The sequence below is a fragment of the Neolamprologus brichardi genome, chromosome 7 (assembly GCF_056152115.1).
Source record: "Neolamprologus brichardi isolate AB-2024 chromosome 7, ASM5615211v1, whole genome shotgun sequence".
Taxonomy (NCBI): domain Eukaryota; kingdom Metazoa; phylum Chordata; class Actinopteri; order Cichliformes; family Cichlidae; genus Neolamprologus; species Neolamprologus brichardi.
This window is the reverse complement of record NC_142110.1, coordinates 3,005,055-3,077,143: the sequence shown is the minus strand read 5'-3', so window position 1 is coordinate 3,077,143 and position 72,089 is coordinate 3,005,055. Positions and strand designations below refer to the sequence as shown.

The window sequence follows — 72,089 nt, the reverse complement described above, 5'->3', positions numbered from 1 at the left end:
TTGACTTTAAGTGTGATCTATTCTTCATTAATTTCAAACTTCTTTGAATACATCAAAACCTTCACCATCCGCACAAAGAGGTTCATTGTGCAAGCGCTGCTGTGTAATTATCCCAGGTACGGTCAGCTTCACAGAGCAGCTCTTTGTATGATGGACACCTGGTGGAAATATAAATAGGGAGGATGGAGGTGGTGGAGAGGCAGAGCTGCTCTGAGGTTTCTGTTTTTCTCTGTATGATTTACTGTTGGGTTTAGGGCTCTGCTTAGACTGAATACATTAGTAGACAGCATGTAAGTAGGTGTGGCTTCACTAGAATCCAACAACCCTTTTGATCCAAGTGCCATTTGGTTTGCCAGACCTATGACCCGACAATGATGTCCAGTGACCTGAGAGGTGCTAAAAATGTTCCCGAGCAATTACATGTTCACCACAATTTCCTGGAATTCCCAGAAGATCATAAATCACTGCTGGGTCAGTCAACTAAAACGCTTGTGTTAATAGAACCTCAAGAGCAAATGACCCTTCAAATCAACATCTGTGGACCATGTTGGACAGACTTTCCGAGCTCTTAGTGCTAGACACCATATGTGAAAGGTGATGGTGATTCACAAATGACTAAACAACGATTTAATGTGCAGGTGAAATGAAAACAAAATTATATTCTGCCACCGTGGGAGCTGCCTCGAGGGTGTTGTTATATTTAGTTCTTGCTGGCCTTTTCCTCAGCGGTTACACAGGCTCGTGCAATGACAGTTGTTGAGACACCACAATTACAGCAGTTTAGCTAATCAGATAATGTGGAAATCAATCTGTTTTCATTTTATTTACAGTGCTGTCCAAAGGTCTGTGTGGGAGCCAGACTTTCTTTTGCTTTTCTAAAGTGACCTTGAGCACTGGTCTGCTTTCCATACATCGTCAGTTTAGTCCTATCACCAGACAGTTTTTAGAGAAATGTTTTGGTTGTTTGTTAAGTCATTTAACACTGAGGCACAACTTAGCAAAGAACCAATTTTGACTTGTGTCTTTAGGCACATTTTGTTCCCAATTCTTTGGTTACCAAATAAAAAAAAAGGCTAAAAATAACAGGATTAAAACTGCATCATTAGCACCAATGAGGCAATAGCGAAAGAGCTATTAGGTTGAAAGCCTCATCAGAAATAGTCTCAGTGGAAGGGCAACTGTCAGGAAACAGGAAGAAAAGGCTGGGATATGTTAGATTACACAAGAAATGAAAATCAGTCCAATGGAGCGATAAATCAAACTTTGGCTTAAATCGGCAAAGTTAAGTACAACAGTGAGTGTCTGTAACAATCTGTAAAACACGGTGGAGGCTTGGTTTGGGCCTGCATTTTACCCAAAGTGTTGTCCTTTTACACCATGACAGTGAACCCTAACAAACGGCCAGTGCACCACTATCAGTCATAGATCGGCCTCTCCGGATCCCGGACCTCAACATTACGGAAGCAGTGTTGGATCATCTTGAGAGAGAACACAACAAAGAAGAGCTTTGGGATGTCCAAACTTTGCACGATACCATCCACAGCCCCACTTCATATCTCTCATAATCATATTAGGGTAGCGGTCCCCAACCCCCGGGCCTCGGGCCGGTACCGGTACCGTGAGTCGTTTGGTACCGGGCCGCGAGAGTTGAGGCTCAGGTGTGAAATGTATAGTTTTCAGGGTTTTTATCGGTTTTCAGCGTTATTTTGTTATCGTTTTTATCGTTAACTCGGTTTTCCTGGGTCTTTTCATGTGTGTTATGAGTAAATCTTCTTTTTTTCGGTACCGGTACTAGTTTTATTTTGTTGTATTTATCCACGACACCTTAAAGGCCGGTCCATGAAAATATTGTCGGGCATAAACCGGTCCGTGGTGCAAAAAAGGTTGGAGACCGCTGTATTAGGGCACTTTTGAGTGTCGACAATAATTTAAAGGAACTCCTAACTCCTCATTCGGTCAGGCTGTGTCAGAGTCACCTTAACCCCATTTGTTCAGATTCTTCATTCACTAAAGTGAGTCACTGTGCCCGTCATCATTGCCGAACATGTAACCATGGTGACCACGAAAGACTGTGTGTGTGTGGCAGCAAAGAAAATGCTGAGAAAGGCAAATGGAAGAAGATGTTTTTAACATTTCTACCCAAACCATAGCCTTTTGTCTACACTCAACCGAGCAGTTCTAGCGCCTTAACCTAACGGAGCATCATTATTGCAAGTTGAATTCTGCAATCCAAACGAATAACAACAGAAAAAGAAGTCAAAAATAAAAAGAGCTGCAAAAGAGTAGCCAGAAACAGGCCCCAGACTCTTCTGAGGGTTGTGTAATTGTGTCTCGTATCTTGAAAAATCCACAGTATTTTCCATTTACACTAATAGGATGCCCCTTGTGTTAAAATCCGTATCTCAGAAAATGTTGTTCATATTAAAATACGAGAAAATAGTCTCTGACCAAGACTGAGAAATAATGCTTAGAACCGATGATGTGTTTCCAAGCATTAGGTGTCAGTGTGCAGAACAAACTGGTCATCTGTGAGGCTGTAGCACCGTCAACAACGTGACTGGTTTGTGTTGAAGAACGGTTTCGGTATTTGTGCCGTTGTACTGGCACGTGACACTGAAGAGAACAATAGTGGAATCATTTTCCCACACCCAAACTTTCACTCTTCCATTCTGTGGTTTTGGAAGTTTGATCTTCTTGTTTGGAGATATAGCATAAGATTATGTCATGTGAGAGTAGCGAAAGCCTTGAAATGACGGCCTGAACCAGCTCACAGGCTTTGTTTCATAAACACCGGTGCTGTGGGGGGATGATGTGTGTCTCTGTTGTTTGCTTTCATGGAAATAAACTATTGCAATCAGTAAAAGATTCAAACCATTTTCTGTTCCCGGTCCAACTGAAATTGTTAGAACTTTGTAGGAAAGATGATTGTATAAATCTGTAAGGTAAACACAAACATTCAACAGTGCCTGCTGCCTCATATGAGTACATAATATCTTCGTGGGGGGATCATTTGTATGATGATTTTGTATAGCAGATGAAAAGGAGCCAACATGCAAACGAGGTTCTTTTTTAGCATTTTGCCATCACGTCAACTTCCTCTGCCAGATCTTTACATGTGCCTGATGTTATCAGTGAACAAACAACCAGTCAAAGGAAGATAATCTAACAAAGCGAGCTTAGCATCAGAGATCCGAGAAGCTTTGCCCGGATTAACCAACGAAGATCGAGTTTCTTATCACATTCTGCACTAAACCAAAGTGGATCCCAGCTGCTGTGCTGAGATTGTCCATACTGTAGAACAGCGCTCCCCAACTGCCGGACCGGTACCAGTCCGTGAGTCGTATGGTACCGGGCCGGGACAGTTGAGGCTCGGGTGTCAAATTTATGGTTTTGAGGGTTTCATTTCATCATTAACTTGATTTCCCGAGGTCTTTTCCCCGTGTGTTATGAATAAAACTTTTTTGGTACTGGTTTTATTTTGTTGTATTTATCCGCCACACCTTAAAGGCCGGTCCATGAATAAAGGTTGGGGACCGCTACTGTAGAACCGTGTACACCTCTACTTTTGAAAGCGTGCTTCTTTCCTGGTCAAATGTTAATCCTTCATAGTTTGTTTAGACACTCAAAATGTGAGCTTAGCTTTTGTTAGCATACTGCAGAGGCATTTCAGCTAGGGCTGGGTATCGTCACTGCAATCAATTCGATCCACGATTCGATTCGATTCAATTCGATTTGAATCTGGGAAATTTTGCCTCAGACAGTCAGAAATATTATAATTCAGATCAGTACATTTACATATTTTTGTATCTATAAAAAGGAAGCTGACACTTTCCAGGCTGTGTGAGCGTCACAGCAGAGGCCTTTGTGTCAAAGTAGCTGAAGATAAAACACAGAAACACATGAAGGCGATTTTCCTGGCCTGGATTTTATAAAAATATTCTGCAGTACATCAAAAACGAAAGAAAACCATTAATGAACATATGAACATTGCCTCTGACCTTACAGCGGTTTTATTAGAGACACGCTGAGCGTTTTGCATTTTGTATAATTTTAAAAAGTTTAAATTTGTTCAGAAGCCTGTTGAACGGCAGAAATTAGGTTTTCTTTTCGGAAGTAAGTAAAAGGAAAAAAAAACATTGGCCGACAGCCTGTAAACAACGGTAGACTTGTGCGTAACAAGCAAGCGAATAATGCAGAAAACAGATTTTGGGGATAGATGGGAAACAGAGAGAGAGAGAGAGCTGTGCATGAAGTGTGATTTTTATCGTGGTGGAAGCAAAACAGCAAAAGTCAGAGTGAATTCATGACGATGTTTATGTGAAGCCTAGTTTGGATCTTCTTTTGCTGCTGGTTCGGTCAATATTGTTTGGAGAGACATCAAACTAACAGCTTTAGAATCAGCGCAAAAAGGGCGTAAACACAATGCGCGGACCCGCCGAAACATCGGAATCAGCGAGCTGTCGGCTTTCAGCCCCGACCGTGTCCGTGCCGTCGGGTGAGAGAAAGGCGACATCTCGCTGATTCTGATCCGCGGGTCGCGCTTTGTGTTTACGTCTCTGTGCAGAATCCGTGTTCCTGCTCTCATTTACTGTCTTAAATGTTTGGTGGTTGTCAAAATGTTGTGACGTTTCACCTGAGATTCTGGAATTTTGGGCAAAATACATTTATATAAAAAAATCGATTCAGGATTTTAATGAATCGATATCACGTTATCCAAGCCAGAATCGATTTTAATCGATGAATCGATTATTAAAACCCACCCCTAATTTCAACAGTTTGCCACATGCAAAGTGGAGGAGAGAAATTATTAACTGCATTAAAAAATGGATGCAAACAAGGACAGACATGGCATTAACCACTCTTTTTTTGCATGACTCTGCCTCTCAGATGGATGGATGGATTTTGCAGGGCTGAATATAAGAGGCAACTATATTTTGTGTCTACTTCAAGTATTTTGAGGTTTTGTGTTACCATTTATTATCAGTATCACACTTTTTGACAAAAGGCATATGTCTTTGCAGCAGTAAGAGCGTAAAACAAATTGGCTTAACCTTCAGAGCTGATGGTATCAAGCATGACTTACAGTTGCACCCAGATTCAAGGCTGTGGCATGCACCTCTGCACATGAATCAAATATATTAGTTTCCAGTTGCTCTCCTGACTTACTAAACACACTTGTCTGCACGATCATCAACAAGAATTTGACGCTTCACCATCTGTGTTTTATCATCGGCGTCCTTTCCCATCACTGCTCGCTGTTTTTTTGGATAAACAATCCCAAAGGTTAACACGGGGGAGGAAAAGCACAAACGCATGAGCAAGGTCTGGTTCAGTAATCAGCTTTAACAGATGTCCACGGCTTCGTACCGAGGAAAAAAATCATTTGGGAAATAAATACAGCTTATCTCTTAAAAGGTTCCCAGTAGGCATGACGCTCCATTTGTAGGAACATGAAAAAATATCCCTGATTTTTTGAGAGGCGACGATCTACACCGTAGAATAGCAAGACGTGTTTGAAAGGCTCCTTTTCACCCACACCTGAGCGCTTACAAACTGGCAAAAATCACAGATTGCCTAGTGTTTCATCACAGCCTTCATCCAACACAAGCACAGACAAACCTATAGTGTGCTTGGTTTTCCAAGACTTGGAGACCACATTCTCATGCAGACATGGTTCATTATGAATAGGTTTGTGTATTTAAAATTAAATCACGAGCCTCTTGTTTCTCTCTTATGTTTGATACTTTGCAGAAGCCTAACTCCACACGGAAAAGTACTATTCTTAAATGCATACTGTGTGCAATGTTCCAATCACAAGTCGATGTGCAGCTGACCCACTGTGACACTTGTTGCATTATTTATTATTCGTGAATAATGAACCAAACATCACAGCAGTCTCGTGTAACCCTTTGACACAGCAGATACAAAAATGTGCACAGTTCATTTTAGGGAGCCGGAGGATTATTCATTTCTGTCTGTGTGACTCTTTTTCAGTGTTGGTGAAGTTACTTGAAAAAAGTAATCAGTAACTAATTACTGATTACCTCCCCCCAAAAAGTAATCCTGTTACTTTACTGATTACTTATTTTTCAAAAGTAATTAATTACTTAGTTACTTAGTTACTTTTTAAAAACACGATTTACAACCTGAATAGGTGATAAAGTGATAGATCTTTCAGCCCAATTCTACTTTTTCTGCATAATCATCATACAAAATGTAATCAAATGGAAAAGTCTCTTTTTAAAACTTGTTTTATTAGTTTTAATCTTTTAACTTTATGCATCAAGCAAAAATTTAATTATCTGCAACATTCTCTGACTGGAAGAAATTTGTTTAATATTTAAACCTATTTTCTGCACATTCCAGCACATAAAATAAAATATTTTTGTGTGTTTACACTCAGTCTTTCAAATAGATGCAAGTAAAACACAGCAGAAAATAAATAAAGTCAAAGACTAGCGGTCCTGTTGCTCTATTTTCACCTGTAAAGCAGGAGTGGGGTAGGCGGAGGGTTACCCTGGTGCAGGTGTGCAGCGGTCAGTGGAAGAATCCGCGAGTTTCTCTGTGAGTTTCCCATTACGTCGTAGCTACTCGGTGCTTGTTTGGAAGTTTAGGGGTTTTTTCTCTGTAAAAAGAAGTTTTCTTCCCACGCACAACGGACACTAATGTTTTTGTCACTTTTTATGGAATCAAACTCAAAGTAAGGTCAGTACTTCCACGCTTTAAACGCTGCACGCTCATACTCTCTCTGCACTCGATATATGATCCATTGTTGATCTGCACACAGCTGTTGTCACGAACGTCGCACTCGCTTACGTCACTGTCATGAGACATTCTCGCAAAAAAATCACGGTTTTAGTAACGCAGTAACGCAGCGTTCCTACGGGAAAGTAACGGTAATCTAATTACCGTTTTTGCAATAGTAATCCCTTACTTTACTCGTTACTTGAAAAAAGTAATCAGATTGCAGCCAATACATGTTGTTGTTTTCAATGAAAGGTTAAAAAAATTCACCATTAACATCTCATAAACGCTTCTTGTGAAAGTAAATAATATTTCATTTAACATTTTAATGATGAACGTGTGTGAAATGCCCTGAGGAGCAAGAGAAAGTTTCTATTTGTGCCAAAACTAAACAATTGTCTATTTTTTTAATTTCTGAACTGCATTTCTTTTGTGACAAAAGTATTTTAACAAAACACGTTTGTGTTCATCTCGCTCTCAATAGACCGTATTAGTGTGTGCACACTTACTAGCTCAGAATATAGGGAAGTGAAATAGACCAAAAAGTCCTTTTGGGAATGCTGTTTTTCCATTTTGCTTCATTGTACTAGTATGCAAACTTAAATATTTGCAGCATTGGGAAGGTTACTTTAAAAAATGTATTCCACTACAGATTACAGATTGCATGCCCCAAAATATTTTGTAATATATTCTGTTAAATTACTCAATGTGAGTAACGTATTCTGAATACTTTGGATTATTTGATTTATTGTGGAATTTATTACTATTACTGAAGGCTACTCGCCACTGAGCTAACATTGTTAGCTGGCGTTAGCTGAGGTTATTTCATAGACTGCAGGCTGTTAGACTTGATGGATAGCATTAACAACCTGCTAGCTGCAAATAATCATGTGCAGCTTTGAAAGCAATAGCAACTAGATTTTTGAATCTTAATATAAAATGAGTAACAGTAGGGTGCACATTAGGTAAGGCTGCACTTTTTGCAGTGATCTCGTATGAAAATCTATTTTTGTATCAGTAACATGTTTCATTTCTGTCTGCTTTCAGAACTGCACATGATTATTTGCAGCTAGCAGGTTGTAATGCAGCCTTCAGTAATAGTAATAAATCACACAGCAACAGTACGTTGAAGACACTGAAGTGACACATAACCCAGGTAGCTACCACAACGAAAACAAGGTAACTGCAGCAGCGTAATGTTAGTTTTATTTTATTTTTTAAAACATACTTCCAAGATGTTTCTTTAGGTTGAAGTCTTTTGATGCTGAGAGCAGCTTGGTTGCTGACAAACAGAGGTCAGATTTCGCCCATCACTTTCTTTTTTAAATGTAAAGTGGTGTCAGAATTTCCAAGTAAGAAATGCACTCCTGCCAATAGGCAAACCTCTGTAAGGCTCACCTGCATACAGGGAAACAGCCTTACTCTAACTATGCTGGTTTAATTATGTCTGTCTAATAAAAAATATAGCTTTGCATTGCTTGCTGCCTTTGTGTGCGATTAGTAGGTTTGTAACCCGTGCTAACTCTCAGCAAGGCACTAAATATTTTGCTAAAGCATCGTAGCGATGTGAACAACCTTTAATTGTGGGGTAATTTTACACATTCTTCTTTGTTTGCCTGAATGAAGCTGATGCTGCCCGCTGTGAATCGTGTTCTGCCCACTCACTAAGTTTCTCTCTGTGTTAAAATAAAGAGCTGGCTTTCACACTTGTCATTCCTTTGCTAATTCAAGATCAGCCTTACACTCCTAATTACTCACTCATTCATCCTCTTCACACAGTCTTTCTTCCATTCTGTTTTGCTGCAAAAGCAGCCAGGAATGCTGGGAGAGTGTCCTCATTATAGTGGAGACAGCAGTTTGGGAATACTTCTTCAAACAAAGAGTTTGGTAGCTGCTTTACTTGGAGAGATACAATCAACCTTGGAGTGTCCCTGTGGGGGAAACACTAAAGCTGAGTTATGCGGCTGAGTGTGGGAAGAAAAGTGTAATAACTTTCACCTGAATGCTTCCACTCTACCAAACACCACGGGTTTGTCATTCACAGGCATCAGACCCCCCCTGTATTCAGAAAAGGAGGCCTGCAGGGATCTAGCACTAATGAGGCAGCAGGCATTTCTTTGGCTCGCTACAAACCGCTGTGTGTGGACCCTTTCGCTTGACTACAAGCTACACCCGGTACCAGCTACTATTTCTCACAGTGAAAAGGATTCACAATTAATGATGCAATTATGCTAATGATGTTGCCAAGCTACTAGTTTGCTTCTCTTCCTACTAAGTATCAACGCTATGAAAGAATAGCACAGCGCAAGCATATATATTAGACTATATATGAGTTTATTGAGAGATGGGGTGTAGTCCAATGCTGATAATAAATTGCTTAGTTCACATGAACATAGACAGTCCGCCAGGTAGGTGTACTGAAATTTATTTCGAACCATTTCTATATTCCATATTTGCTCTGTGACATTGTTCTTTATTGCTATAGCAAATATTCTTGCATGATACTGCATTTTCCTTTTATTAAGCAGGCCCAAACTTTTCCAGCCACCTTTAATTTGCATTCACCTCTAGAGAATGTCTGATTTACTTTTTCTTGTCATTCGTGGAAAAACTGTGCTTTTCATCAGACCATATGTGTCCACCTTGGCCATAAAGGCAAGTGAAACGGCTTCATAAAAGGCATGCGCCATTATGCATAATTTCCTATTCAATGACAAATGACCAATTAATGAAAAGAGGCCAGCAACTGTTTGTGATGTCGCCATTACGGTGGTCATGATGGAAAGCCAAGGGAGTAAACCATGTTTTCACTGGCACCTCTACTATCACGTAATTATAATCAGTTTATTTCTTCTATTTCGACTCAAAACCAACGCTTAATTTTGTTCACAGTTGAGTTAACCTTCCAAATAGCACCATAGAAATGTGCCAGTATCAACAGCAGACAAGTCAGCAAACTGTTTCAAGCATTTAGGAAATACAGTTTCAGGGAAACTGTTATTAAAAGCATTTTTTCCCCCAAAGAGTAATCCCGCTTGTCATTGCACGCTTTGAAAAGCGTAGAAACTGTCTCAAGAAAAACATCTAAACTTAACATCTCTTGGATTTTATTCACACATTTGGTAAAAGTACATTAATTTAGAGCAATGCTGAAAGTGCTTCAGATGTGTTTTCTTCAGATGTGTACCTCTCATCAGGGCACTAAAAGGAGCTCTTTTGGTTTTAAGCATCACTATATGCAGTATAGCTTAATTTAAAAAGTTATGTAAAGACTTGGATGGATCCAGAAGGAGCTGTGTTAACCCTGTTAAGTGTTTTAAGTAGCATCATTTGAGTCAACATTGCAGCTAATTTAGGAAGTGATCAAATTTCCACACTTACTAGTAATTCAGGGCTACATAGCAGCTAATTTAGTCAAACAAATTGTAGTTAGCTGAGTTTCATTGTGACTGGCATATGTACCAAGTTTGAATCCACGAGTCTGGCATTTTGGTTCTTTCTTTCTGGTGTAATCTTATCCTGTTCCAAAGGGTAGGCTAAGCCTAGCACTGACATGGTTAGCAAGGTGCATCAGTAAGTCACCTAGCAAACCAAAAGTTAGCATTTAGTAAACTCCACTCTAACGCAAAATGGCACTCCTTTGCTGTTAGAAAGCTCCCTGTTTACATGTTGTTTACTTGGCTAGAGTGTTATGGTTCATTTATTGATAGTATTTTTGCCAAAGACTTTGATATGCCCAAATCAGCGGTCCCCAACCTTTTTTGCACCACGGACCGGTTTAATGTCAGACAACATTTTTAGGGCCGTCCTTTAAGGACAAAATCAAATAAACTGAAAAACTATGGTATTTTGTAAATATAATAATAAATGCAAATTCACTGTGTAACTGTGTAACTTTATAAGCAGTGTCCTCCTGAAATGCGCCTACAACATTGAGAGTAACATCCTCCTCTGTGCCCCTTAATGCAGCGGTCCCCAACCCCCGGGCCTCGGACCGGTACAGGTCCGTGAGTCGTTTGGTACCGGGCCGCGAGAGTTGAGGCTCAGGTGTGAAATGTATGGTTTTTAGGGTTTATATCGGTTTTCAGCGTTATTTTGTTATTGTTTTTATCGTTAACTTGGTTTTCCTGGGTCTTTTCACGTGTGTTATGAATAAATCTTCTTTTTTTCGGTACCGGTACTAGTTTTATTTTGTTGTATTTATCCGCGACACCTTAAAGGCTAGTCCATGAAAATATTGTCGGGCATAAACCTGTCCGGACCGCTGCCTTAATGCTTTCTGGTTGCTATGGTAACATGTAAATACATGGAAAAAAAGACGCAGGGAAACCGAGTTAACAATAAAAACCCTGAAAACCATAAATTTCACACCCGAGCCTCAAACGACCAAAGGACTTCAGTCCATGGCCCGGGGGTTGGGGACCGCTGTCCTCCATCATTGAACTCACCATGCTATTCTATTCTATTCTATGCTAATGCTAACGCTCCTTGAACATACCACATAGGGACCCGATGGCTGCCAGTCTGCCTTCTCACTGATAGCCAGTATATTTCCCTTTGTCCTCTCACCAGCAACCTGTGTTTTCTTGGTTTATTGCTGTGTGTGAATGCAAGAAGGTGGGTTCTGCTTACATTATGTTGTGTAGGTTGAATAATATTGTGTGTATTTGTTAACTTGTGAGTATGCTAATGCTATCTTATGCTAATGCGCTATGCAAGCTATTAAGCTAAATGATGCTAGTTATAAACCTTGTGTGAGGTGATTGTTGAAGTTGCTGATGGATGTGGGGGCTGATAGTTTCATTCTAACTGAATTGGTTAATTAACTAACTTACTGCAGTCACAGCATTGATGTAAACATCTATGTTTGTTGGGAGCAGTTCAGATTGTACAGTCTGACAGCTGCAGGGAGGAAGGACCTGCGGAAACGCTCCTTCATGCATCGAGGATGCAGCAGTCTGTCACTGAAGGAGCTCTGCAGTTCAGCAACATCTACATGCATGGGATGGGAGACTCTGTCCATCAGAGATGTTATTTTGGCCAGAGTCACTTGGCCAGAGTTTGCCACTTTGTTTGTTTGTTTTTTTTTGTGTGCAACGCTAACTCAGGTGGGGGCTTCTTATCGTGCTTTTAAGGTAATATATCCTCATGTTAAGGAAAACAAGGAAACAGCACATTGAAAAGCTAATCTTATTAATAATGTAAAGCTGTGCAATCCTCAAAAATGTTCTTTTTCTCTCACGTTTGTTTTTATTTATTTATTATCAGTACGGCTTTGCACAGATACAAAAATCCCCCCTGGTTTCACAAGCTTGTGAGTTTCACGGTTTAGAAGTCACAAGCTTTTGCAGAGTGAAAGTGTTGAAGATTTTTTTTTTCTGTACTGTGCAAGTGTTTGTCTTCATTACCATAAGCTGCAGTCAGTTGCCATTGTTTGCCGTCTTGGCTTTGGAATCATCTGAAATGTTCGATGGCCAAAACAGTCAGCTTGGATACGAGCAGCTAGTGCCAAACTGCTGATCACGCCTACTAAACAGCAAAATCAAATCAACACATTTGTTAAATATCTAAACTAAGCAGCTCTTTTCATTACAAAGACAGACTGAACACAAGGAATTTGTGATTTTTTTATGCTAACTCAAGACTTACTGAGAATAATTGTTTAAGCATTTTTGACAGTTCAAAATTAAAATAACTACACAGTGTGCAGCCAAGCCTGTAAACTATAATTCAGAAACATTTCAGTGCTGATTCTCTTGGGCGGTTGTGTTTTGATTAAACTGAGAACAGCAGTAATTGGAAATGTTACACCTGTGAGTTCCTGCATAATCGTATTCCCCATGTGAAGATCTTTCTACTCCTCCTCATGTTATTAGAGACAAACTATTTGTGCGCATGAAGACGTTTGTATAATTGTTTTGCTGTGGTTCATATGGGCGAGTAAAGGTTAATTCTATAAACAATGCACACGGGATTTCTAGTTGTCAGCAGCATTAAAATGTTGAATTAACTGGCTATTCATTCTGTGACTGCGTAGTAGGGAAATTCCAGGTAACGCAAAGAAAATATGGAGAGGGAGCAAGAATATAATACATTTAAATGGAAAAAATGTATATTCTCTGAGATTAGTGAGTCATTTTTTCATGAAACAAAAGCTGTAAAGAAAAACACATTTATTAGGCCTGCAGTACATCATTTAATTAAATCGAATTTATCATCCGGGAAACCCTTGCAATTTTATCCCAGAATCACCACAAGCATCACAATATTGAAGCAACATTAATTAGACTTGGAAAAGTAATATTGATTTTGCCTTTTCTTAATCACACCTGTGTGTCATTCGCTGTTGACGAGGCTCTGTGGTGTTTTCCTTTGCTTGGATCAGGTGAGGCTAAGTTACGCTACAATAGGCCGCTGAGCATTTTTTCTTCACTCACCTCTTTCCACGCTCTGTGTGTTTATACACCACTTTTCATTAATCATCATCATCATTTGTCCTGTCCTGCTACCCTGACCCCCAACCGGTCGGAGCAGATGGCCCCGCCCCTCCCGGAGCCTGGTGCTGCCAAAGGTTTCTTCCTGTTAAAAGGGAGTTTTTCCTTCCCGCTGTCACCAAGTGCTTGGTCATAGGAGATCGCCTGATTGTTGGGGTTTTCTCTCACTATTTAAGGCTACGTCCACACATACCCGGGTATTTTTGAAAACGCAGATTTTTCTATGCGTTTGCACCTTTCGTCCACACGTAAACGGCGTTTTTGGTCACTGAAAACAGAGATTTTTAAAAACTCCGGCCAGGGTGGATATTTTTGAAAACTCAGTTTTTGCATTTACGTGTGGACGAGAAAAACGGAGAAAACGCAGCGTCAAAGGTGTGCGCCTTTTTTGACGTCACAGTTTGTTTACTTTTTCCCACCGAGGCTTCTAGACTTCTGATTGGCCAACATTTCTGCACAGTTAGGAATATAGCGCCACCTGCTGCTTTGGCATGTTCCTAGCAGCGTTTTCCTTCATTTCTGTTTGATTATTTTTTAAAAACGGAAACGGAAAATCTCTGTTTTCAAAAATACCCGTGTACGTGTGGACGTAGCCTCATTTACAATAAAAGTGTCTTGAGGTAGCTGTTGTTGTTTTTTTAGCACTATATAAATAAAAGTGGACTGAATTGAACTGGCAGGCTGATAAAGCCTTTGCAAAGTGAAGCCATGTTGTTCACTGACCAGAAAAATGCAAGCAGAGCATTTTCCCTCATAAAAGAGAATTTGTGATTTATTTATTTTATTATCAGACCCATTTACCCATTGACCAAGCTCAATAATAACGGTCTTAATAACCAGTTGTAGCTTTCAAAGTCACAGAAACAGGATCACGTCTTGTAGTTTCTGCATTTTGTTCCAAGACCTTATCATTTTATTCGTTTCTTGCATGATGCTTTTTTCTCATTTTGTCTTTAACAAGCTCAATGCCAGGTTCTATTCTGCTTCACTAATAATAACTGTCACATTACACAACATTTAAAACCACACTACACAAACTGAATAATAGCTACCCAGAGCCTTACAATCAGTCAGGAGAAGAAATGAATACTAACTAATGGCAGACAATCCCGTCTGTGTTTGTAAGAGCTTGTAAATGTTGGGGGGAGTCTGCTGAGGGGTTCCCATGAGATTTCCCTCCAATGAACAATAGCAAGACCGCCACAGTGTTTGCTCTTGTCAGTCACCTGTCAGACGACAACACAGACCAAACAGTCAGCAGCAGCTTGAATCAATACCAGATTATGATGGTAGGCGAGTCATGCAGCAACTGAGCTGCCTCACTTCTGTCGAGGTGACACAAAAGCAAAAAGGCTTGTGACTAGGGATGCAACGATACCAATTTTTTCAAACCGATACGATACCGATACTTGGATCTGAGTACTTGCCGATACAGAGTACAAAAACCGATACTTCTACAATCACACAAATACAATTAATTGGAAGACAGGTTTTATTATATTCCCTGCCGATAAAAAATAAAATCTTAATAAAAATGACCACAAAAATTTCAAGTGAAAAATAAGCACTTCTGTTAAATTATTGCAGAGTCTCCACATTGTAATTTTACAAAATATCACTGAACTATTGGCACTGTCTGGGCGGTTGAGAATTTCATATCGCAGCTCGAGTATGCTGAGAAGACGGTGCAATCCTATGTTTTCCACGGCCGGCATTGGCTGGTCATCCAGAGCGATAAAATGAGTCAGAGCCTCTGTTATTTTAACTGCCCGTGGATTTTCTCTTGACATTTTTCTTCGCTTTTCCAAAACCTGAGTTAAAGTTGGCTGTTCCACACTGCTGACATTTTGTTTAGCCTAGCTACAGCAGCCTCCAGTTTCTCTTTTTTATCTGGAGCCGCCAGTCTCACTCGTCTAACCCTGTGCCTGTTTAGCGCGGGATGTCCCCCTAGTGGCCAATCTAAAAAACTACAACAGAAATGACATTTCATTAATCAGAGGGTGGCATAAGCTGGTATCGGTTAACTTTTACGAGTATGAGTACACACACATTTTACAGTATCGGCCCCGATACCAGATATCGGTATCGGTGCATCCCTGCTTGTGACCTTTTTTTTTTTTTTTTTTTTTTTTTTTTTTTTAAGATCTATACGGGTAAAAATGCATTCAATCAATTATTGTATATTTCACTTTAATAAATCCATTAAATTTAATGTTAAACTATATAATTTCATTACCAGCTCTGTAAGAATAAAGTGCAGTGTCATCTACATGAAGTTGTACTTGGGGACTACCATGATTAAACCTGATGTTTACTCTTCACCATGCTAGGTCGCATTTCACACAAAGCCTGTGATTAAAAATAAAGAATACAAATTTAAAGTAGAATGGGAGGCAGAGCCTTCAGCCTCCAGGCCCCTCTTCTGTTGAACCACCTCCCAGTTTAGATTGAGGGAACAGACACCCTCTCTATGTTTAAGGAGACGCTTAAACTTTCCTTTTCGATAAAGCTCTGCATGTATTTCTGGCTCTCTCCCACACTGTCTTTGTCCTGTCTTCCTCTCCTGGCCCCTAAACCAGTCACAGCAGATGGCCCCGCCCCTTCCTGAGTCTTGTTCTGCCAAAGGTTTCTTCCTGTTAAAAAGGAGTTTTTCCTTCCCATTGTCGCCAAAGTGCTTGCTCATAGGGGGTCATCTTTCTTTGGCACTATATAAATAAAACTGAATTGAATTCATTTGTTCTGGAAATTGTGTTCAGATCAAATTTTATGCTCATTCATGCAATAGCTCCTGTGCCTTAAACTACAAATAACAGCTACATGGTGACCAGCAAGCAGGCAGATTTGCCACGTCTGGATCTCTGCCAGCAGCACGGCTGAAAACCACAGTAAACAGAAGCTGCTCTCATGTGAGCATTAGTGATTCATCCACAAAAATCCTATTTTCTCTGTGTATCGTGTACATGACAGACCCTGCACGATGACATGGCTGGCTGAGAATTTCACTTAATGGGAAATGAAAGGCTTTATTCTATCATTATAGCCCTTTAACTGTAGCTTGTCCTTCAAATCCAGACCATTACCAAAAGACTTGTATAAAATACGCATTTTACATCTATATTGAGATAAAATCAGGATGAAAGAGCCTTCTGGTGCTATGCTCTCCTCAGCAGCTGAACAATACATCAGGAAACTGAGTGCTCCTGCTTCATGTCTTTCCTTTTCACATTTTCATATTTTTTCCCTAACAGGGTTTCTTTGACCGCCTAATTTACATTTCAGTGGCAGTTCTTGGAGAAAGACTAACAAGGAGCCTTCAAAGGCTTTGCCCAGGGCTTCTATTCAGATGTGGTCCACTGTTTGACAGATGAAGCACTGGTCAATCCCCACTCCATTTCCTTTTTCTATTGTAGGGAAATACTGTCTGGCACGTCTCGCTGACTCGCTGAGCGAGCTCCATGTCTTCAGGTCTATTACAGCTTCACAGAGCGCTGCTGTGCTCAGACTGAAAGCATGATTGCAGCGTTTGATGACGTTTGACTCAGTGTGAGGCAGACGTTTTAGTCTGTTTGCCGTCAGGCAGAAAAGAAGAAATCTCCTTAACTGAATCCAGGGTTCAAATGGGAACAACAATAAGTGTGTTCAGTTTTCACCTGAATAATAAACTGGACTGGAGCCACAACACTGATGCTCTTTACAGGAAGGGTCAGAGCAGACTCTACCTGCTGAGGCGGCTGAGGTCATTTGGAGTCCAGGGAGCGCTTTTAAAGACCTTCTATGACTCTGTGGTGGCATCTGTCATTTTTTACAGTGTTGTATGTTGGAGCAGCAGTTTATCAGCAGCTGAGAGGAAGAGGTTGGATAAACTCATCAGGAAGGCCAGCTCTGTTCTGGGATGCACCCTGGACCCAGTGCAGGTGGTGGGAGACAGAAGGACTCTGGCCAAAATAACATCTCTGATGGACAGAGTCTCCCACCCCATGCATGTAGATGTTGCTGCAGAGCTCCTTCAGTGACAGACTGCTGCATCCTCGATGCATGAAGGAGCGTTTCCGCAGGTCCTTCCTCCCTGCAGCTGTCAGACTGTACAATCTGAACTGCTCCCAACAAACATAGATGTTTACATCAATGCTGTGACTGCAGTAAGTTAGTTAATTAACCAATTCGCACTACAACCTGGTTTGCCTCTTACCTGTAATTATTTTTATTTAATTTAATAACTGTACAGTACTCTCTGTTTATAGTAACCATTGTCCTTAATGTAAATATGTAAGAAAAATTGTGTATGTTTCTGTTCCGTGTACTGTTTGTTTGTATATTTGTCTTTTTGGCTGCTGTTACAACCAAATTTCCCCTTGTGGGACAATTAAAGGATTATTCTATTCTATTCTATTCTATAAAACTCCAAAAGTTGATTCTGTTCATCTGGACGTAGCGTTTTGTGGGAGAAATGTTTCGTCACTCATCCAAGTGACTTCTTCAGTCTCAGCTGACTGCAGGTTTCAATCTTATAAACAGGACATTTGCATAATGACTGAAACCAGCCCACTGAAGGAACAATGGGCTGTGAGGTCAGTTCCTTAATCATAATTATGCAAATTCTCATGACCACTGATCAATAACCACTGATCAATGGCCATGAGTACCATTCACAGAGAGTTGGGGAATGGCTGCAATCACAGCATTGTAAGATGGTGATAGATGTACCCTTAGGCCCCCTCCTCGATTCAGAGATGGTCTTTCCCTTTTCACGTAAATGGCCTCCTTGACTCCGCCCTCAAACCAGCGTTCCTCCCTGTCCAGGATGTTACATCCTCATCCTTGAAAGAGTGTCCACTGGCCTGTAGGTGTGAATAGACTGCAGAGTCCTGGCCTGACGAGGTGGCTCTTCTGTGTTGTGCCATCTGCTTCGCCAGAGGTTGTTTGGTTTTCCCGATTATAAATCCTGCCAATCCTCCTGCACTTAACAGCGTACACTATGTTACTCTGTTTGTGTCGGGGGACCCGATCCTTGGGGTGCACCAATTTTTGGTGCAGCGTGTTTTGGGGTTTAAAAGCCACAGAGACCCGGTGTTTCGAAAAAAATGCGTCTCAGCTGCTCCGATACTCCCGACACGTATGGGATCACTACATCTGTAGATCTGTAGATCTACATGTATCTGTATGTATGTATCTGTAGATCACTACAGGTTTTCGGGGGAAACCTGCAGTCAGCTGAGACTGAAGACGTCACTTGGACGAGTGACGAAACGTTTCTCCCAGAAAACGCTACGTCCAGATGAACAGAATCAACTTTTGGAGATTTATTTTCCTGGATGATTGAGAATGCATCAAAACGTGTTATAAACAGGAACACTAACACTGCAACAGGTGGCTTAATGCACAGAGGTAAAGATCTCTGATGAGTAACAAAGGTACATGAGTGTCCCCTGCCCATCTTTTCAAAATGTGTCCCACTCACACTGTGACATTTCAGTCGTGTCCCCCGTAACAGAATGTCAACCTGGGCGCTGTATACCGGGCCATTAATCTTCCTAATTGAATAAAGATGAAGAGAAACCACTGTGATGAGAAAGGGCAGAAGAGTGTCTGGGGTGTGATTTAATGACCCGAGTGATTTATGGCAGATGATAACACCCCTCTTAGGACTGTGTGGGTGGCGTGTCAGAGGACAGCTCACAAAAATGCCCTTTCCACCGTCCTCCCTTTAGTACTCCGGGAAAGCGCCCCTGTTGCACCGAAGCATCGTAAATTTCAAGCCCACAGAAGAGAAGACTGGCCCAGTGTGAGGAGCAAGTTTGTTTCGTTTGTGGAATGCGTAAGTAGTTGGAAAGGAAAATTGATAAATTAAGGTCAAACATTTGTGGAATACAGCTCATTAGTATAAAATCATAGATTGTTTCATATTCTGTATACGTCTGCCCCGGTTTGATTAAGACCTCACCACAGGATGAATAAATGAGAAACTGCTGGATTCGTGCTTTCTGATTTATTCCTGTGACCAAGTTTAAGTGTGTGTGTTGCAAAGAGGCGGGTCCAGTGTTGCCAACTCCTCAGTAAGGAAAATCGCTATTGGCTGTCCTAAAAGTCGCTAGAAGTCGCTAAATGACGTCATCACCTAATTTGCATAATTGGTCATGCTAATGTAATTGTAATCTATGTTGTTGGAGAGAGAAATAACATCGTGGAAGAGACAAAGTGAGTAAAAAACGTCTTAAATGCATTTAGAGTTTATTTAGAACTAGAAAATTAAATTTATTTTAGCAATTATTGTTTTTTTAATGTCACAATTCCAACCCTGCTCCTTTACCCGGGCTTGGACCGGCAAAAGTGACCCGAAATAGGCACTCTGGTGGAGTTACTCTGTGTGTGTGTTTATAAGTAGTTTTAAACCTTGTGATCCACAAAACAGCATAAGAGTAAAAGAAGAACTGACTGCGTTACAGCACCCGCTGCTTGTTGAGAGTAAAAGCGATATGCGCTTTCACGTCTTTTTTTAGGGGGTCTGAAAACTCGCTAAATATAGTGACAAAGTTGCTAAGTTGGCAACACTGGGCGGGTCACAGTCTGCAGTTTAAAAGCTGTACGTTTTCTGGGTTCTTTAGTTTGTCGAGCAGGAAGGAGTAAATGAGCGCACACCTGTTTTTAAAAACTAAAACCTGCTTCCTCCTTCCCCAAACATTTCAAAGGGAGGCTAATGACATTCACAGACTGTGTGATTACATTGCATGTTAGCGCTCCTGAGCACAGTCATGTCTAAGGCCTTGAAGGGAAATATATTTTACAGCAGGGGCAGCCTGACGCAGATGTTAACAGCATCACCATCTGCCTCGAGGTGGTCTGTAAGCCATGCCCTGTTTGTGCACGGTCACAGCACGAGCTGTTAGTTTATTCATAATGAGGGAAAGGGTTAAATGTGCTCATAGAAAACATTACAGGGTTAGCACGTGAGCACAGCGACTGACACTTCTCTTTGTCTTAGCGCTGAAATCTATCACAGTGACTGCAGGTTGGTTATTAATGAGCTTCTCAACATGTCTTAGCCTGCGGGTGCTATCACACAGTGATGTGAGTGTAATATTAGATTCTCAAACACAGCAGAGATGTTGCCACAAGTGTCTTTCTGCAGTATTTTTATACGAGCTGCTGGCTGACTGTGTGGGCTTGTTTTAATATCTGTGAATTTACCTTTAATTCGTTTAGCGATGCCATTATTCCAACTTCAAGACATTTGGCCTTAGCGAGCTAAATATGCAGGTATATACTTCATCATTAAAGTTTTCTAACAAGTACAAAATGCAACATAATAACTCAACGATCAGCCAATGACGATGCAGCAGATCTTTGTTGCCAAGTGAAGTGGGAAGAGTCCTAAAAATGAAATGGGCAGCAGCTTAGAAACAGCACAGCGGTACCCTTGGATGACTGGCACTAAAAGCACAGTCGGCTTGTTTTTAAAGTTGCAAAGAAAAGCAGAGGGCAGTGTTTTTAGATTACAGTGAAAATGCCTGTAATGGAGAAGATGACAGGATGAAAAGAAATGAGCCAAACTACCTGTGTCACAAAGCTCCTCGCCTCCGTTTCATGGAGTCTGAGTATCATCACATTTGTGAAGCTTTCACTGGAAGCCGCTTGAAGTCTCATCAAACACCTTGAGGCCTGATTGAAGTCAAAGCTGTAAAGCTCTCCAGAAGAGTAATTACACCTTAGTGGCAGCTCAAAGTTCCCCTTCAGCAAATTCACATATATTTGTGTCCCGTATAGCCGCATTTACAGAAGATGAACGGTAGGCGCTCGCTGCAGGCGAGGAAAAAGAAGCGAGGAATTCCCCGATACTCCAGAAAGTCTACTGGATCATCTCGAGCAGGATGTTTTATAAAGATCGCATTATCTTTAAAGATACTCCATCTTTGCATATACCTCATAAATATTGAATTAACCCCATTTCTAAGTGTGGTCTGTGTCATTTACAGTAATAAGTAACTGTGTTAAAATGCTGAGATGGAAAAATGATGATAAGCAGGATAAATGCTGAGTGGGTTTGTGGTATCGACTAAATATCGCTGAACATTTCCTTTTGAGAAAAAACAGCAGATTTGGTGACACTTGCACAGTTTTTCTAAGTAAGAACTATTATGTAACATTGATACAGTCTGTGTACATAACCTAGGTTACGCGTGTGATCAAATGATATTTTAAAGTGCTAAAACACTTACCTGCAGCACGATTTTACTTACAATCTTTTAAATCCGATCAAGCAAACCAGTAAAGGATTTAAATCAGTTACGTGAAATTAGAAGTGAAGTAAAGTGGCCCACAGAAATTATTCTTAATACAGTTGCTGTAAAAATCCATTGCAACCACCACAACTTTCATCGTATCTGATTTTACCCTTAAATCGTTCAAAGATGACTTATCCAGCCTCCATGAGGTTGCCAACATTTGTTGTGCATCTACAGCAGAACCACCCAATGAAAACTAAAGAATAAGCCTCCTTGTGGTATTAAATTGATTAAAAACCTTGATCAGTAATGTTCCTTAAATAATATTGCATTATTTCCCTCATCAAATCCCAATTATCTTGCGGTCTGTCAGAATTTCCAGTTTTGGGAGGGGTTCAACCTGCAGTCTATATTAAAACTCTTTAAGCATTTTTTCTTCTGTCCCTTTATGATGTTTGTGGGTAAGGAAAGTTTCTCATTCTGTATTCTAACGTTACATCCAAGGGTCATGTGGTTTACAATGATGTGAGTGGTGTTACAGTTTCCAGCAGCAGAGGGTCAACGAGGATAATAAATGCTCTGAGAAGATTGTACTGCTGTGGTTCTGAGATGAGCTCTGTGACAGATTGGCGACCTGTCCGAGGTTCATACCACGGACCAAATAAATGGCTAGAAGGACTTTGAATATAATATAAAGTAATACGTTATTTAAAGCCAATAAAAACTGCAATCTTAGATTTTTGTAAATCTTGTGTAGATCCAAGTAATACTCCAGTTTTCTGCAGCTGTGTCACAGGGCCGAGTGGCCTGTACTGAACAGGGCTCAGGTGCAGAGACAGCAGATGATGTAACAATTATTTATTAGGCTTAAGTGCAAGAAACGTAGCAAAGAAAAAAAAACAATAAGACGTGGAGTTTGACGTGGCGTGGCCTGGGAAACGTGGCTAGGGCGAGGGAACGGGGCCTGAGATGCAGAGTGGAGCTGAGCAGGGAACAGTCACGCTGAAGAGAGAAGATAGTGGAGTTAGGGAGGTAGTGGAGGCAGCTCTGAAGTGGCAAGTTGTAAGAGTAGCAATTCTTACTTGCAGTAGGGGACATGGAGTGTTGAGAGGGGGGGTGATGCGAATCCAGGGGAGGCTGAGTGGCGTGGAAAGGCTGACCTGAGATCCGGGGCTTCAGATGGAGTGTGATGGCAGGAGGGCAAGCAGGTGAGGCACAGAGAGATTTTCAAAATGATTGCTTGGTATCCTGAGTCCGGAGGTGGAGCGTGAGCCAAGGTGAATACAGCAACTGCAGCACAAGTTAACAAGATAAATCACAGCAGGAACCTGAAGCATAAGGGCCTGTTACCAACATGTGTTGATGACGAACTAGCAGTGATTGAACAGCAACGTGTGGCTTAAATCCCTCTGACTTGATTGCCTGCAATAGGCTCCAGGCTTGCACGAGCTGGAGGAGTTGGCCCTGCCCAGGGGCGGATCCCAGGTAAGTTCAGGAGCCTTATGGAAATTCCAGCCACCCACCACAGACCATGACAAGCTGTTTTCCCAAGAAAAGGATATAAAAGAAAGAAAGAAAGGTTGCCCGACCCTATACAAAAAAAGAAATAAAAAGACATTTCTTACATAATTATAAACACTGCCCTACTTCCATGACCCTGTAGAAGTCAAATACAAATAAAGTGCCTTCATTTATCCTCAAAGCTTCCCTCTGTTATAGCAACACATAAGGAGAAACTCTGTTGCTTCTTATGCTTAAACATTAGTACGAGTCTCTAAAGATATATCTCGACACGTAGAGGTTATGGAGATATGGAGTCAAGTAATCAGGCCCCATCTTATCTTAATGACCTTGTAGTACCATATCACCCTATTAGAGCACTTCGCTCTCGCTCTGCAGGCCTACTTGTTGTTCCTAGAGTATTTAAAAGTAGAATGGGAGGCAGAGCCTTCAGTTTTCAGGCCCCTCTTCTGTGGAACCAGCTTCCAGTTTGGATTCAGGAGACAGACACTATCTCTACTTTTAAGATTAGGCTTCAAACTTTCCTTTTTGCTAAAGCATATAGTTAGGGCTGGACCAGGTGACCCTGAATCCTCCCTTAGTTATGCTGCAATAGATGTAGGCTGCCGGGGGATTCCCATGATGCATTGAGTTTTTCCTTTCCAGTCACCTTTCTCACTCACTATGTATTAACAGACCTCTCTGCATTGAATCATATCTGTTATTAACCTCTGTCTCTCTTCCACAGCATGTCTTTATCCTGTCTTCCTTCTCTCACCCCAACCAATCACAGCAGATGGCCCCGCCCCTCCCTGAGCCTGGTTCTGCCGGAGGTTTCTTCCTGTTAAAAGGGAGTTTTTCCTTCCCACTGTCGCCAAAGTGCTGCTCATAGGGGGTCATATGATTGTTGGGTTTTTCTCTGTATCTATGAAGCGCCTTGAGGCGACTTTTGTTGTGATTTGGCGCTATATAAATAAAATTGAAATGAATCGAATTGAATTGAATTGTTGGATTGGTAGTAAAACTGAGACATTCCCTTATTGAGGTTAAAATCAAGCATTTTTACTCAACTCTATCTTGTACACATGCTCCAGTGGGGTCTTAGCTTTTGGTTTTAGTCTCACTGCAGATCAAGAATTTAATACGATAATCTCCTCTGAAGTCTTCCCGACGCTGCACTCGTCCCTGGATGTCACTGTCATTCAGTAAGACGCTTTGAAATATTAGGAACATTCAGATAATTCACGAATCACAGTAACTGAAGACTCCAGCCTGACAGGCTACGTCAAAAGGCCTCATTCCAGCTTCCTCTTGCACCAGCCCATCAGTGCTTCCTGCTCTACCCTGTCTTCACTTTCCTCTTTTTCTGTTCTAATATGTTCATGAATTATGTGTTAGTCCATATATGGCAGAGATGGATTTGTTGTGTTGCTGCTTCCCTTGCAAAAGAGTGCAGAACACTGTAAATTATAGATCTCGTCATCCTTTCTCGAAACATGCCACTGATCTCTGTGTAGATTTTTGGTTTGTTTGTTTTTTTATTGCGCAAAAAATGTTAATATATTCCAAAAATATTGAGAAACTTGGGTGTTACACGTTACTCACTTACTTATTTATTTCAGAGTCTGTGTTGAAATGGGCTTTTGTTGCTTCAGCTATCTGAAAGTTTATGTCGGCACATATTACATAAGCTCCACATCACTTCTGGAAATACTGCATTATTTCAAACCAAAACATGGTTTTCTCCTCTTTTTGCTTTATGAGTGTGTGTCAAGACTCTCATATTCATCAATCAACCACTAATATTCTATAAGAGCAAAGGCATGCAAGGTTGCCAATTCTTCCTTGATAAAGATGAAGACAGATTTCTTTAATATCTTTGCCATAACACAGCCGTGACGCCTTACCCTCGTCTTCCACTTCGCACCGATATTTTTCAGTCAAAGCTGATTATAGTTTTCGGGTAAGTGGGCCACAGAGGGGGAAATGGAGCAAGTGTCAGTTCGCTGGACAATGAGACAATCCATCAATTCTTTTGACTGCTAGAGGGGAAAATAAGGGAGAGGATAACACAATAGAGTGCACTTAGAAAAAATGAGAAATTAAGGACGTAAACGTTTGATGCATTGACATGTAACCACCTTGCCGTACATAAACAAAGACCAAATGCAATCTCGTTCATTTGCAACTACCATACACTAATGCTTGGTGATCCTTGTAGCTTGACTGTGTGGGCACAATCTCCAAGCTCATCAGATGACCTCAACAAGGGCACAAAGCCCTGCGCCAAGGGAAGGACAGAACAACCTCCGGCTAAAGGCGAGCACAATCACATCAGCCATCTCTGCTTTTTCTAACCGACTTTGCAGACTGAATAAACCTAAAACTAGTGCAAGAGGAAAAGGAACTCTTGGCATAGTCAGTGTTTTAACTTGATGTCACCCTTCTGAACACAAACTCCCAAGAAACTCTCCACATACTGCATGCCAGCAAAAACACATTTTGGAGTATGAATAATAGTTCAGCAGCAGAACATAATGTAGTCAGATGCCATGCGATGTCTTGTCTTGTTTGTCAGACCATTTCAGCTGAGGTTTAGCCACCAGTTAGACAGGAGAGAGAGAGGTATAGTTATGCATCTTAAATTCTGTCAACAATGTATTTAGCCAGTTGTACTTTATCATAAATTATCATCCATTTAAGTCTTAACCCTTTAAGACCTACCATAGAACCAAGTCCGCCAGAGCTTATATTATATGTTTACATGCTGTGGAGCCATTTTTGGGAGCATTTCAAGTTGCTATACATCAATACAACCATTATAGCCTAAATTTTAATAATATGTCTGCATTAAGTGCATAGTCATTACATAAATTGCAAAAACGTGCAATAAACTACAAAAAAATTGAAAATCGTTTTTGTTTTTTTAACATATATTTCTAGTTAGAGAAATTTAAGAGGCTTATTCCTCAAAACTGTAAATACAAAAAAGTTGCACAAAATAGTTTCCCACCACAGGAAATTTATTTTGAGTGTCTTCATAGTTTTATTTTTGAAATACACCAATTTTTATATACTGCAGGAAAAACGAAAATAAATATTATAATGCAAATTTGCAAAAAAGCAGCATATGCATCAAAATAAACTATTTCCAGCAGTGCAATATGAGTCCTAAGCATCCCAGAAACAACACAGAAAGTCATAAAGTCAAAGATAACTTTTAAAAACTCCAGTATAGGCTCATGAGGCCCTGATGGTAAAAAACTACATTTCTGTGAAAATGATGTCACTTCCGGTTTCAGGCAGGTCATGGCGGACATGCGATAGTTCGCACTGACGTCTATTCCAACGTAGGAAGTGTTATGAACAGCTGATCGGATCGGCAAAGCGTGTTTCTGGAATATTATGTTTTTGTTGCTGCAAGTGCTTTTTATGCAGTTTTTGCAAAGCTATATGTGGAAGGAAACTGTGACCGAGGACAAGCTGATGGCATAAGATGTAAGTACAACTCCTCCGGTTTCATATGCAAAAGAAATTATTGCACTAGCTCACGTGGTTGCAGCGCTACCGGGATTTAAAAATAGTTACACAAAACAGAGCGTGCCGCTCCAACCGGTTTTAAAGGGTTAAAAGGGTTTATAGTGCTGGAGCGGTTCGCAGCCGAGTGTGAAGCAGCGGAAATGAGGATCAGCACCTCCAAATCTGAGGCCATGGTTCTCAGCCGGAAAAGGGTGGAGTGCCCACTCCGGGTCGGGGATGAGTTCCTGCCCCAAGTGGAGGAGTTCAAGTATCTCGGGGTCTTGTTCGCGAGTGATGGGAGAAGGGAGCCGGAGATCGACAGACGGATTGGGGCTGCAGCTGCAGTAATGCGGATGCTGCACCGGTCCGTCGTGGTGAAGAGGGAGCTGAGTGTAAAAGCGAAGCTCTCAATTTACCGGTCGATCTACGTCCCTACCCTCACCTATGGCCACGAGCTGTGGGTAGTGACCGAAAGAACGAGATCGCGGATACAAGCGGCAGAAATGAGCTTCCTCCGAAGGGTGGCTGGCCTCTCCCTTAGAGATAGGGTGAGAAGTTCGGCCATCCGGGAGGAGCTCAGAGTAGAGCCGCTGCTGCTCCACATCGAAAGGAGCCAGCTGAGGTGGTTCGGGCATCTGAGAAGGATGCCCCCTGGGCGCCTCCTGGGTGAGGTGTTCCGGGCATGTCCCACTGGGAGGAGGCCCCGGGGCAGACCCAGGACACGCTGGAGAGATTATATCTCTCGGCTGGCCTGGGAACGCCTTGGTGTTCCCCCGGATAAGCTGGAGGAGGTGGCTGGGGAGAGGGAGGTCTGGGCCTCTCTGCTTAGGCTGCTGCCCCCGCGACCCAGCCTCGGATAAAGCAGATGAAGATGGAGATGGAGGGTTTATAGTGTCATCAGCAGCAGGTACCCTTAACATTTGTAACATTTTCTTACCTTTACTTTGTTGGAGAGCAATCATAGACTCTGGTGGACTGAAAGATAAATGACAATGCTTAATCTAAGATCTAATCTCCTTGGATGCTTCTTGGACACAGACGCAGTGAGTTTCAGGGAGCTAAAACATCAGTATAATTCAATCTGTTGAGGTTCATTTCAAAGAACGGATCAAAATGCACGAGACAGGAAGCAAGTGTGCCAAACACAACACGAGCTTTATTTGCTGAAGGCAGAATTAAAAGAAACACACAGAAACCACACAGACAAACAAATGGAGAAGCTTTGCCACAAAAATTCTCAAACAAGACAAATCGAGTGTAGGTTTCAAAAACACCGAGGCGCAAAACGAAAACTGCACAACAGGTTATCTGACACGGAGCGAACGAAACCGAAAAGTGTAAATGCTGTGCTGTAACCAAGCAACTAACTGTGCACTAGTTTCTCCATGGCATCCACACATCAACAATAACAGCCACAGATTACTAAATTAAGTGAGTGCACTGCTGTTTTTGACTAACTACAAACCAAAAACCATAAAACAAATTGTCAGATCCAGTGAATGTTAGAATCTCTTGTGTTATGTGAATGATTTTTGAAATGATCTGCACGTCATGAGTCTGAGGGCTATTTCTAAATCAACCCCAAATCCCCACAGCACTCACATTTACAGTTAAAACTCAAATCCATCCGTATGTCTCACACAGCATAATTCCACTAGCTCTAGACGATGGAGAGAATATGGCTGGAAAAATGTGATTAGGTTCTTTATTACTCCTTATATCAAAAGCAAGCAGCTGAAAACACTCCCAACAATGCTGGAGATTATGTGGAGACTGGGACGCCAATCATTCTCATGTGTTTTGGAAGCGTAAAAATATCAAACCTTACTGGGAAAGCATTGCGGTAACAATGACGAAAGTGCTGGGGTATGACGTGCTGTGTGAGGCACGAGTAATGTATTTTGGAATATGGGAAAATGTAAGAAAGGAGGACCATTACTTGTTTAAAATTATGTTGTTGTCAAGCAAAAAGGTAATAACAAAAAACTGGCTGAAAAGTGACCCTTTAAAATTGGAAGAATGGACTGATGTAATCGAGGACATATATATAATGGAGAAAATGACCGACACTTTGAGACTGAAATCTGACAAACACCGAAAACAGTGGACAAAATGGATAGCTTATAAGACTCATTCAGCCCCATAGGGCAGGGACCTCTCCTCGTTGTTGTTGGGGTTTTTTTTGTTGTTTTTTTGTTTTTTTTCCCCCCTTTTCCCCTCTTCCACAGATTGGGTGTCCTTTATTTTTTATTTTTTATTTTTTTTATTTTTTTTTGTGTTCTTTTTTTAGTGTTTTTGTTTGCATGTACTATAAAATTGGAAAAAGTACAAAATAAAAAGTTTAAAAAAAAAAACAAAACTCAAATCCAAAAGATGTTTTATGGAAAAAATCTTGGACTAAATACAAAAAAAATCATAGTAGCACTTGAATAATTTTCAATGCAAAACTGATTTCTTAGACGTTCAGCAATGGCAGTGTGGTTAAAAACATCCTTACGGGGTGAGAACAGACTGGAAGCTATTAAATCTTATATCTGCAGCACACTTGACATATAAGAGAAACAGGACAAAAGAGAGAGGTTGGCCTTTTAAAAACCAGCCTCTTCCTACCCACAAGAATGCGAGTGAACAGTATGTTTTCAATTACATGAAACCAGCTCAACCATTGGTTGCTTCATTTAGCCGCCTGTTACCGAGTACACATAATGCTCTTTTTTCCTCTTTGAATCACAGTTGAGAAATAAAACACACCTTTTGTTCCCTCGTTGCTGATCAGACAGCAAAACTTCTCACGAGCTTCTAATTTTCAGATCAAACCGGCTGTGGATTACCGGACTTCCACGCAAAAATAGACTTTCCCTCCTTCAGGCAAAACGCACATTTTTGTGGGATCCAAGAAAAGAAAATGCCACAGTAACAATTACGAAATCTTCACATTACATATGGTATTATTTTACCCTGGAAAAGCAGTGAGTAATGTCAGTAAGTCAACTCCTTGGTGTAAAGAAGGAGATTCAGCAGTGTTTGACATCGTGTATCGGCACCGCAGACGTAAATACTTTCGCGCGACTTTTATGAGCAACATATTTCATAAAGAGGGCAACAACAAACGATGATCTGCATTTGTAATTATGGCAAAACTTGGATTCTTAAAGTTCTGTATTGTGGTTTACCAATTCTCCTAAATAATTTATAAGCCCAACAAATCTTTCCCAGATTTTCCGAGCGCCAGAGAGAGATTTGTTTGATTATTTCCCAAATGACGGGACCAGCGAGCACAATGTGTGTTATTATGCTCATCCACTGGGTGCTGATTTTCATGTCGTGCCCCTTTGCACTCGGGGTTTCAGACTTTGTAATTTCCCCCAGGTCTCTTGAATATGGTTGTCAGCTTAACTCTGGCTCATAGCTGGGAAAGTGTCCACGTTCTCCCAGGCAGACATCTCATACCCACTTGCCTTTGGCTCGGAGACAGCAGGCTCCCAGTTCCCAGACCAGCTTCCTGATCTCCACGGAGGGCCCGGCTTGGTGTGTAGCCCGGGAATAGAGGTTGAGAGGTTGGAGTGGGGACAGAAAGGAGGGAGCGGAGGCGAGGGGGAAGAAGAAAGGGGTGCATTTTGAAGGGATATTTCCTTTCATAGCTTCCGCTCTTCTCATTTTCTCCTCATTATCAAGATGGCTGGTGCCAGACCTCCAGCCTGATCCAGCTGAGGTGAGAGATGATATACAAAGTGCAGACAAAAAACTGAAAGTGGCATGTGATCATTTTAAGATGAGGGGAAATGCCAACTGTGGGACTAAAAGCTCTGCTTTGGATTAGGCTTTTCATAGTTTTCCACCAGGAGGGGTTTCAGAAAGAACACTAGCCCCTTTATTTCAAAAAATACAAACACTTATTTATTCATCTGCCCACCCACTTCTCTAAACCTCCTTCAGAATAATCCTCATCAGCAGCTTATTCCTCTTAACATCCCAGCATGTGCTGCCCTCTCTGACTTCAGCTGCCGTGCTATTCATAGAGTCCCACAAAGGCATCTGCACTACCGCTCACACAACCTTGAAGGTTTTGTCATTTTTCAGTTACGCTGCACGTTGTAGCTACGCATGCATCCACCAGCAGACTATTGCCCTCGTTCACGGGGCCTCAACCTACACTGTGAGCTTGTGATGAGTTGTGCAGCTACACCGAGCATTTTTACTGGGGGGGAAAAAACATGGGCAGGGAATACAATTATGTTATAGACAAAAGCGGCTCTGCAGGGCCACCGAGAGACGGAGGGGTTTGTCTGCCACGAGGATCCACAGCACAGTGGGACAGCGAGCGTTACTTGTGAACGTTCCACAGACATTCCAGACGTGTGCATGCATTGTTATAGAAACCACTGAGTTCTTTCCTATTCTTGAAGTTTCATCTTCATCTGATTTGATTTCTCCTCGTTGCATCAAAGTTGTTTGAATTACTGCACATCGTGTGTGTTTCATGCTACTGTAAACACAATCGCACTGATATCTTCAAATACACTCTTTTTTGGATTAATCAGTATTTTCTCCCCCATATATTTATATATTTATATAAACAATAAATATATTTATATTTATTTATATTTATCATGTTTAGAACTGCAAGTCTACCCATATGGAAAAGAAATAGTAAAAACTTACATGATTTACTCATGAAAGTGGCCACTTTCTCATTACTTTCATATATTTTTTTAGTAAGTATTCAAAACATACAAGTTTCATTATATAATTTTTCAAGGGATCTTATATCTGTTTTCACTCTTGTATGCTTTTCATACAAGTTTCACACAAGACAGATACAAACTTTATAAGATTTATATAAATCTTTTCCACATGGGTATAATCCTGACTAGGGATGGCACCGGTTCTGACATAAACGGTAGTAACCAGACCGAAAAGCAGCGCACATTTCGGTGCTTTTTTTTCCCTGAGCTGTGATACACTTTAGATTCTAGCCAATCATTTTACATTTCCGAGGATAGTAGGCGGGCCCAGGTACGTACGTTCTTTTAGAGCAGACCTACAGATTAAAAATGTCCAAGGCGAAGCGGTCAAAAGTCTGGCTGTACTTCACAGCAAAAGATGCAAACTCAGCAGCTGCAACAAGTGCTTTAAGCTGATACTGTGATACTGTCAAAGGAGGTAACACCTCGAATCTGATGAAACACCTGGCGACGCATAGCGTTTTTTTTAAAAGCCGAGAAATGCGCCGTATTTGATAGCTTGCTGCGAGACCTCACACCGAGCACATCTACTGCGGGTGTGGTGCCTGTTATTGGACCCGGAGTTAGCAACATCCCCCAAAAACCCGAAGAGGAGAGTCCTGGCCCCTAGCCCTGCCAGTGTAGCAGAAATGATGAGGATGATGATGCAGCAGCAGCCGTTCTTCTCTGCGTGAGTAGCTTAATGTTGTTCGTGTGTAATTTACGTTGAGTAGGCTAACCACGTTATTACATTAATGCATGTAAGGTGAACTAGCAAACATCATCATAGCTACATGCGGCTGTCTTCTTGTTTGATGGCAGATACTCCCTTCACCCTGGCCAAAAAGGCTAAAATGACCAAAGAAAAAGTGGAAAACAGTTAAACATGAGAGGTTTTTGGACAAAGTTTGTGTTTTTTCCATTGTTTAAGCACCGTTTAAGCACCGGCACCGTTTCAAAAGTACCGGTTTGGCACCGGTATCGGATAAAACCTAAACGATACCCATCCCTAATCCTGACTGACAGATTATATGGTCATTGTCTTCCACTGTGTAGTCTGTCCTTTATAATTAAATCGAATTATTTAATTCTTTTGGCCTTAATCACAGTCCGTGAAACATTCACCATCTTAATGACTGCAGTCCAGGCCGTTCTGTCACGGTGCCAGGGTTTCGTGCTGATTGTTGGGTTATGGATCCCTGTGGTGGTTACCACACGTCTAGTCGTGCTGAGCAACAATTCTCATTTTATTTGAATTCTTCACTGCTGTTTTTGCCGTTCTTCTTCATTTTTTTTTTTTTTATAATTCAAGTATTTATTAGATTTTGCATTTTATAACAGCAAAAACAAAGATGCAGCAACCAAAAGCAAGAAGCAAACAAACAAAAACAAACAAACAAAACAAAACAAAAACAGTGAGGTTTTAACAGATGTTGTATTAAGCTCAAATGTCCCAGTCAGGCAGACATGTAGGTGCAAAAATTGTCCCACTGTTCCAGCGCAGCTTCTGTCACATGATACATTTTTCCCAGCATCTTTTCGCACGCAACATTCCCAATCATTCTGTCTTTCCACATTTTAAGCGTTGGAGTATGGGAGGCCTTCCAGTGTTCCAAAATGACACGGGCACATGTTACCAATGCAGTACTTAACACTCTAAACTGGTGTTTATTTAATTGCAGCACCTCTCCTTTGTCTCCTAGTAGACATAATTTAGGTGATCTGGGTAGTTACAAAGTGTCCACCCCTGCAAATAATTCAGTGCAGTGTTCCAAACTGGAAAACCAGCGGGCATTCCCAGAGGGAATGTATCAGAGTTCTTCTTCATTCTTCATCTTTCATCTTCACTGTGTTTTAATCTATGTGTCATTTATATGCTTGTACTTTGTGTGTGTACTTGTCCCTGACCTCTTCAGTGCTAGCTTACATAAGTGTTTTCTTTTGGTCATTTCCTGTTTTAATTTGAAAGCTGCTGTTCTGTGTTACCTCGTTTTAGTTTTGCTGCTTTCTTTCCGTTGCCTCTCTGTTTGTCTGCTTCTTGTTTCCACCTGCGATGCTTTCGTCCTCTGTTCTGCCCTCGCCATTGTTCAGTTTTGCAATTAGTCTTCTGTGTACACACTGCCCACTCCCTTCCTTCATCTGATCTTTTCATTATCAGTCTGAATTTTTGTTTGTGTCCCCTCACCCCACAAACCCGCTCTCCCACCCAGTGTGCAGGTTCTTTTTTTATACTTTTGCTGACAGTCAAACAAAACCTCTGCACATGTTTTATTTTGTGGATTTTATTTTGATGGCAAATGCAATTTCCTTACATCTCATTCTAACACTCTAACACTGAAGCACCGTATCATGCAATGTTGCATGTAGCCGTGAAATATTCTCTGAAGCCTGAAAAACTATAGAGTAAGGCTGGACTGCAAACTCTTTCTTTATCATACAATAAGAAATCTGAAGCCACCAATAAGAATTAGCCGACTACAGCATAAGAAATACAGCAAAAGCAGGGTTGATCATTACCTCACATGAAGCTACAACTCTGGTTTCTGACTCTGATCACACTGTGTGCACTGACTTTTAAAACTTTTAAAATTTCCCCTGCAAATCAGTTTTTTCAGGATAACATGTATAAGCTTCACTGTTTTAAATTCACTCCACTGTATGAAAATGGATTATGTGTTAAATCAAAAGTGACTCTCAAGAAAACAACACAGAGAACCTGCTGACAGGCCACGTATAGACAAATAAAGACACTATTGATCCGGCGCAGTTTATGGCTTTAAAAACAGGTTTCCATCTGGCCAGCATTAATGAGGTTCGACAAACTTTGCAACCCAAAGTTACCGCGCTCTCCCAAACAGCTAACAGTCTCTTTGATGCTCGAGATGATTTCATTATTTCAAAAAACCTTTGAGATGTTTACAGGACTTGGTGATAGTTTGTTGGGTAAACGGCCTTAAAGCTGCAAACATTCTTCTGAAGCGTGCTCGGCTCGGTATGCTGCTTTAATGTGTGTGCAGGTCGTCGTAATTACTGACATTGCTGCCGTTTCCCTTTGCTATAAGTCATCGTCATGCCTGATTTTATTGCTAATTATAAATGCAAGCAGCATAACGGTAACAACTTTGAGAGTGCGCTATTCTGCAAGAGACACAGTGACAGGATGGACAACGCAGAGGGGAAAGAGGGAGAAACTGGAGAGCGAGGCTCATTATGCAGCTCTGACCTCTGAGGTCAGGGACAGGAAGGAAGCTGGCAGACACAGCGCTGAAATGTTTTTAAACTACAGACTACAGACAATGGATTTATTGTTTTCTGCAGAAACGCGATGTATAAATAATCTTTGAACAATAAAAATCAGTGTTTATATTCACGTTATTTGGAAACCAACTAATAACTGAACAGATTTTGTCGTGATACTTACAGTGAAAGATGTTACTCCTGCATTACTTACAATGCAGAAAGCATCTACTGGAATGTAAAATAAAAAATTACATTGCATGTTTTCTGTATTTACTTGTGATTCTCTGCAAAAAGCCTGAAAAGCTGCAGCAGACTTTACATACATAGCCAGTGATTTACATCAGAGTCACTGCAAACGCTTTGGCAGAATCCCAATGTGTTGTGAATTGAAAGTGGGTTTTTTTTCTGTGAATAAATGAATGTAAACTGGTTGTACCTCCCATGAGACCAAGTCATTAAATGTGATGAAGCTCTGCTGGAAGGACAAAGGGGGGTGAATAAGGAAGGGACAGAACGGGGAGGACTGGAGGAGCGAAAGGGGGGGTGAGCAGAGGAAGGATGCAGTGAGATGAGAGAAAACACTTTAGCTTAATTAAGACTAATGTGCTCTGGGTAAGACTCATCATGTTTGGGGAGAAATGGTGTGGAGAGTTCAGCACAGCGGGGGAACGTTACAGTAGAGTTTCACGACAGATGAAGCATGGCTGGATGTAATAAAGAGTTTGTTGCCTGCAGCGTTGATCGTGTTTTGCCACATCCAGCGGGAAGGGAAGGTCGAGCAACTTTACCGGAGGACAATTAAGACTTAAAAGCACAGATTTGTTTCAATAAATGAGCTCGCAATACATTTGTATGTCAAATATACATCTGAAGCCTTTTTCCAACACGTAAGCATTTTTAAACGAGCCGATTTAGAGGCTGAGACTGCATTGTTTTTAAACATGTGGAAATTTTTATAATGATATAATGACCTTAAATTGTAATGGATACGCACCACATTTGTCTCTAAGTAAAGCCAACAAAAACCAAAGTCACCATCGCTCTAAAAAATCATTTACAAAGACGAACTGCTCCGGGAATACGCAGCAAACGACTGCAGACAAAGTGAGCACTTTTGTCTTATTTGTCTTTGTGGAACGATGTTTAAAGAGCCAGTGATTCCTCCCTTCCTATATGCAGTTTGTGTAACTTTTAATTTACTGCAAATTATGCGTTGCGATAGCACATATATTAAAGTGATATATGTAGGACATACATAAAATAACAAGGAGTGCACCAAGCTAAATATATAGTGGACTGTCTTGTTTGTTTGACATGGACTAAGCACTAATCTCAGAGGAGTCAGTTCTAACATTTTCTGCCTTTAACAGCAATATTTGACAATACTTTACATGTTGAACTAGAGAGGAAGAGCGGAACGGATCCATTTGATTTAACTCTATTTCTTACTCTATTACTCTATTACTCTATTACTATTTCTTCATTTTGCACTGCTGCTCAAATGTGCACCTTCTTTGGTTTGTTTTCTTTCTTTCATTGGCGCTCTGTATGGCTCAATACTGCATGGCACTCTGTGGTTGTGATGGGGTTTGTCCTTTGGTCGGTCTGCAGCAGTGATACAGTTGGTCACAAGAACTTTTCGATGGAGTGCTGTAATGATACTTATGGATATTAAGTTACTCAGCAGCTTTGGGGTCAATTCTGACATCGTAGAGACGTTAAGATGAAAAACATATTTTAAGATTAACTGGATGAATTCACATGATGTGCAAAAGAAGAAGACCTTGGCAGTTAGTCCGAGTCATGAGGGAATGAATGGTAAATGATTCTTACATAGCGCCTTTCTACTCTCCCAGAGAACTTTATACAACATGCCTCATTCATACTTAAGTGCTTTCTAACTAACATTCACACACATTCATACTCTGATGGACGCGTCGGAGAACAACTTGGCGTTAGTGTCTTGCGCAACGATATTTAGCATGCAGACTGGAGTCCAGTGTTGGTCAAGTTACTTGAAAAAAGTAATCAGTAACTAGTTACTGTAAAAGTAAAAGTAATTAATTACTTAGTTACTTAGTTACTTTTAAAAACACGATTTACAACCTGAATAGGTGATAAAGTGATAGATCTTTCAGCCCAATTCTACTTTTTCTGCATAATCATCATACAAAATGTAATCAAATGGAAAAGTCTCTTTTTAAAACTTGTTTTATTCGTTTTAATATTTTAACTTTATGCATCAAACAAAAATTTAATTATGCAACATTCTCTGACTGGAAGAAATTAGTTTAACATTTAAACCTATTTTCTGCACATTCCAGCACATAAAATAAAATATTTTGTGTGTTTACACTCAGTCTTTCAAATAGATGCAAGTAAAACACAGCAGAAAATAAATAAAGTCAAAGACTAGCGGTCCTGTTGCTCTATTTTCACCTGTAAAGCAGGAGTGGGGCAGGCGGAGGGTTACCCTGGTGCAGGTGTGCTGCGGTCAGTGGAAGAATCCGCGAGTTTCTCTGTGAGTTTCCCATTACGTCATAGCTACTCAGTGCTTGTTTGGAAGTTTAGGGTTTTTTTCGCTGTAAAAAGAAGTTTTCTTCCCACGCACAACGGACACTAATGTTTTTGTCACTTTTTATGGAATCAAACTCAAAGTAAGGTCAGTACTTCCACGCTTTAAACGCTGCACGCTCATACTCTCTCTGCACTCGATATATGATCCATTGTTGATCTGCACACAGCTGTTGTCACGAACGTCGCACTCGCTTACGTCACTGTCATGAGACATTCTCGCAAAAAAATCACGGTTTTAGTAACGCAGTAACGCAGCGTTCCTACGAGAAAGTAACAGTAATCTAATTACCGTTTTTGCAAAAGTAATCCCTTACTTTACTCGTTACTTGAAAAAAGTAATCGGATTACAGTAATGTGTTACGTGTTACTGCCCATCTCTGCTGGAGCCAGGGATCGAACCACCAACAGTCTGATTAGTAAATGACCTGCTGTATCTCCTGAGCTACAAGCGCCCTTAAAAGAAGAAACATGCTTATGATCTGAATGAATGTGATGTGAAACCGGTGATAAACGTGGTGAGAGGAAGCATGGACACTAATTCTGAGGCAATGTCAAGAGGAAACAGGTGGAGGAGGGTTGCATCGATGTGAACCTGTCCAACACTTTGTAATCAGGCCAATTATGCAAATCTCACCTCAAAAATGCAGGTGTTGATATTTAAAGTAAGATTTCAAGTTGTTATGTTTCCCTAACCAGCGCTGTCTCCGGTGTGTTTAGGTTTAAAGCACACAGACAAAAGAAAAACCACCGCTGCCTTAGAAATGTGGCAAAATTTAATTCCTTTATTTACCCATTCTCTTCCCCACTTATTCCATTTCATGGGGTCTGGAATCAATCCCAGCATGCACTCTGAGAAAAGTCACGTTGTGGCAACGTTTGATTTAAGCAGTGTGAGGTCTGGAGTTTTATTGCTGTCTGTGTCAAACAGACAGTGAAACCAGCGTAACTGCTTCCTCAAGACCTCTTCAGAGACCAATTTTATAGTAATTTAGCGACAGATGATTGGCACTTCAAACAGGATACACACTCTGATGCTGTCCTTAAATCTTTTTAAATACTTATTAACTCTGCTCTTTCATTAAATGTACTGCTAAAGTGTTTAGAGACACCCTCAAAGAAAGATGTTTGTGTTTGTGCCTCGTAGAAATCCTCTGTTTAATCAGACACGCTAGGAAACATCTTACGGGAAAGTGTGAAGTAATGATGTAACACAGGGTGATCCCCAGCAGCGTGGTGGATTTATGCGATTATGACACTCAGTGACACTCATCACAGATTCTCATCAGCTGCTGGAGTCCACGCTGGCTGTGAAGACCAACCAGCTGCTCTCACATATCACCTTTCCCTACCGCTCCAAAGGAGGAGCTCTCTGGGCCTGCTAATATCCGTGCAGACGCAGCAAGCGAGGAAAGGTCACAATTCCCCACTGGATGTTAATCGAGCTCATCAAACATACCATCAAAGCCACAAAAACACACATGAACCTCTTCACGTTTTTGTTTGGAAAAGCAGTATTCCTTCAAAAGTATAAAAATCGGGTGATTAAAGTAATAACATACAATGTAATTAGACTGTCACAGTAATCTGTTTTTGTTCTGGAACAGTCAGACGCTGCTAAATTGGTTTCATTTATTATTTTAATCCACATCATCTGCAGTGTATTCTAATAACATAACACTCGTGATTACTGCAGCCTAGACGATCTGGGCCTTATTTTACAGCATTCCTTCTTTCAAACATAATCCCAACCATTTTCCCTACTTTAAATTCCATCCACTTAAAATTGCAACAATCAACTGGTCTGACTGTACGATTAATGAGACACTGCAGCAGATGAGGAAATCACACAAAGAAATATCGCTTTGCAGTTCTTCTTTTAGCAGACAGTAACACTTTAGTCACGTATATGCAGAGATGGGCAGTAACACGTTACTTGTAACTTGAAAAAAGTAATCAGATTATGCATTACTGTAATCTGATTACTTTTTAAAGTATTGAGTAAAGTAAGAAATGTAAAATATTTTATTTTATGTGCTGGAATGTGCAGAAAATAGGTTTAAATGTTAAACTAATTTCTTCCAGTCAGAGAATGTTGCAGATAATTTAATGTTTGCTTGATGCATGAAGTTAAAAGATTAAAACTAATAAAACAAGTTTTAAAAAGAGACTTTTCCATTTGATTACATTTTGTATGATGGATTATGCAGAAAAAGTAGAATTGGGCTGAAAGATCTATCACTTTATCACCTATTCAGGTTGTAAATCGTGTTTTTAAAAAGTAACTAAGTAATTAATTACTTTTGAAAATAAGTAATCAGTAAAGTAACGGGATTACTTTTTGGGGAAAGTAATCAGGTATTAGTTACTGATTACTTTTTTCAAGTAACTTGACCAACATGCGTATATGTTGCACATGTTGTCGGTGATCTGCGGCCCACGTGTATCAAAATACTTTTAGTATTTCCTACAACTAAACAGCAATGCACCAGCTTTAATTTCAAAAACCCACAACAAATTAAAAATCCTTGACGGAAAGGGATTGTCTGAAATTCCTGGCCACACCCCCTCTCATGACATCACGCTCCAAAAGCCCTATTAGGCTAATCGTTGTGTCACTTCCGGTATTTCAGACAATCCCTTTCCGTCAAGGATTTTTAATTTGTTGTGGGTTTTTGTAATTTGTTGCGGGTTTTTTTAATTTGTTACGGGGTTTTGTAATTTGAATAGAATAGAATAGAATTCAACTTTATTGTCATTGCACATGCACAGGTACAGGGCAACGAAATGCAGTTTGCATCCATCCAGAAGTGCTTTTAGTTATATAGATATATTACAATATATATTAGCAATAATATAGATATGTAAGTATATTACAGGAATGGGTCTATTATGGTATGTTATAATGTACACGGTATGAAGTATGTTGTGGGTTTTTAATTTGTTGCGATTTGCACTTCCCAGCCTCCGTAAATAACAGTAAAAATCCACTCTTTACAGTCAGTGTATTGCTCACATCCTTGTTTTTACCCTTGACAAACCATTAGTCACACTGCTGTCCATTCAGTAGGAGACCCACTGTCCGTGGTGTCCGTCTGTTATTGTTTACAGCACGCCGTTTCTGCCTCGCTAAATCAGACACAGTAAAGGTTCAATGTGCAACCGGGGGCTCCCCGAGGATATGAAATTTAACAGGTTACTTGAGATGGTAATTTTTGGCGAGTAAACCGAAGAACTAAATACATACTCAGAGTGAACGAACCCTCCTTTCACTGCGTGACACAGTTAGAGGTCAGACCACAGAAAGAGTGAGCCGGCATTCCCGTAGACAGAAAAGTTATTTTGACCGAGTTTCATGTGAATGAGAAATTATCCCTAAAATCTGATTCCAGTAAAGCAATGCCACAAGACCAGCACGGTCATCCCAGTAGAGCATTTTCATCATTGTTGTCATTCACCTTGAAAAACCTGAATGAATTTAAAGATAAAACACTGAATATACAGTTAGAACAAGTTTGTGCAGTGACTGTACGCCTGTATGCTCCCTCTCTCTTTCAGCTAAATACTGTAAAACTAAGTAGGTCGAGCATTTCTGTATTAGCGGCATCAACACAAGCGCTCTAACATCGTCTATGATGACTCCTGTATTCCTTTGGGCTGTGAAAGCATCTTAATCTGCAGCTCTTCAGCATAAAAGTCAGAAGTTATTTTTAAAAAATATATTATCTGTGCCTTTCGCTGAAACCACCCTGGATGCTCGCGCACACAGCAGGAACCCGAGTGCAGCGGTAACCTCATCACTCTCGTCGCGTTAGAGATGGATCCCTACATTTAGCACTGCCTGGGTCTGTGATTTCATTACAGATGCTTGATTCAATACTAACAACTGAAATGACTTCAGGTCAATTACTCAATGACAGCGCTGCGGGCAACACCATCAATCACTTACAACTAACCTTCATTTCACGTCCTGTTCACTGTCACAATACACTGCGAGTTCTCCTCGCAGGTTTTGATCTTAAGTTGATATAAACCACTCACTCCAGCGTAAAGCTTCGTTGCCAAGGGCACAGCTTTGAAAACTATAATTTCACATTTATTCCCAGTTCTTCAACCGTTGGATCGTTTGTGTTTTTTGTGTTTCAGCAGGTCTGTGTAAAGTCAGGCTTTAATAAGCCAAGGTCAGCCTGTATCTGACACACAGGAAGATGTTCAGATGGACACACACAGTGAAAGAAGACATAACCTAACATGACTCGGAGATTACAACCATGCTAGAGATGCTTTAATGCCTGTCACAAATTTCAATTTCATCTGGGAACCACGAAGGGCTTTTTAAAATCTTTCTGAAAAGCCAAAATTATTAACATGCTAATGGCAGTAGTGGAAATGTTGGCTTAAACCTCTGGTGAGATGGGATCTGAATTCTTAAACATCTTTGCAACATAATATTTGTGCAAAGCAGTGGCTCTATGTTGCATCCCAGCAGCCATGGCTCTGGCATGGCTAAAAAGGATGAAAAAGGCCGGAAAGCAAAATCCTGACGGGAAACATCTTAACCTGGTTCGGGAACAGCACCCTGCAGGACAGACGAGCTCTACACAGGGTTGTGCGATCAGCTGAGCGCACCATCCGCTCCGAGCTCCCTGACCTGCACTTAATCTACAGCAGGCGGTGCTGGACCAAGGCCAGGACGGTCGTGAAGGACCTCAGCCATCCCAACAACGGACTGTTCTCTCTGCTGAGGTCAGGAAAGCGATTCCGCTCCCTGAAGACCAACACAGAGAGACTGAGGAGGAGCTTCTTCCCGATACGGTCTCTCAATCACACCACCACACAGTACTGACCCACACATATGGTTCTTACACACACTGAACATTCTGGACATTGTTTTCACTTCATCACTTAAATCACTTTAAGCATATTTGCACTGCACAAGACACTTACAAATGTGGATTGCACAACACTGGACATTATATTCTTCATTTCCAGTTAATACTTGTACAGCTGCTGTTATTGTTCTATATTTCTTCATATATTCTTATATATTTTCTATACTGTGTAGGGATGCAACGATACCAATTTTTTCAAACCGATACGATACCGATACTTGGATCTGAGTACTTGCCGATACAGAGTACAGAAAACGATACTTCTACCACACACACACACACAAATACAATGAATTGGAAGACAGGTTTTATTATATTCCCTGCTGATAAAAAATAAAATCTTAATAAAAATGACCACAAAAAAATTTCAAGTGAAAAATAAGCACTTCTGTTAAATTATTGCAGAGTCTCCACATTGTAATTTTACAAAATATCACTGAACTATTGGCACTGTCTTGAGCTTTCAGAATAATAAATAAACACTTCTGTTTGGAATAAAAGAAATACAAATTAGGTTTGCGAATAAATTAAACTTTTAAATTATTGCAGAGTGTCCATATTGTAAACAAACAAACAAAATAATCATTATAAAATAAATAATAAATAAAATAATAATTGGCCCCTAGTGGCCAATCTAAAAAACGACAACAGAAATGACAAGCCACCCTCTGATTAATGAAATAAGTTGTTATCGTTCATGGTATCGGTTAACTTTTACGAGTATGAGTACACACACATTTTACAGTATCGGCACCGATACCAGTATCGGTATCGGTGCATCCCTAATACTGTGTATTGTGTATTTTGTTGTACAGTTATTTTATTTTCAACTTTAATTTATATATTTTATTTTATTCTTTCCCAGTTAAATTTACCCTTCATTCTAATTTGTGTTGTACAGTTATTTCATTTTTAACTTTAATTTTTATATTTTATTTTATTCCTTCCTAGTTAAATTTACCCTTTTTAATTTTCATATTTATTTCCTATCTTATTCATAGCCTTTTCTTTTTTTTTCTTTAGGTCACGGGCAGTTGTCTAAGCATTTCACTGCATATCGTACTGTGTATGACTGTATGTGACAAATAAAATTTGAATTTGAATTCAGGTTAAGTGGAAAAAAGTGCAGAAGACAGACTGAAGAAAACAATTAAAGCTGAAGGGGCTAACACAGTCCCCATCAGCCTGTGAAAGACCTTATACAGCAAGACAGTAGCCTTAATGGTAGAATCGAGGTCCATTAGAGGATTGACCACAATGTCAAAGAAACTGGTAAACATATAGTCTGATGAGCTCCTACTGACGTTTAAGTGAGCTTGAGGGAGGGAATCGAGAAAATGTGTGTGCATTTACTGTGAGAAGTTTTTCCTTCAGTTTTCTTGTTCAATATCTTCTTTTATGGGCAGTAAAAGATTAAAAGAACGATTAAAGAAATCCTTTCCATTATGTGCAGCGGGGTGAAACGCAGACTTAGTTCCCAGCTCCCAGCAGGACCTGCAGTCATAAGTGAGGTAATGGCCTTGAACTGCAGGCGTCTGTGCAACCTGAAAATGAGCCCTACGGTCACTTGCTCAGATTACTGAGCCATTACTACAGCTTAACTACAAGAAAGCAGTGGAACTGAACTTACTTCAAAGGGATGCAGTTGTTAACTGTCATCCCTAAACAATGTGAAAATATAAAAAGATATTTTTGCATATATGTCAGTGCTCTACGTCACTGCACTTTCCCTCTGATCCAAAAGGGCAAAAAAAGCTGATATTCAATGTCAAGGTCGAGACAAATGAGGGGGAAGCTGCATGAAGAGGGAAGAGGAGGATAAGAGGATGGCGAGGAAGAGGGAAAAAACGAAAGACCTGGGATTTACATAAGTGAAGACTGTGGATAAGGATTTACAGACACACACGGGATATTCTAATACAAGTACACACCCACAAACTCTAACAAAGACTCAAAGAACTGAATGGGGGTGCGAGGCCTCGCCACTGCAGACGGCTCATCTGTCGTCCTTGAGATAAGAGAGGGATTCAGGCACGATGGGTTCAGACTGTTTCTGTCTGCAGGCTGAGCATGCGAGACGAGTTGTTGCATAAAAGCTTCGAATGAAACAACAGGCGTTATGCAGAATTACATATTCAGAGATTTTCTTGCAGTTTAGATCTGACAATATTCGATGGATGTCATGCAGTCAATGTAAAATGTATGTTATTATATGTACGCATTAAAATATCTATGAAAAATAGCACATGTTTCTTCCATGACTGAGACCACAACACGTCAGTGCGTTCAGGAAGCGTTAATGTGCCACATAAACCGACTGCAAGTTCAAAAACTGGAGATTTAAAAAGATCAGAACATTTCTAATTTATTAGCAGCTGGTTGAAATTTTTATTAGATTATCGAAACGCCAAAATATAACCTGATGGTTTTATAGCAGCTTGATGATTTTATGGTTTTACTGCGCTTGTGCAAAAGTGCGTCCATGTGGCGGCAACACGTCAGGAAAGCGTTACTATAGCGTAACTATAGAAACATTTTTCAAACTTTTTTAGCATCATTGTGAAAATATATGCAACTCTAATTTTGTTGCTAAAAATGAAATTATATGCAAATAGTACATGATTTATTACATGTTCATATGCATACAATGAGCTTTGTTCCATGGGACACCTTCAGCTTGTAGGAACCACGGGGACCACGACCAAAAATCACGTTGGATCTGAAGTTTAGCTCTTTAATCGAGGCTGTGTTGATGCGCATGTTTCAAGGAAAGAAAAAGGCGCTTGCCTTCAGAGTCCATGAACAGGTAAAATACACAATACTGTATAAAGAGAGGGAGAGCTGGTGTGGAGAATCCATCATGTGATGGAGAAGTGAAATTGTCATTGCTCAGTAACCAAGAAAAATAACAGATAAAATAAGCAGTTATTATCAGAAACCCAAAACAATGACACAGCTTTAGTAAAGAAGACAGTACACACATTTCTACTATCTGTACTTTATTTTATATTCAAGAGACGTCTCCTGTTTGTTCCCATTGCATTTAAGCTTTGAGAACGAATACCAGGAGAGCACATTCACCACATGTATTCTCTTTATTCTGAGACAATCCAGCTGTTGTTCATGATGGGAGTGGATATTCGTTGCAACCCAAACCCAAATACAACAACATAGGTCATTTGTCAAAGTATGGTAATTGTGTTCCCACTGGAATCCAAAGTCCGCTCTGTTCCCACAATGCTATTTTTGTAGTTTGGATGCAGACTGTCCCAAAAAGTCACATTTCAACTGCATTTGAGGGGATTTTGAACTTCTCCATACAGCTAATTACAGTCGTGCCTATGGTCTGTGTCTATAACAAACAGATGGAAGTTGAATTAAATGGCTGGTGATGTATTACCGTTGCAGCAAAAGGCCAGGAGAGTGTCCCAAAAGGCAGAAATGATGAGGAGTCAGTATCCCTTTAAAAACAGGAGGGTGGCTAAACGGATCATAAAATGAGTTTGGCTTGAGGACAGCAGCATACAATACAGCACAGTGATGACAGATGGTCTGTGAAAAAGCTGGGATGTCTGCTGCCAGGCTGTGAAGTGGCAACTGCCCGTGATATGCTGAATATAGTAACCGAAAAGAGAAAATGCTGATGGGTCGATGTGAAAATGTGAAATTACCAACACTGTGTTTTTAGAGACATTTTTAAAAATGTACATTTTTTAAGACTTGAGAGGAAATTTACCAAATACCTTGTTGCAAGTGTAACAGAGTTAGAAAATAGCTTAATGAATTTCCTCAAAATTGATGTGCTTTGTGAATAGTTGGAGCCACCTGGTGGACAAACACAGCAACTGCAACTGTTAAGGTTCCAAATTGCTGCACAGCGCATGCCTCAGCAAAGGAAAAAAACTCCCAAGCTGGTGAACTGAAAGTTGCAGTTGCTTTACACACTGTTAATGAAGACTGTGTGCTGTTTTCTTTGTACCAGTTGCCAGAATAAAGAGGGAGCCCAGAGTAAGGGCAAGTCTACATGGGCATATCACACCACTTGCACAATAGACTCACAGAACAGCAACAGCTACACAAGCGACAACAAATAAAATGAAAGTTGCAAAAATTATTTGCAAATGCAAATGTTCTCACATAACTGAAAATAAAAACAGAGGAAACACAGGTCAACGTTTTATCTGGACGTCGTTCTGTGGCAGGACGCTAGCTGGAAATTGATGCTGGTGTATGGTGCCATCTAGTGGACAAACATAGCTATTACAGCTATGATTACAGTGTAATCTTTAGTGACATTTAGACGAATATAAGTAAATATTTTGTGTCATACGAGCTGACAGATGGAAACACATATTTATTTATTTTTGTATGGCTGAATTTTGTGCAGGAAACTTTCCAGTTCATGGTTCATTCAGCATGCTGTTAGTGCTGTAAGTATACAAGATCCCAAAGGTAGTCTTCTCAGTTCAAATCTGATTACTGCCATCGAATCGTGAAGTAGTACTGGAATGGCGGTCGCAACATGGTACACAAAACTTGATTGTGCCCCAAAGAGTTTGAATGGAAAACACCACCAGCACCGTCTGCTGATATCAGAGCCAAACTCCACCACCTGCAGCCTCAGTCAAAGTAATACAGTCATGCATTAAACACTCCTGTATCAAATATTATGTTGACTCTTTGATCACTTCGGGCTCAGATTGTGAATTCGAAGAGTCGCTACAGCTGTAATGACCAGTTTTCTGACCTTCTATTGGCCATTTTCATGGCTTCTCTTGTCAATGAGGCGTTCCTTATGGATGATCTGATATCCTCGTGTTGGTGTTGTTCCCAGATCATCATGAAAATGTTGTTCCAGGTTCAACATTGCAAGTGACCAATCACATTATTGTGACGTTATTCTTTTGCGCACCAACCCATTCGTGCATTTATGAAATTCCAATGTTGCAAGGACAATATCAATTCAGCTTAGCGTTTATTAAAGGGTTAGGGTTAGGGTCAGGGTCCGTTGATCGGCGGACAGAGGCGGTTTCTCGCAGCTTAAGTACAGTTTTTTGTTTTACGCCGGTTTTTCCCGAAGTCGCAAAAGTATGACATCACAACATTCTGATTGGTCACTTGCAATGTTGATCCTGGAACAACCTTTAGTATGATGATCTGGGAACAACACCAACACGAGGATATCAGATCGTGCGTTCCTTATAGAGAGCTGCTGATCTATTAGTTCTCAAATATAATATATTATGTTGAGACTTCTATCATCTGACCATCTTGTGATATGCCGCTGCGCTCTGTGTACCGCTTGGTGGTGTTAGAAAAAACAGCTGTTTTCTATTATCATTTTCAAATCATTATAAATACAATTCAAAAATATCTACTGACACAAACTCTTCTTTTCATAGCAGGAAGACGACAAATCCTTGTTAAAATCAAAGATGGCTCTTTTAAATATATGAGGAATCTACCACTATTGACCCATATGGAAAAGATATTTATAAATCTTATAAAGTTTGTATCTGTCTTGTGTGAAACTTGTATGAAAAGCATACAAGAGTAAAAACAGATATAAGATCCCTTGAAAAATTATATAATGAAACTTGTATGTTTTGGATACTTACTAAAACAATATATGAAAGTAATGAGAAAGTGGCCATTTTCATGAGTAAATTAAAAAAAAGTTTTTACTATTTCTTTTCCATATGGGGAGGCTCACACATCTCATGGACACCTTTGTGTAATAGTACACAGAGATCTCATTGCCTTGTTATCCATGGAAAAAGACTCACGTAGCTATTTTTACTTTGTTAATAGCAGGAATCCCTCTGGACTAAGAAAAATACTCCAATTCAAGCCAAAGTCCTGCACGTTTTCTTCCATTTATCCAGTTTAGGAATCCAGGGCCCTGGAGCCTATCACAGCTGCCACAGGGCAGGCGGCAAAGTTCACCATGGACAGAGAGAAGGACAACCGTTCACATGCACGAGCAATTTATAATCACCTGTTAACCTAAAAAGCTGTGGGAGCCAAATCCCTGTTTTAAATCCCCGAGTCACCAGTAACAGGTACAGCACTGCATAACTGTGATATTAAAATTTCAAGAATTACATCTTGCAGCAATGCTTTTTTACTGTTTTCCAGATAAGTATTTATCTGTGTTGCTCAAAATGGTAACATGAAAGGTCAGGATTACTTCACGTGCGATGCTGCTGGGAGAGATGTGAAGTCACTTGGTGCACAGTTCATAATATACTGCAGTCGCAGCCACTGGACGGTCTCTCTCCCTGTCGTGTGATGGATGTCGTCAGTCCTCAGGCATGTCTGGCAATCCTGTTTCTTTTCTTTGCCATTGCAAAGAATTATCTGTTTTATTCCTAATAATCTAAAAGGCCAAATTTGTCTTAACACTAAACATCTACCTCTGAGTCACTCACTGAGTACAGCAAGAAAAAAAATTATTTGGCGTGCTGTACAGCTCAGAATAACATTTTTTATTTAATGTGAAAGAATCAAATGTTTGTTCAAGTTCTAGAGCTGTTCTTGGAGGTCTTACAGAGGTCGTCTGCATTCCTCTGCAGCAACACGACCGCCACATCTCTGCCACTGAAACACACTCGACTGCACTAACATGACGCATACCAGAACTTTGTGCCGTGCCCAGGCGTTGGCATCAATTTGATGAACATGGAACAAATTAGGACTAAAATAGCGCTACAACAAATAAGTGATATTTTACACGGTTGTATTTTTGGTTAGTGTTCCTCAGGCTTGTGCAGAAGGTGAACGGTGCCAGGCAGTGAACAAAGTGCCTCTTTGTGGTTTCTGCAGATGTTTTCGGTGCTGACTTCAGGGTGAACACATTATACTAGGGATGCAACGATACCAATTTTTTCAAACCGATACGATACCGATACTTGGATCTGAGTACTTGCTGATACAGAGTACAAAAAACGATACTTCTACCACACACACACACACACACACACACACACACACACACACACAAATGCAATGAATTGGAAGACAGGTTTTATTATATTCCCTGCTGATAAAAAATAAAATCTTAATAAAAATGACCACAAAAAAATTTCAAGTGAAAAATAAGCACTTCTGTTAAATTATTGCAGAGTCTCCACATTGTAATTTTACAAAATATCACTGAACTATTGGCACTGTCTCCAGCTTTCAGAATAATAAATAAACACTTCTGTTTGGAATAAAATAAATACAAATTAGGTTTGCGAATAAAATAAACTTTTAAATTATTGCAGAGTGTCCATATTGTAAACAAACAAACAAAATAATTATTATAAAATAAATAATAAATAAAATAATAATTGGCCCCCTAGTGGCCAATCTAAAAAATACAACAGAAATGACAAGCCACCCTCTGATTAATGAAATAAGTTAGTATCGGTTTATGGTATCGGTTAACTTTTACGAGTATGAGTACACACACATTTTACAGTATCGGACCCGATACCCGATACCAGTATCGGTATCGGTGCATCCCTACATTATACAGTTAGAAATAATCACGTAGCCGAGTTTCGTGTTCACGGAGTGTGAACTTTTCGCATTTCTCATACTGAAGAGCGGAGACCAAGCTGGTTGTTCAGTGCTCATCCTGGCACCGTCACATATGCTCCAGCTGAAGTGCACCAACTGTTGGTGGTAAATACATAGCTCATGACTTTATAAAATACATGTATGTAAGCACATTCTTTCTAGAGACAGTTGGGTGAACAAATAACTCTTCATTTAACAGCAAGTGGCAACAACTTTGTTACATGTTACAAGTTGTTTCTAAGGCTCAAGAGCCTGTGAACACTGTGCATATTGGAAATCAGCATATGGTTTTCTGGTTGCAGCTAAATCATGACATGAATTGCAAAGGTGCACTAAATACAGATGAGAATTTTAGATTTGATACGAAGCTTTTCTGTGACATTTCAGTGAGAACATATTTGAACAAAGAAAATCGCTGCTGCATCCATGAAGAGGACACGAGACAAACACATCAAAGTTGTCCACATGTACAAGAAATAGGGGAGACCAGAAAAATGGTGCAAAAATAAGAGGGTGCCTTTGAAGCTAATGATAACCAGATGGAAGCATTGTAATCCTGCTTGTGAGAGCAAAAGAGAGAGAGGAGGTGGAGAGAAAACCCAGTTCTGAAGACAGACCGAATCCAAAACACGAGTGATGAATAAAGTGTGCCGTCTGATGCTGTATGTGGCTCCAAATGCTCAGTAAATGTAGAGACCTCTGTGCAGTTTTGCAACCATGCTGCCCTGGAAGATGCTTCTAGTTGCTCTTTTCTGTTGCTGCATCGAGGCAGGTGCCACACAACATCGGGCTGATGGTAAGACTCAAAATGCATTTATGTAAGTTTGCTACAGAAAAGCAAACAGTTCAGTTTCTGCAAATACTTTTTGAGGATTGGGAATCTTTGCTGAACACAGAGTGATCCTCGTTCCTCACCTGTTCTGTAATCCAGCACCTAATATGTGAGTTAAATAGTTTTAAATGTCTATTTTTAGTCGAAGCATGTTTTAATCTTGGCGGCTGCTCTGAGATCACAGATTGGCTGCACCTGTTTCTAATGGAGGAAACAGTGGCTGGAGCTGTAAACTGATCTGAGAGAAGGAGGAAACACTTCCAGCAAAGATGATCAGATGATTCTTTCTGCCTGTGGAGTTTGAGTGTTTTTGTAAATCTTGATTTCATTGCAATTAAAAAAAAAACACGCCACTCTAGGAAAGCGATTAAAAAGCAGAGATGAGTGTGGGTCGCTGACATGAAGGCGAGGATGAAAGCAAGTCGGGATGAGAAGCCGCAATCATCAGGATTCGATTTATTGGGCTCTTTTTAAAGATCAGCTGATAAACATGGGCAACATGTGCACTTTAGTATTATGATGTTACACCGCTTTGGGCATTTATCCCAGTGTTTCAAACAACTTCCTCCCGCTGCGATGTGAAGCTGCCAAAGAAATGAAGTTGGTCATCGAGATTTAAGGCTGCAGTTAAAGTCCAGGATCTTTTTTGGAGTCTTACATAGATGAATAACTTACCGCAGCACCAGTAAAAACCATCCAACCTCACGTGCTTGAAAAAAATGCTGATTTTAATATTGTCACAACAATTAGAATCAATTATAAATAGCAAATAGTAAAAAAAAGGCTGCAGATCGAATAAAATAAATGTGCCTTACTCAAAAGTATGTAAGCATATCTAGGAACATGTATGCACATGAAAACATTTCATGTAAAACTGCAGTAAGAGAGAAGGAAGAGAAAACAGTGTTTGCTGTGATATCTTCTATCACATAAAAGTGAAAACAGGTTTGGATATGCTGGAGTTTAATTACTATTTTATGCGACTAATTATGAATTATGTCCTGACATAATCGTAATTACCTAAACATGTAATTCAGAGTAATCTGTCTCATGAAAATGTTTAATTGCTGTGAATTGGAGAAGTTACTAAAAAGGAAACGCTACCCTGTTCAATAATGCAAGCTCTCGCCGGCCTTATTGAACCGAGATTAATGGGGATCGTTAGCTTAACATAATGACCGACTTGCTCGGTTGATTTAAAGTCTATTAAAATATCATCTTGTTTCATCTGCTGAAATAAACACACGCTGGGAACGTGCTGGCACTGGGTAAGTGGCTCTGGCGCGTCAATAGCAATGAATTTCTTAATGTGCTTCCTTTATTATTTTTTGAACTGAATCACTTTACCATTCTGACGATATTACTGCATGCCGGAGCAGTTTGCTGTCTGTCTTTTTGCACGATTCCCTCCAGTTTTCATGCTTTTGGGAATAAAATTCTGTCACCTGGAATTGCAGAATTGCAGAAACTCCACTTTTAGGCATTAATAAAACCATTCCATGAAAACAGTAACTTTGTTTCTTTTAAACATGTTAGTTCCATCATTGTCAGCTCACTGCGTCCATCACTTTGACCCATGTAATCCAGATTGATAGAAATATTGTGTAGTCATTCATGCTCTGCAGTGTTTTAATCCATGTTATTTTCTGATTTTCATGAGATTTTCACATCACCCTACGCAGGCTCTCGAACTCTGGTGGTTTTACACACTGACATGTGGCACCAACACCTGGACAGAGTTTTGTCAAATACCTAATGTTTCCATTAGACTCGCTGAGTTAAATCCTAATTAGGGAGCCTTTTCTGAGGGAAAGCAGTTAAAAGTAAAGCAAAGGAACAATTCTGCTTTTGTAAAATTCATATTCAAGTTAAAAAGGAAAGTTTCTGAATTGCATTTGACCCATCAACTTGTTTTTAACACCCTGGCTTAAATCATAAGCATAAGGAATGCTGAAACTGAGGCTGAATCCCATATACAGCTCTGTACAATCATCTGGAACTTGTTGTACAATCCATGTGCCACTCCACCTTTGATTTCTATGTTTCCTTTGAAGTTTGAGGTCATGTCTCATTGTCTGCTGATAGGATTCATAAGAAAGGTTAGAGATCACAGACTTTAAAACACCTATTATAGATTCCCTGCTGCTGTGGGCTGGATGAACCTGGATTTCATCGTACCATGCAGGGATTATTGCTTACTTGTCACAGGGATTTCCAGCTGAAAAGATTTAAACTGTCTTTTGGATGCATGGAAATAATCCAGATGTGAACTGCTCATGCTTTCATAACACCCTTGATTCTCATTTTCTGTGTCTCTTGGTGCACCAGCCTTATTTCCAGCTGCAAGTAGTATAAAAAGAGGAGCGACGGCTGCAGCGAACCCCACTTTCATCAGCTCCATCAGTGATGCTCATCTGCTGTTTGAGGTAAAAGAACAAACCTTTGAGTTTTTATGAGTAAAAAGCAAACAATGATAATGTAACTATTAACAGTTACTTCTTTTCTTGTCACTAAATACAGATACTGATGACTGGCGTACATTTTGACTCCAGTGGAGCGTTTTCGGTCACAGATGCTGAACTAGCTTCCCTTCAAAAGACAAGAAACCTGGATTTAATCTGCGAAGAGATCGTTCCGAAAAAGCTAACAGACATATTGAGGCTCATATCCGGTCTTTCAAATCATACTGGCTACCTGCATCAGCACGATTTTGAGCGCACCGTCTTGACTTTGGCGTACACTGCCCATCAGATGGTCAGCTCCGCTACTGAATACCAAAGAGACGTGTGGGCAGAGTCCTTTGTAAGCCTATACAAATCCATCAAGAAGGATCTGACACTGAGGAACTGAGTAAGCAGTGTTGCTGTGACACAATGACTCACTGTTTAATATGCACACAGATGAAAAGCGCTGAAGTGTTGGAGCTTGCAGCCGGATGGCCGACAGATCCTGATGGAAACGTCAGCATGAATTCGTAAAGTGCACAGAAAGAAAATAAACACAATCATTGTAAAATATTAACTGTTACAGCAAATGTTCATTCAAACATGAGGTACTGTATATGAAACAAATTCACATCTTGAATGTAGCATTAAACATCGTGGATTTAATCATATTCCTGTCATTTCAGTGTTTGTTCACTAGCACCCAGATTTGACGGCATTTCGAGACTAGTATGAAAGAATAAAACATCAAGTTTTGAACCAATGAGAACTGCAGGTCTGGATTCAGATGATTGCTCAGGTTTTTTTTTAAAGATATACAATTATCATATCACCAGTTTACAAAAAAGTCTGTACTACCTTCCCAGTCAAAGATGAGCCACAACATTAAAACCACTTCTCACACTGTGGTAAAACAGTCTCCTCCTTAAAGGAAAGTGTTACTCGTCTACAACAATGTTTAGTTGGTTGAAACAAGTGAAAGTCGCTTCCCCATGAATGCCAGGAACGACGGCTTCCCAGCAGAACATTGCACTGTAATGAAATGATCACCAGTGTTGGGGAGTAACGGAATACATGTACCGCCGTTACGTATTTAAAATACAAAATATGAGTAACTGTATTCCGTTACAGTTACCGTTTAAAAAGGTGGTATTTAGAATACAGTTACTTTGTTGAAATAAATGGATTACACTGCGGTACTTCCCTGTTTCATATTGTGGCGGGTCAGGACTGTTTGGGTTTTGTTTGACAGCTACGTTCTGTTGTTCCAGGCGGCAGCGTTACGGTTGCCATGGTTACAGGGTGACGCTCTCTCTGCGTGTTTCCTGGGTGAGAGAGCGCCTGTTGTTGTTGTGCTAAGCTAACAGGCAGAATGCTACAGGTATAGCTCTAAAGAATGTAGCATCATAGGCAGTGTAGTCCGTGCTGCAGGGAGAATGGACTGCCATACCCGTTATGTGTCTGTGAGCGAGGGAGGGAGAAAAAGGAAAAGTACGAGCTGTCATCGAGCAAAAACGGGAGCTGGAAGCATGTAAATATAATAATAACCACTGCAGCCAAGAAGAGAGCCTGACGAGCCCAGTTGTAAGTAAGCTATTAAGACTCGACTGTACACCGTGTTCGTGTTTTCCTCCAAAAACAATAAGTTCTGTTGGAGCAGCCTTTCAACGCCTCTCTCTGTCTCTGCTAGCAAAGTTGACCCAGACAACAAAGTAAAGCTAGTTTTCAGCTATGAGCCGACACAGAACCCACCGTATTAGCCAGAGGTCCCTTTACTACGGTTCGGAGCCGCGGACCTTCAGTAACAGTAATAAATCACAGCAATAGTACATTCATGTAGTTGTAAACAGCATGATAATATATTAAGTAATCCAAAGTATTCAGAATACGTTACTCTCATTGAGTAACGTAACGGAATACGTTACAGAATACATTTTGGGGCATGTATTCTGTAATCTGTAATGGAATACATTTTAAAAGTAACCTTCCCAACACTGATGATCACTTACCCACTAAGTGGTTGTAACTTTGTGGCTGATCATGTACCTCCCAGTGCAGGATATAATTTGCAAACGTCACCTTAAAAGGTCATTTAAATACTTTGCACCGTGTTGTTATATTAGAGTGCCCTTTACAAGGTCCAAACTGAGCTGCCTGTGATGGAACTGGTTTTGGAAAAATCCCCAAAATGGCACGCTGGAGTGAGTGCACCACTCACAGGCCAGCTCCAGTAATAACTTGTGCAGGCTCTTGTTGTCCCAGTGGCTGTTTAGGTTCCACGGAATTAGCAACTGGGGAGTCGGGCATGGTAGGAGGACAAAAGGGGATGTACCGGAACCAGGAGGAAGAACACAGATGAGAGTTGATGCCAAAGGGAAGGCTGTAGACTTTTCCGCTCTCCAGTGTGTTGCTGGAGTCATCCTCATGAGCCTTGTTCCAGGCAAGGATGCCTCGTTCATGCTTCGATCCTGTTGGACATGGACTCTGGATTATCTCTATTTCCTGATTTGGTTTGTTTATCATAAATGTTGACAACACTGTGTCCCGGGATTCTGATTCTCTAATAGAATATTTCTAAAACATTGTTCTTTTAAATTTAGCTGAAGTGAAAGACACTAATGAAAGGTTAAAAAATGTTACTTATTTTGCTGTTTTCCTTTTTAAAGTCCTGTGAAAGAGAAAGTAGACCCTCACTACAATGACAATGACGATGATAATGATCCCAAGCACGCCACCAAATTTAAACCAGAATAGATAAAAAAAATAATCAAGGTGTTGTAAAGACCAGAGATGGGCAGTAACGCGTTACTGTAATCCGATTACTTTTTTAAGTAACGAGTAAAGTAAGGGATTACTATTACAAAAACGATAATTAGATTACTGTTACTTTCCCGTAGGAACGCTGCGTTACTGCGTTACTAAAACTGTGATTTTTTTTGCGAGAATGTCTCATGACAGTGACGTAAGCGAGTGCGACGTTCGTGACAACAGCTGTGTGCAGATCAACAATGGATCATATATCGAGTGCAGAGAAAGTATGAGCGTGCAGCGTTTAAAGCGTGGAAGTACTGACCTTACTTTGAGTTTGATTCCATAAAAAGTGACAAAAACATTAGTGTCCGTTGTGCGTGGGAAGAAAACTTCTTTTTACAGCAAAAAAACCCCTAAACTTCCAAACAAGCACCGAGTAGCTACGACGTAATGGGAAACTCACAGAGAAACTCGCGGATTCTTCCACTGACCGCTGCGGCACACCTGCACCAGGGTAAACCTCCGCCTACCCCACTCCTGCTTTACAGGTGAAAATAGAGCAACAGGACCGCTAGTCTTTGACTTTATTTATTTTCTGCTGTGTTTTACTTGAATCTATTTGAAAGACTGAGTGTAAACACAAAAAATATTTTATTTTATGTGCTGGAATGTGCAGAAAATAGGTTTAAATATTAAACTAATTTCTTCCAGTCAGAGAATGTTGCAGATAATTAAATTTTTGCTTGATGCATAAAGTTAAAAGATTAAAACTAATAAAACAAGTTTTAAAAAGAGACTTTTCCATTTGATTACATTTTGTATGATGATTATGCAGAAAAAGTAGAATTGAAAGATCTATCGCTTTATCACCTATTCAGGTTGTAAATCATGTTTTTAAAAAGTAACTAAGTAACTAAGTAATTAATTACTTTTGAAAATAAGTAATCAGTAAAGTAACTGGATTACTTTTTGGGGGAAGTAATCAGTAATTAGTTACTGATTACTTTTTTCAAGTAACTTGACCAACACTGGTAAAGACCCATCAAACTTTAGAGCTTGACCAGATTGAAATTCAGTGCTCCCTTACAGTGAGACCATAAGAGGGCTGTGCATAAACAAACACCTGCAAACCTCAATAATCTCAAGCAATGCCGTAGAGGAGAGTGGGTCAAAATTCCTCCACAATGATGAGGGTGAGAAAGGAAATGATTATTTCACTTATGTGCTCACTACAGAGTCATAGAGTCTTGTGTAAACTTTCTTTTTCACATTACTTTTCATTCTAACCCTTTCTTAATTAATTGAATAATCACTAAACTAAATGAATATGTCCACAATACTAAATACCCTAAAATCATTTTCATCAGTTTCATTAAATTGCCATGTTTATCATAACCCCAGATCTGTGCTTCAGTGTTTTAAACATGGTGAATTAAATACATGCAGAACAGTAACAAAGATCAATACCTGGAACGGTGTTGTCCAGTATGAAACCAAAGAAGCCACCGACAAACATGCTGGTTGTCAGAAGTACCTGCAGGACCTGATCCAGTTCTACCACACCTGGACACAATGTAAACAGTTAGACCTGTGTTTGAATGATCAGTGTTTTTTGGAAAAAAAAGATTAGTAAAGATTTTCTGTCCACCTGTAGAAATAGCTTTGGAATTCTTCAATATCCAATTTGGAATAACCAGACCAGTGAACATGGAGAAGCCGAAAATGAAGATGTTTCGAGACGAGTTCATGTCTGCGTACTGAAAACGTGACCCAGAAACAGAGTCTAGTTAAAACCGACTCAAATCAAAAGAAGAAAATGTGCCGACACGTTTGAGTTTCAGTACAAACCTGCAGATTTGAAACTCCGGCTGCAGAGATGACACCAAACATAACCATGAACATTCCTCCTATGACAGGTGACGGGATAGTGGTGAATATAGCGCCCACTTTACCAAATATACCCATGACAACCATCAACACTCCGCTGGCCACAATTACCATCCGACTGCCCACCTGCAAAAAATAGAAATTCTCTCAGTTTTTCTGAGATCTGAGTGCACTGAAATTTGTGCTTAAAATGCAAAATTTAGGGGAGGAAAAGAACTAACAATGCAAAAAACTGCACAAAACGCCAAAAAAATCCAAGTAGCAAAAACTTCATAAAACAGCAGGTCATCTCACCTTTGTGATACCAAGGGCTCCGACATTTTCGCTGTATGAGGTGGTACCATTCCCAGTACCCCAGGCACCTGCCAACAGGCAGCCTATCCCCTCAATACCGATACCTCTGTTGATGGCATGTTTTGGGGGTGGTGGAGCTCCAGATAACCTAGCACAGGCGTGGTAGTCCCCAACAGACTCTATCATAGAGGAAATGACACCAGCCAAGATGCCAATCACCCCTGCAAGGCTGACAGTAGGTCTCCCCCATTGTCCTAATTTTGGAAACGCAAGTTGAAAATGTCACAAATGCATAATCTGCAAATTATTATTCTGAAAATAAGATGACTTTGATGACTCTGTGAGTTTCGTCCAACACATCACTGAGCCACACTGTGGTACTGGATGATATTCCTCTGCATTACAAAGAAATGTGGGTGGAAACAATTGTCGTGTCCAAATTCATGGGCTGCATCCTCCTGAGGACCCGGCCTTCGCGGTCTACGTGGGCCGGGTCCTCAGAAGGTCGGGTAGGCCGGAAGTAAACGGCTGTGAAATTGGACGGTCTAGCCTTCTGATTAGCGTCGTCTCAGCCGTCTGCTCCTTGCTATCTAAAATATAACAGGACACTGGCGTAAATTCTCGACCGTCTCATACTTCTGTTTAATCAGTTTTCTATTTGACGTTTAGTCAGCTGTGTAAAAACCAAGGAGGAACCCACCCGGGGGATTAATAAAGTTTTATTTTATCTAATCTAATGACTTTAATCTCAGCCAAGCCGATTTACTCACTGAAAAAACAAAACACTGAAAAAAGCCCAACAATAACATTTTAGGTTGTCTAAGTGACTTATATATTACGTTTAACCCGAGTAGCGAAAGTCCGCGGTGATCTGAAAATGATGTGCCGGGAGTTGTGCCGTTCTCGGCCGCATCAGTGACCCTCGAGCTCCCGGCTAGCTATCGAGCTGGTGGGTGGCAGACGTCTCCGAAAACGTCGAAGCACTTTTGCAAATATGCGATATCTTGATAAACCGAGCAGATATTTGATGTTTACACAGCTACTTTCTCACCTGAAATATGTTAAAAGTTTATTTTGTGACCCAGAAAGATTAGTATGAGTAATTTTAAAACTTAGTAGCGGCCGCCATTGTTGGAAACTGGAGTTTGGCTGGGCCGCGCTATGAATTCTGGGATATGGTAGGACACACCCGACCCATCCTTCAAATTCGGGGAAAAGGAGGACGCATTTGTCGGCTGCATTCGGAGGAGTCTACGAATTCGGACAGCCTTCGGCGCGTCGCTGTGACGTAATCGGTCTACAAATGCGGCCTCAGGAGGAAGCAGCCCATGAATTTGGACACGACAAATGATGCCATTCAGTCTGAGTTTAGTTAAAAATCAGAAACAAAGAAAATGACCAAAGTTGTTTTAACGGAGCTTTTCTATCTTACCTGGGTACGGGAAAACCAGCCAGGGAGCCTGACTCATGACATCTCCCTTTAGATCGGTGCGTGCAAGGTAACCATACTTGTCTGGTTCAGCAGGAAGTACATTGTAGACAGTCAAAATGTAACAAATGGTCCAAGATAACGTGATTCCAAGCAAAACCTTGTGATGCATTAAAAAAAAACACCTTGTTATCTGTTTTGTTTGGCTTTAATATTAAAAAATTAATAGAAAAAAGAAAAGACTCAATGACTTCAACATACAGGAAGAATCTGAAAGACGTAGACTGGAGAGGTGTGCAGTCTTTTATCCTTGTTATATGCTGGAAAGGGCACCGGTATGTGTCGGAGGTACTGCGAGAACAGGATGATGAGTGCTGTGGTCCTGACACAGACATAAAGGGAAAAACTTTGTGTAAATATTGCTGAGATGTAATGAAGTAAAAGGAAAGTAGATCAGCTGTACTGGATGTTGGGCAAGAAAGTTTTAATAGGCTTTTCTCTGCAGCCTTAAGATTAAAGCTTTACTGGGTTGAAGGCGTATTATTTTCTAAAGTCTTGCCCAGGCAGGACTGGGAGCACGCTTAACACAACCTAACACACATTTTATTGAGAAACCTGCTTTAAGGTGAAATATTTTCTAGACAAATCTCTCTGGCAGTCTTTAAATATTCGTTTTGTCATTTTTATGTTATGTAGAGAAATGGGGCCTTTTTTAGGGACTTTATTTAGAAATTTTACCCACATTGCAGAGATGCCCCAGTGGTTCCCAGCACTGCTCCCCGCTGAGTCAAAGAGGGACAGTCCAATGAGAGAAATAGTAGGAGCGATGGTGAGAGGCCCAATGAAGCGCATGAAGAGGCCGATGAGGCCTGAAAAACCAACCAGCACCTGGAAGACTGATCCCACAATAATGGATCCCTGAAGCTTAAGAAAACACAAAATTGTTGACAGTTAACCTTTTTGTACTAAAAAACATTTCTGTTGTTATTTGCTGGCAAACATTTCCATTGTCGGTCAGTGTTAGACTTTTGGGATAAAATTCTATCTGCCTTACCCTTAAGTGTTTCTGTTTAACAGGACATGTACACGTCTATAAGCCATGGCTTATAGCCTTGTACGTGACATGTACAGACCTCAGTACTGTTAAAATTGAGTTACTGACCCATTGCTGTGTCAATAAAAGCGCAAAAACGAAGAGTGCGTCTGCTATCTTAATTTAAAATGAAGTCCCTTATTTTTAGTAGCTTTTTGAAGAGATGGTGTCTTTGCTAATTATTGTTCTCAGAGGTGAAATATATTTCTAATAGTTAGCTCAATCAAGAAAGAAACAATTCAGTTTTAAGAAAATTTGTCCTATAGTGAGTTTTTTCTTTTTTGTTAAGTGGAAAATTCATTATTATCAGGATGTCCAAAAAACTCACTGAAAAGCCTTCAGCTAATCCAAAATGCTGCAGCAAGAGTCCTGACAGGGACTAGAAAGAGAGAGCAGATTTCTCCTGTTTTGGCTTCCTGTTAAATCCAGAATTGAATTCAAAATCCTGCTCCTCACATACAAGGTCTTAAATAATCAGACCCCATCTTATCTTAATGACCTTGTAGTACCATATCAGCCTATTAGAGCACTTCGCTCTCGCTCTGCAGGCCTACTTGTTGTTCCTAGAGTATTTAAAAGTAGAATGGGAGGCAGAGCCTTCAGTTTTCAGTCCCCTCTTCTGTGGAACCAGCTTCCAGTTTGGATTCAGGAGACAGACACTATCTCTACTTTCAAGATTAGGCTTCAAACTTTCCTTTTTGCTAAAGCATATAGTTAGGGCTGGACCAGGTGACCCTGAATCCTCCCTTAGTTATGCTGCAATAGACGTAGGCTGCCGGGGATTCCCATGATGCATTGAGTTTTTCCTTTCCAGTCACCTTTCTCACTCACTATGTGTTAACAGACCTCTCTGTGTTGAATCATATATGTTATTAATCTCTGTCTCTCTTCCACAGCATGTCTTTATCCTGTCTTCCTTCTCTCACCCCAACCAATCACAGCAGATGGCCCCGCCCCTCCCTGAGCCTGGTTCTGCTGGAGGTTTCTTCCTGTTAAAAGGGAGTTTTTCCTTCCCACTGTCGCCAAAGTGCTGCTCATAAGGGGTCATATGATTGTTGGGTTTTTCTCTGTATCTATGAAGCGCCTTGAGGTGACTTTTGTTGTGATTTGGCGCTATATAAATAAAATTGAATTGAATTGAATTGAATTGAAAATCTACATTAGGTGTAGAATCTTAAAGTAAGCAAATAATTCTTGAAAATAGCTTGTTCAAGAAAGCATAATACTCAATTTAGGTACAGATTTTCTAAATATCAAAGTGTCTTTCCTTCTAATAAGTCACATTTTCTTCAATTAAGCATACAGTTTAGACAGTTTTGTCTAGTTAAAAGGCATACAGCAGTTAGATTAATTTGCTAGTTTTAAGAATTCTAGTCAAGCAACTTTTGCTTACCCCATTGGCAGATTTTTTCCTCAAAACAAGAAAATTTTGTCAGATTTGAGAATATTTGGCTCGTTTCAAGTATAGCTGTTTTTGCAGTGCAGGAGCTGCAACCTCCACCAGGGTTCCAGTCTGTGGCTCAGCATCATGCATGAACTTGAAGGCTTCCAGCATAGGCACTGGGACCCTACAGACGCTAATCTGAAACCTTTGTGCCTCCCTGGAAGCACTTTTTTTTAACAAGCTCAACTAGTTTGCAGTTGGAGAGAACAAGTCAGACGAGTTTTTAGAAAAATGTAACCAAAAATAGGATCAAAGTGCTGAAGGTTCAGACTGTCACAGTTTACTTACTGCTCTCATTCGACTTTGCCACACTTCTATGAAGTGTGTGGACGAGGTGTTGACTAGGCTGGCGTTTTGCGTCCATGCAGGACACGTCCACTCCGGCATGGAGAGCAGCGCCATGGAAGGAGCCAGTAATGTGAATGTGCCACCTTGGAGAATCGGCAGCCTGGAAATAATTAACACAATACGAGAGAGCAAACCATCAGTTACTGTAGCTTTGGGTGATCGAAATGCTTAGACTGACTGAGACAGTGTCCTCTGTGCATGCGTGTGTTTTTTAAGACCTCTCTGAGGCATCTGCACTCTATTTATTTGAATCATGTGAAGAGAGTGTGACTTATTATGCAAACTGTTCGACTGAAAGTTAAGTCAGTTAAAATAATCTGCTACGTAATGACCCTCATTATGCTATTCTCATAAGCAGTGCATCATTCACACACGTCGCAGAAGAAGAGACGTTTTCTCGTGAAAAACAAAACATGCAAACATTTCTTTTGATGAAACATCGGAAAGTTTGCATTCTGGTGGACGCATCAGATTAGCTCCGCTTTCCTTTGTTTTGCACGGGACACTAAAAGCACCACTAAGTGCGAGGCTTGTTTTCCCTCACAGCTGACTTGCAGACATTTTGGGAAAGACAAGAAAGCATGAGTGGTGCTAATCCAGAACAATGTGGACTTAGCAGGAAGTAGATTCCAAACATAATAAGATAGAAATTCCTCCGTTAATCCATCTGTGACACCAGTATTCAGGCAGGCCGAGTCTGCAACCACATAGCAGAAGTTCAGAGCAACAACAGACAAGTTTGTAGGCCTCCAGAACAGAGACATCATGTTTGCTCTCCTGTGCATGTGTCACTGTTTACAAGGAAGTTTCCATACTGGTATTTTAAGCAGAAATTAATTAGCAAAACAACTAAATACTATTTATTTGACAATAAAAGCTGAGTTCAGTATAAAAGCTCAAATGGACTTATTTCACCTCCATGAAGCTTTCAAATACTACTCAGTGTTCATGCACATTCATTGTGGCAGGCATAATAGTTCAAAAGAGGTTAAGAAGAAAGGCTGAATGGCTTCTCTGTTCTGTCTGTTTAATAAGAAGAAGCTTAGTTAATTCCATCCTGCTGTACCACTGCGTTGGACAAATACTCTCAGAACATCAAAAAGCCCTGAATGAACAATAATTAATGTAAATCATCTTGCATTAAATAAAAGAAATATAAAGCACTCCAGAATCCCACAATATAATTCACGACTGCAGAAATTCCTAGTGCATATCCCCAGGAGACATCCCACAGATGCAGACAGCCACGCAGTCTTACAGCCTGGTTTTCAATAAGTAATGTTCCTTCTTGTTTCCTTACCTAATGCCAAAGACTACTTGCAACAGAGTGCAGACCCCAGAAACCAAGAAGATTGTACTGATGAGATGGCTCTGTGTGAGGCCATCGTGCTGCAGACACAGTCCCTGGGACAGAATCAAAGGGATGGCAATGATGCCTCCAAATGCAGTCAAACAGTGCTGAGAGGGCAAAGTTGGGGAAAAACAGAGATTAAATTAATCGTTGTAGAATTTACACATTTAAAAAAAAATGGTACATGGTTGATGTTTGTACACCACCTGAGAGTGCAATTAAAGTCAAATTTCACTATCTGCTTACACAACTAAAACCAAGTAACTAACACTCAAGGAAATGTCAAGCTGGTCATGTTTACATTGTTACTTTAGAAACAATGCAGCAAAGCTGGCTCTTAATCATTGTTAAACACGACCAAAGGGAAAACAAATCAAAGAAAAAACCTTTGTTGACATACCTGGATTCCTAAAACGATGCACAGGTACCAGGGAGGAACATCTGTTACACAGTAGGCTAGTTTGTTACTGCACTCGTCCGTAGAGGAGGCTGGTTCTTTGTCGTTGTCGGGCAGATCGCAGAAACGTCCTTCCAGCTTTAGTTCATTAGAAGAATAAGCAGACATGTCGAACTAGAACTTTCTGCAGGGATCTATCAACACTTAATTCACTGTATGCATCATTCACAACTGACTGCCCTTTAAAAAAAAATGTTTTTACACATGTTATCTATAAAAATGCATGTAAATAACTATAATTAAAGAACTTTGATTGATTGAATCTTTATTTTGAACATGTTGAAAAAGTACAACAACGTAGAATTAAAAGAGACAAATGAACAAAGCAAAACAAAAGGAAAACGAGCAAAAACAACTACAAATAACTTTCATGTTGAAAAAGGAGCAGGAAGAAGCATAAGCTTATTTAATCCCACCCCTTTTCCACTATCTAGTAATCAATAGACTACAGAAATACCTCCTTGCAATTACATTATATGTCATGTGTATTTTTTTTATTATTCATTTTTTTATATATATATATACATATATGTTTCTATCTATCCATACATACGTATATACACATACGCACATATACACATTTTCAATAACCCCATTAACACCTCAAAGGATACACAACCTACAGATATATATATACCCAACACCCATTAAAATCTCTACCTCTTCCCTGTACCCTGTAAAAACCATCTCCTTAAACCGCTTTTTAAACTTAATTTCATGTTTCTCATGACCAAAATATTAGAATAAGATGAAAAGAACAGGGTAGTCAGATAAGTCGTTCCATATTTCAACAATAGGAATCAAGAATTCCTTCTATAATCATGTGATGGTAGGAAAACCTTCATTTCACAGATACTTCGGTCATTTTGATGGTGAGACTGAAACTTGTAAAAAAAAATCTACTCATGCTTCTGTTTCACTCAGCAAGCAGCTGTTTGATCTTAAACTAATATAATCATATTAGTTACTGCAGTTAAGAATGTGGGTTATTATTTATAGTCCACATGGACACCTGAGAGTTATGATGTGATTCTGAATCCAGTGTTTACAACTGCGTAGAGATTATGCAATCTCTCTAATCATTTCCTAATATAAAATTAAAAGCAACACTCACCCCAAAGGTATAGTTGTCAAGTCCATTACTTTCCTTTCCTGGAGCCATGTCAGGCTGTAGGTCCAGTTTGTGGTCTCCTGAGCCGAGAAACAAAACAGAGAAATGAAAACCATTAATCAGAGGGGAGGGATCAGGAGGAGCATCTGATAGAGGGGAGCTAGGAGCCGTACAGACGGGTCGGAGCAGGCAGAGGATTCTGAGCGCGCAGAGTTCACACATGAGACTGCGGCTTTTGTTGATCAAACTGGATCCCACCTGCAGCTCATGTGAACCGAATTACAACAGAATCAGCAGCTGACCGCCCGGCATTTGGCTGGCGGGAGATAAAATCTCTCACCAAGAACTCTTTAGGCAAGAAAGTATTAAACGATTTAATTCCTCAGCATAGGTCAGATAATTCTAAAGCTGAAGAAGCAGCAAATCTACCGTATGTGGTGACCTGTGCTCAGCTCTGCAGTCAGAGATGTTTAACAGTTAAAGGATACAGCCTTTAGTTTGACAAAGACTTCCCCCTCCCAGAGTTTCTTTCTAAACTTAACACCAAATGTTTGTTTTGGAGGGAAAACTTCTGCAGTGATCACATGTTGACAAATAATCACAAAGCGGGTATTGATAGATGACTAGAAAATGTTCTGTAGATGTTAATTTAATTTCCTAATTTACTGTATATTTCTACTTCCCGTAAAATGATAGTAAATCCGATTATATTGTTAGGAGTTTGATAACAGCCCACCACCACTTCATTAATGTGCTGGACAAGCAGCAGAAGCTCATCCTCACACTGCTTGCATCCATTTCTGTGTGCATGTCATATGATTATTAGTGCACATCTCTTCTTATTCCAAAATCAGGATCTAAGGCACGCGCTGGCAGCACAAAGACACCAGTGAAAAGCAACCAATGGAGCTCTCCGTTCTATCATTGTCCGGACATTTGAATTCTGCAAAGGTTTTTCTGAAGGAAAAGTCAGGTGATCACCAAAATGAGAAGGTTTCCATGTCAGGAAGAGCGGAAGTGTTAGAATTAAATTAGAAAATACAATTTTAAACTAGAATCCTGTGAGAAAGGGTTCATCCTGACTGCTCTGGAGTATTTAAATAGTTGAGATGGAATCTTGGAACGTATCCAACAAATAAAATAGCTGAAGAAAATTGAGCTCACATGAAACTTACAAAGCCAGGAGAGCAGCAGGAGCGGGGCATCATGCGGTCTACTCTGAGCGCATGTGACTCACACACACACACAGACACACACACAGACACACACACACAAACACAGACAGACACACACACACAGACACACACACACACACAAACACACACACACACACAAACACACACACACAGAGACACACAGACACACACAAACGCACACACTCACAGACACACACAAACACACACAGACACACACACACACACACTCACAGACACACACAAACGCACACACTCACAGACACACACAAACACACACAGACACACACACACACACACACAGACACACACACACACAAACACACACAGACACACACACACACACACACACAAACACACACACAAACACACACACACAGAGACACACAGACACACACACAGACACACACACACACAAACACACACAGACACACACCCACACACACAGACACACACACACACAGACACACACACACACAGACACACACACACACAAACACACACACACACACAAACACACACACACAGAGACACACAGACACACACAAACGCACACACTCACAGACACACACAAACACACACAGACACACACACACACAGACACACACACACACACAAACACACACACACAGAGACACACACACAGAGACACACAGACACACACAAACGCACACACTCACAGACACACACAAACGCACACACTCACAGACACACACACACAGACACACACACACAGACACACACACACACAAACACACACACAAACACACACAGACACACACACACAAACACACACACACACAGACACACACAGACACACAGACACAAACACAAACACACAGACACACACACACACAGACACACACACAAACACACACAGACACACACACACACAGACACACACACAAACACACACAGACACACACACACAGACACACACACACAGACACACACACACAGACACAAACACACAGACACACACAAACACACACACACACACACACACAAACACACACACACACACACACAAACACACACACACACACACACACAAACACACACACACACACACACACAGACACACAAACACACACACACACAAACACACACACACAGACACACACAAACACACACACAAACACAGACACACAGACACACACACACACACACACACACAGACACACAAACACACACACAAACACACACACACAGACACACACAAACACACACACAAACACACACACACACACACACAGTGAGAGAAAGACAGCTCTCTTCCAACAAGACCAATAGAAGGTCAAAGGTCAGTGGAGTAGCAGTATCTGGTCAGTGATTGAAATACCAATGGAAAAGAAGTCTATACAAATGATGATTTAGCACGGAAACAAACAAAACTGCTGAACGACACTAAGATTTAATGAAGCTCGTATTCTTGTAACATGCTGGGAGGTGCAAACGAGACATAACAATGTTGACTGTAATCTTTTACGGCCTCCGTCTAAATGTTTTGGCTCTTATCTTGTGTCTGATTGCATCCTGTGACCTTCATAGTTTTACGAGCCATGCGGTTTTGCTTGAACTTACCAGAGTTTGCCGGTAAGAAAGCGCATGTTGTTACTCCTTATAGTTTTCTCACCATATCTTCGATTAAGTGTGAGCTTGCTATAATTAATTAGCTTCTCTTTGATATGATGTATTGTGTTCGTGTCTTTGAAGATCCGTTTTTATTTCTGTGAATTATTATAACGGTTTATTGACTGTAATCTATCTACTGTAACTAGAAACAGGTGTTTCCAGTACCCCAGTCTGCGCTGCTTCTATTTTGATCGTATTTTATACATAAATAATAAGTAGCTGAAATCCCTCCTACAAGACGAACTTAGCAGTCATAAATGTTGTTAAATAAACTTGAACTTCAGCTCTGATACAATACACATTAAGACCCTTAAATTCATTATTATATTCAGAGAATTACAAGCAGGTTCACTGAGAGGTCGGTACCACTAGATGGAGACAGACCATGTCTACACTCTGCAGCTCAGTGCTTTCTTTTTTGAGTTGAACTAAAGTGTCAGAGTGCATACAGAGGCCAAGGTGATAAAGATTACCTGTGCAATAAATCGGGCGATAAGAAAGAGAAGCAATGATTTTAAATTTGTTTATGGTGAAATTTTATCAAGGTGATAATCAAGCTGCAGATTTAGTGTTCAAATCTACCTACAAAACAGGAATCTGGTGTCCTGCTGATTCTGCTGAAGGAAATAAAGACTCAGAGCAAACTGAACTACTCAGTTCTATCGTGCTAACATCGTGCTAACATTGTGCTAACATCGTGATAACAACCAGATGCCATTATCTGGAGAATTAATTGAGCACAAACGTTAAATTAATAGCTTAAATATGAAAGATTAAAACTTTGAATGCTGGATGCTGAATGTTTCAAAAGTATGCTGTGGCATAATGCAGTAGCTCCTCCTCTTTATGATCATGTGACGCAGGTCAAACACTTGCTCACAGAAGTGGGAGGACACTCATGTGTTCTCATCTTGTAAAGCATTGAGTGTAACAAAGATCCCAGACAGAAGAAGTCAGACATCAAGGGATTTCTATTCTATTTCTATTCATTTTGTTTTTACTGAAAGAGCCTGACAGAGCACAAGGAATATTTTGTATCTTTTAAACTGGTGACCAAGACCTGACTATAAAAGGAACATATAATGACAGATGAGCTGACGGTTGGCGATAAAATGATGGAAATATGGAAGAGAGGAGACACAAAAAAAGAGTTATCCCAAATAGATAAAGGAATGGAATCTCAGCCGAGGAATAAAATACTGCATTCAATTGAAGAAATTCTGAAAAGGCCCTCATGTGTCAGAAAAGAGAATGAAGTACATCGGAACTGGTCTGTCATCAGAGAAAACAGCCAAGTATATAACCAGCATCCATGTACAGGTATGTTTTTTAGCCTTACTGTAAAAAATACTGGTTCAAATATTGTCAGAACGTGTGTGTTCTCCTTTTGATGTTGAAATTTTCACTCTGTCAATAGAAGCTCAGAATATTCGACTACATGAAGAGGCTCCAAAAGCTGCAGGAGACTGCAAGAGTGCGTAATATGTTTATATATGAGTAGAAAAATCAATTAAAAGGATGATTCAAGAATGAATCAGTTTGAAATTGAACCACTTCTTTACTATCATATGTTTCTGTCTGCTCACAGGTCAAAGAAGAAAGAGGCAAACCAGGGTCACTTTTACACCATTCCAGGTGCAGGAGCTCGAGAAGGTTTTCCAGCAAACTCATTATCCAGATATTAGCACCAGAGACCAGTTAGCCTCTCGCCTGCAGCTGACAGAGAGCCGAATACAGGTGGGATACATGTTGTTTGGTTTGGTTTTATTTTCCAACTTAAAAAGTGAGATTTTTTAATACTGGCCACATAAACAGAGTAATATTATTATTGGCGCTACGTTGGTATCAGTCACTACTTTGTTATTTCCATTTGATCAAATCAGCAAGCTCCAAACACTCCAACTGTCAGACTGATTGCACTAAGAGTCCATCCATCCATTCTCTTCAGCTTATCCTTATCAGGGTCGCGGGGTGGCTGGAGCCTGTCCCAGGTGTTTCAGGGTGAGGTCGTGTCCAAATTCATGGGCTGCATCCTCCTGAGGCCGCATTTGTAGACCGATTACGTCACAGCAACGCGCCGAAGGCTGTCCAAATTCGTAGACTCCTCCGAATGCAGCCGACAAATGCGTCCTCCTTTTCCCCGAATTTGAAGGATGGGTCGGGTGTGTCCTACCATATCCCAGAATTCATAGCGCGGCCCAGCTAAACTCCAGTTTCCAACAATGGCGGCCGCTACTAAGTTTTAAAATTACTCATACTAATCTTTCTGGGTCACAAAATAATCTTTTAACATATTTTCAGGCGAGAAAGTAGCTGTGTAAACATCAAATATCTGCTCGGTTTATCAAGATATCGCATATTTGCAAAAGTGCTTCGACGTTTTCGGAGACGTCTGCTACCCACCAGCTCGATAGGTAGCCGGGAGCTCGAGGGTCACTGATGCGGCCGAGAACGGCACAACTCCCGGCACATCATTTTCAGATCACCGCGGACTTTCGCTACTCGGGTTAAACGTAATATATAAGTCACTTAGACAACCTAAAAATGTTATTGTTGGGCTTTTTTCAGTGTTTTGTTTGTTCGTGAGTAAATCGGCTTGGCTGAGATTAAAGTTATTAGATTAGATTTGATAAAATAAAACTTTATTAATCCACCGGGTGGATTCCTCCTTGGTTTTTACACAGCTGACTAAACGTCAAATAGAAAACTGATTAAACAGAAGTATGAGACGGTCCAGAATTTACGCCAGTGTCCTGTTATATTTTAGATAGCAAGGAGCAGACGGCTGAGACAGCGGTGACGCTAATCAGAAGGCTAGACCGTCCAATTTCCCCAGCCGTTTACTTCCGGGGTGTTGTGCCAAAAAGTGATTGTCTGCCAAAAACTGATTTCCAGTGTTTCTGTGTATTTTTTATGTGTAATATCTTTACGTATGTTCGCAAATAGACTTCGGTGAACAGGGGATACAAAGGGGTTACATAAAGAATTAAAAAATTATCTGTTTTTTAAGTATCTTTACAACTTGTACTTACATTATAACCAATCCGGTCCTTTATCCCCACTTAAAATATTTTTACAGAACTATTGTAATATTTGCTGCCATTTCTGCTGTCCTGTTGGGCAACTTACTCTTACAAAATACATTTTTAATGTTAATTAGATTTTTTTTACTGCATAAATAAAGGTTATATAAAAGTCACTGCCAAAAACTAATTGCGGCTTCTATCTTGTTACACAAATGTTGTTTGTGGCTCAAGATGACTTTATGTCATCCATAAGGGATGCATTTGACATATGTTTAACATATTATTGCCCAACAAGTTACTTATAGCACTTTAAATATGAGCAATCGCTTTTTGGCAAATACCGGAAATCAGTTTTTGGCAGACAATCACTTTTTGGCACAACCTACCTGACCTTCTGAGGACCCGGCCCACGTAGACCGCGAAGGCCGGGTCCTCAGGAGGATGCAGCCCATGAATTTGGACACGACAGTCACACCTGTGGGCGACTTAGACTCATCAGTTAACCTAATCCCAGTAACTGTGTGTCTTTGCACATCAGTGGAGAGACAATAATGGTCTTTGGACAGAATTCTTGCACAAGCCAAAACCTCAAATGATTAATGATAAGGTGAGACGGGATCAGAGCACACATTTAAAATCATTAGCTCCAAACTGAAACACTGTTTTTTATTTTATAAAAACGTTTTGAATCATTGTTAGTTTTAGATGTGATGTAGGCGTTTTTATTACAATACAAAATCCCCCGAGACTCCTTTTATTGTGAACTGGTTCATTGTAGGTAAATTAACTGCATTAACTTTTCTTCATACTTGTATTAGTATTATTGAAGTTTAATTTATTATTCTAAATAAATGGGCATTGTGTGTGTTGTTCAGATTTGGTTCCAGAACCGCAGGGCCAAATGGAGGAAGGTTGAAACACTCAGAGACATAGAGCTGATCACCAGGCAGCGCTTACTTTCGACCAATCTTCACCGGCTTTATTATGAGGTAATTTGACATATATGTTTGTAAAATGTGTATATTTATTATTCTCACATATGTTCTGTTATAAGGCTTCCCTCATATTCCCAACGCAAATGAAACACACAGCTTAGACATATTTAAACAATAAAATGTTTATGATATTATAAAGTCTTTAAATACAGCGTGACTTTCTTAGTAACTGAGCCATCGATGAGGTTCATAAGTAGAATATCTTGGTTATTCCTGTGAGATAAACATCTTTCTCTGCTCTCACAGAAGCCCCAGCTGCAAGCAATGTGCTGCCTGCCCTGCTGTTTACCAAAACCTCTTCAATCAAGGCTGTATTTCAGCTCATCA

At 40.4% G+C, this 72,089-nt stretch overlaps 3 protein-coding genes across 4 annotated transcripts in view; 2 read left to right on the top strand and 1 right to left on the bottom strand.

Moving 5' to 3' along the window:
* Positions 1-50,189: 50,189 nt before the first annotated feature.
* Positions 50,190-53,154, top strand: LOC102781279 (protein FAM180A-like). Its single transcript, XM_006795767.2, has 3 exons — positions 50,190-50,268; positions 52,633-52,730; positions 52,825-53,154. The coding sequence occupies exons 1-3, from the start codon at positions 50,190-50,192 to the stop codon at positions 53,152-53,154; spliced, it is 507 nt and encodes a 168-aa protein (XP_006795830.2).
* A 1,572-nt stretch (positions 53,155-54,726) lies between these two features.
* slc23a4 (solute carrier family 23 member 4) lies at positions 54,727-66,116 on the bottom strand. 2 transcript variants are annotated; one of them, XM_087844327.1, is made up of 13 exons: positions 66,089-66,116; positions 64,917-64,993; positions 63,746-63,880; positions 63,295-63,452; positions 61,935-62,094; positions 59,852-60,033; positions 59,371-59,491; positions 59,113-59,269; positions 57,681-57,934; positions 57,348-57,512; positions 57,148-57,256; positions 56,967-57,062; positions 54,727-55,216 (listed from the first exon to the last, which is right to left on the bottom strand). In XM_087844327.1, the coding sequence occupies exons 2-13, from the start codon at positions 64,962-64,964 to the stop codon at positions 54,963-54,965; spliced, it is 1,839 nt and encodes a 612-aa protein (XP_087700453.1). In that variant the 5' UTR covers positions 64,965-64,993; positions 66,089-66,116; the 3' UTR covers positions 54,727-54,962. The 2 variants fall into 2 exon arrangements, with proteins under 2 accessions (XP_087700453.1, XP_087700452.1); XM_087844326.1 differs by lacking the exon at positions 66,089-66,116 and having other exon boundaries at positions 64,917-64,994.
* A 2,577-nt stretch (positions 66,117-68,693) lies between these two features.
* LOC102781569 (uncharacterized) overlaps positions 68,694-72,089 on the top strand; it is a 3,686-nt gene continuing 290 nt past the window's right edge. The window contains exons 1-5 of the mRNA XM_006795768.3: positions 68,694-69,061; positions 69,159-69,215; positions 69,330-69,478; positions 71,643-71,756; positions 72,009-72,089. The exon at positions 72,009-72,089 is cut by the window's right edge and continues 290 nt beyond it. Of these exons, the coding sequence (XP_006795831.2) occupies positions 68,824-69,061; positions 69,159-69,215; positions 69,330-69,478; positions 71,643-71,756; positions 72,009-72,089 (639 nt within the window). The 5' untranslated portion in view covers positions 68,694-68,823. The remainder of the gene's footprint in view (positions 69,062-69,158; positions 69,216-69,329; positions 69,479-71,642; positions 71,757-72,008) is intronic.

Excerpts from the sequence above, each read along its gene's own strand:
- LOC102781279 (XM_006795767.2), top strand. The coding sequence starts at position 50,190 with ATGCTGCCCTGGAAGATGCTTCTAGTTGCTCTTTTCTGTTGCTGCATC. Across the intron at positions 50,269-52,632 it reads CACACAACATCGGGCTGATG|CCTTATTTCCAGCTGCAAGT; the intron begins GTAAGACTCAAA and ends TTGGTGCACCAG. Across the intron at positions 52,731-52,824 it reads ATGCTCATCTGCTGTTTGAG|ATACTGATGACTGGCGTACA; the intron begins GTAAAAGAACAA and ends CACTAAATACAG.
- slc23a4 (XM_087844327.1), bottom strand. The coding sequence starts at position 64,964 with ATGGCTCCAGGAAAGGAAAGTAATGGACTTGACAACTATACCTTTGGG. Across the intron at positions 59,270-59,370 it reads ACGTCTTTCAGATTCTTCCT|GTTTTGCTTGGAATCACGTT; the intron begins GTATGTTGAAGT and ends ATGCATCACAAG. Across the intron at positions 57,935-59,112 it reads GCTGGTTTTCCCGTACCCAG|GACAATGGGGGAGACCTACT; the intron begins GTAAGATAGAAA and ends TTCCAAAATTAG.